General features: G+C 41.5%; 1 protein-coding gene across 1 annotated transcript; it reads left to right on the top strand.

The window, feature by feature from the left end:
* The first annotated feature begins 20,362 nt into the window (after window positions 1-20,362).
* On the top strand, window positions 20,363-69,206 carry MTCL1 (microtubule crosslinking factor 1). The gene is made up of 13 exons (XM_019005667.1): window positions 20,363-20,399; window positions 22,460-22,534; window positions 26,339-27,664; window positions 28,625-28,780; window positions 36,290-36,382; window positions 39,221-39,451; window positions 41,017-41,205; window positions 47,270-47,437; window positions 51,233-51,487; window positions 55,595-55,900; window positions 58,145-58,176; window positions 59,775-61,329; window positions 67,947-69,206. Exons 3-13 carry the CDS (start codon window positions 26,396-26,398, stop codon window positions 68,154-68,156), a joined length of 4,464 nt encoding a protein of 1,487 aa, XP_018861212.1. The 5' UTR covers window positions 20,363-20,399; window positions 22,460-22,534; window positions 26,339-26,395; the 3' UTR covers window positions 68,157-69,206.
* Window positions 69,207-72,089: the final 2,883 nt, after the last annotated feature.

Genomic DNA, 72,089 nt, shown 5'->3' with positions numbered 1-72,089 from the left:
AAAGAGGGATTCAACTAGTCCTTTGAAGCTGTGTACTTTCTTAACCCATTGGAGCAATTCTTGATTCACAGTCCCTCTGTAAGCTGACATTCGTGGCTTGAAGTAATCTTAGATGGTGTTGGGTTCCTGTCCAGAACGTCAGAAACTTCAGAATGGGATTTCCAGTTCTGGAAACAGGCATGTGATTCCCATTCCTCCTTTTTCTCTGAATTAATTCTTATTCCTGGAAACTTACATGGTGAGGTCTTTTTGCTCAATATGAGCATGCAATAGGTGAGCCTGACTACAGCCCATTAATGTCAAAAAGAGATGCTGAAGTGAAATTGAACACAGCTAGTAAAAACTGTAATCAATAAGTAAAAGCAGCTGTGCTGCTTTATTCAGCCTTATAAATAAAATATGCACATTTATGGTATATAGGACATACAGCCATTATGTACTTTATGACTTTGTGGGCACATGCATGGAGATATATCAGCAATGCCAACTAGAAAAAGAAAATAAATGTAAGGACTGTCCAGTTGCATTTCCCTCACTAATTTTATTTCTCTGTTTGCTTTAAGCAGATCTACAAAATACAGCATTTCCTAGACTGACAAACTGCCAATTGGATAAGCTTTACACCATTCCCAAATTTGCTTTCTCCTACATTCCATAGGTAGCCCTATGCCCCTTTAGGCAGTAACCCTCATATTTTGCATGGAAGTCCAAGAAGAAAGTTTCTTCCCCCCAGCTCTTCATGGGTTTCACTCCAGGGACAACAGTTTAATAATATCCTTTGTCATGCTCTTATTTCACTGATTCGGTCACTTGGGTTCCTCCACCCCCTGTCATTCCTCTGATCCTCTCCAAGTCTCTGCTAATTGTGATAATTAGTCAGACAACCTTGTACCCTTATTTTTTGTTCCTTAATTGTTTACATTTTTTGAGGGGTAACTTTTTTTATTACAATAGCATTTATATTCCCAGGTCTGTCACTCTCAGGCCAAATAAAATGAGCAATCTGGCAGTGGATACCATTAGGCTGTCTTAAATCTTCCTCCCCATGTCACAATGCCATCAGTTATACTTGGGTTCTTCATTTAATGCAAATAAAAATAAACCAAATGATCATGTTTTTAATGTTCCCAGAAGGAAAAAACTCAGAATAGAGGCATTGAGACATACTCTGAGTTACTGTGGAGGTTTGAGGCCTTTAGCATCTTCTACTAGATTGTAAAACCAGAAAGATGTGTCCTGTTGTTTGATGAACACATGGCCCTGGGGCAGTCACTTTTCTTAGAAGAGCAGGAAGATCTGCTTTACCAGTTCACTTTTGAAACTCTTCCTCTTGAAAAAAAAGTGTAGCACCATGCTCTGGTTATTCCAGCATTGCTACTGCATAAGCAGCATTTCTGTAGCTTCCAGTATTGCAGCTGTTCACGCCTTCAGCTGCATTTTCAGGACTTGGAGAGTCAATAAGAAGGAAAAAATGTCTGTGTAGGAGGTACAGTTTTCCAGATCTGTTCATATTTAATATTGTCTTGGAATAATGAGGAACAGATGAATGCTAACAATATGATTTTTGAAGTCCCCTTTTAGAGAAGCAGCTTTGCTTGGAGCCCTTTGTCCACAGTGCCTTTAGAGACCAGTGGACATACTCAAGGTGCTTTAGACAAACCACCAGATAAGCAGGAATCACTCAATTACCATCAGAAGAGAAGTTTGTTCCACTTTGTTTGCCCTTAAGAGTTCCTTTTATGTATGTCTTCTGTTGATTGATTAAAGAAAATATTTGCTTGCTGTTAACTTTATGCAGTTCTTCAGCACATTGTACAAGCCAGCCATGACCAGCTTCTTCCTCTTAGGACTGCACTCATTAAGCAGAAATTGTTAAAAGATATCTAGCTGTTGTACCACCTTGATTTGGACATTCTGTTGTGTTGTTGCTCATCTCTGGCAGCTGGTGTGCACCCCAAAGATATTTTGTTAGTACTATCTCAGGGCTCATTATCCTTCTTTTTGTTGTATGCCAGAGGCATATCAAAGGCTGATGGGAATGGCACCAGGCTGAAGAAAGAGGGGTCACAGGTAATTATGAGTTGTGTGTTCTTGCAAGACCTTCATGGAAGCAGAATGTACCAGCCCTTGCTCAATAAATCTCTCCTTTCTCTCCCTAAGTCTGGCAAACTTCAGTTTAAATATCAGAAAATGCTGCTGCTGACAAAGCTCCTTGGCAAAATGTCCATTTGGGGTAAATGCTTGCCTCACCAAAAGTACAAATATGAGTCCAAATGCAGTGTTCTTCATTTACTACCTGGCATAAAACCGTGCACAAAGAAATACAGGGTCAGCTGCGATTAAAATTAATATCAAAAAGTGGTTGGAGAGATACTACCGAGTTCTACCTGCCCATCCAAAGAAACTACCTTCCCTGTGACTTCATTTTTGAGGTCTCAGTTGTCTCATGTTTGCTGATTTGAGACAGGAGATCAAAGGGAGCGTGGATCCGAAAATAATCACTCACACGTGCTCAGATGTTGTTTTAAAATTTGGTATACTCAGGGTTTTTTACATTTTAGAATACTCTTGTTTACTAAAAGTGCCTAGGCAATGCCTAGCTGCTCAGATTTAGGACTGTAATGGCACTGCTTGAAAACAGGCCAAAAAGCCCCAAAAAACAACCGTGAAGGAAAGTCCTGAAAGGGCCACAAAATTTCATAAGTGAGGTCTGAAGCTAATCTATAGCTGGTAAGAATAAGGAGGAGACTTCCTGTCCTGGAAGACTATCCCTATTAACTTACCATCAGGCTTTTTGCCCATTTCTGTGAAACAGCTGGTGGTGTCTGCAGCAGAGATGTGATACCGGAAGATGGATGGACAACTTGATTAGTCTCTGTATCCTCTTCTTACATTTCTGCTAAAATAGTGTTCACATTTAGAGGCATTCAAGGACAGTCTGTGGTCCTGAAATGGACACATTCCTTTGAGAGACATAAATTGGGTAAGGCAGACCAGGGAGAGTCCATCTCACTTTATGTATTTATGGTAAGCTTTTGCCAACAGTGAGGGTTTTTTTGTTCTGGTTTTTTGTTTGTTTGGTTGGTTGTTTTTTTGTGTGGTTTTTGTTTTGTTTTATTCAACATATTTTTTTCATTTGTGATGGAAGAATGATCCCATACGAAGAATTCAGTGTTGGTCACTCATTTCACAGCTGGCCATGGTTTTCTTTTTGAATAATGAGTATAATTATCACCAGCCAGGCTTGTTTGTGGTGAGACTTGCACCTTTTCTCTCACAGGCATCGTACATTTTTATTTTTCTGTTCGCTAAGGTAGTTAGAGTTATCATTACTGCTTTTTAAAATAATTCTGACAAGTACTAGCATTAAAATTAGATTACATTACTTTAAAATAATAAGGTCATCAGCAGAAAAACTTTGGGGAAAAGAAAATGTCAGAATAAATGGCCAATTTTCACAAAGAAGACAGACAGATGGTTCACTCATTAGCAATAGGCTCCTGAAATGCCCTCTCCTGCTTCTCCTTTATTCTGTAGCTGAGCACCCCACTGTTTCGAAGATCAGTGTCTGAGGAGCCTATTGCTTGTCCTTAGAAACTTTAAATTGAATCCTGTGATTGCACAGTGTTCAGGAGAGCATGGAGTGAGCTGGTGACCTTCTGTTAGATGGATGGGGATTAATCAATCATCTCTCTGGCGGAAAACCCCTGGGAATCCAGCAAGAGCTTTGAGGGCCCAGGCCAGCATGGGACTAATGTCAGACCTGCAGATAAGATGGAAGAGTGTTTTGCTATTCTTGTGATGTGGAGATTACAGACAGACAGCACTGTGTATTTCCCTACCAAATGATGTGATTGACTAACACACTCTCTCACTTTTCCAGAAGTGGCTTGGAAGAACTGGTAGGACATGGAAGAGTGAATTTAGTTATGGACTAGATCAGCAGCAGCTGGGGCAGACTTTAGCCTCAATAATTGTTAGAATCATAGAATATCTTGAGTTGTAAGGGAACCATAAGGATCACCAGGTCCTACTCCCAGTTCCTCACAAGACCACCTAAATCTAAATTTTATTACTAGAAGTATCATCCAGATGCTCCTTGATTTCTGACAGGCTTGGTGCCACAGCCACTTCCCTGGGGAGTTTGTTCCAGGGGTCAACCACTATCTCTGTGAAGAACATTTTCCTTTTGGACCTTACAAGCTGTTGGGAAGCAAGTGGTAATAACCAAAAGAAGTGGCTTGAAGAAAAATCCTCCACCCAAAGCAGCCTGTATGGTCTCACATTGAAAAGTGGAGGTCACCAAGGATGCACAGAGTTCCCGGTGAGAACAGGCTCCTTTTCCACTGTGGCATCCCTGTTTTCTCTGCTTAAGTCTCATACCAGTGCCTGCCTCTTTAGTGGCCTCAACACACTGCTCTTTTTGAAGGTCCTTGTCTTTTTTCAGAGCTTAAAACAGGGAGAGCTGAGCTGTTCCCACCTCAGAGCCACAGCTGAGAAGTAGCCCCTCAGAGCTATAAAAAAGTTGTGTTTTGTGACAAATGTCTTATCTATACTGCCACTTTTTTACTTTTCTCTTTGATTTACTGCTTTACATTCAAGAAGACAGCAGTAATGAATTAGATAGAGGAGCAGAACTGCATGCACTGACCAGAAAGGTGTAAACCTGGCACATTCCCACTTTAACAGAATCAACTCCACCCCTGTGGCAGCAGCTGCAGAGATCAGGCCTGGCTTGTGCCGGGTTGTGCCTTAACACCGATGCTGAATTTGGCTCATTTCCAGGATGAAATGAGATGAAATGTGCCCTGTGTCACACTGGCACAACATGAAATGACATACGTGTTTGCAGTGTGGTAGAACATCAAATGGAATCAAAGAGTAAGTTGTGACTGTTGTTTGCGGAACTGTGGAACTGACTGAGGTATATTTATTTTCAATACTTGCGTGCTTTTTAATTCATGACAAATTATACTCAGGTTTTATCCCAGGATAATAAGAGACAATTTTTCTAAATGCAGCATAAGATAATTACACAACAGTTCATCTTTTAATTCCTATTGCCTGGCGAGTTATCAAGTGACCTTAACTCTAGCTGTTATTCTACGTATGATATGCAGATCTTTTCAAAACACAGATTTAAAGATTAATCCTTGCAAAGATTTAATCCTAGGAAAATTCTGTGAGGTACATACATGAGCAAACTGCACTCTAGAAGTTAGGCTGTACACAAATTGGTGTTAAACAAAATCTCAGCATTCTTGTGTACGACATCCATGTTTGCATCTGCTGCTTTGGGGGGTTGCAAAGAAATCAAAATTGTGACCTCTCTTGCAGAATAAACTGCTTGTTTTCCTCCAAAGTGGGTGTAGTGTCAGGACATTTTTCTTCCTTTTTCTGTGTGTCTGCCTGACCTTTGCAGCTGAACTTTGGGATTCTGCTGACTGTGCAGCCTCTTCAAGTCTCTTCAAGAAAGTCTATATATTTTAGGGGTTGTTTGCATCATAAATATCCAGTTGTGTGAAAAGAGAGAAAAATCAATATCACTTCTCTTCATTTAGCAGCTTTTTACAACTGTGCACAAAGACCCAGGCACATTTGCACAAACATCCAAGCATAATGAGGTTTAAAGCTCATGACTTGAAGAAATTTGCATCAGCAGTGTGGGCTCTAGGGCCACTTTGTTGCTAGTTACCCTTTTTTGCTTGGGCTACATCAATGTTCAGCTAGTGTGTCATGTGGGAGAGGACAAAGAGGCTTCAATGGAGTCTGACATTTCAATTATTCAAAATTAATCTCTCTGAGGTGAAACACCGACAGTAAATCAACAGAAAGAGCATAAGGAAACAAAACAGTAAAAAATTTCCAGAAAAGCTGAAAATACCACTCCGTCCTTAATGTGGGAGCACCCATCTTACTGTAAGCTACCAAGTCAGTAGTACTACCAAGAAACATCTAAAAACTGCATTTTTAGATGTTGATTTTGGTTTTTTTGTTTTCATTTTTAAAGGACTGAAATAACCAAGTAACAATGTAAGAGCTAGCAATGCTCTTAAAAACTGTAACCCCTTAGGTGACATTATTGCACTGTTGTACCCAAAGTACTGATTCAGAAAAGGACTGGTTGGATTTTAGGTTCTGCTTTCATGATCAGTGTTTGAGAAAAAAAAGGCTTTTGAATCAAAAGATTTGAACAGAAACATTCAGACTATAAAACCCTATATGCATTTGCGTTCTTTGTTAAAATCTAGACAAAAGGAAAATACTGCTTTTGGAGATCATTCCTGCATTAGGCCCCATGTAGTTTCTTGCTGTGAAATATATCCAGAAGTGCTGTTCTGTGCTGTGAATGTGTTAATGCAACAGCAGTGCTGGGGACATTGGTCCCTCCATGCAGCGTGCAGGGACACCTGGCACTCCTTCTAATCTCCAATCCTCTGGTATTAAAGCCTTGTTATTCTTAAGGAAATCAGAGCCCCCTGGCATCCATGGAGAATACTGTTTCCAGAAAAAATAATTAGGAAGAAGAGCAGTTAGTTCAGAAGAAAATCTTGTCAAAGCTGCTCTTTAAAATATTTAGTGGAACTAAAACCAGCTGGTGGCCTGGAGTATTTTCTGCAGACTATTTGCAGACAGTAATTGCAAAGTTTTAAAAGTCTTCCACTCCCTCAGCCCTTACCCTGGGCTCAGCTCCTTAGTGTTGGCTGGCGAGCATCCCTCCCTCACAGGTTTATTGTGTGACTGAATATTTCAGCCTGGGGTCGTAATGAACATGTCCAGAGTTGCTTGTGAGAGCTGAACAGTCCTATGTGTGAGCTTGCTAAATTCACACTTACTATGAAAAGCCACATAGAAGTTAGAGGGCAGAGGAGAGAAAGAAGTGCCTAAAGACGAGAAAGGCAGGACCAGAGGAGAGAAAGATGCACCTAAAGAGGGGAAAGGCAGGACCAGAGGAGAGCATGCCATTCAGAGGAGCTGTGTGAAATCTGACAAGCGTGCATAAATATTGGGCCTGCCCATAATAAGGCTGTGATTCTGCAATTCCTACTGAAGTGAGGTCTGTGGGATGCCTTGCATGAGGAATAATGAACCGCTCACATCAATACGTGCAGCACAACTCTGGAGCATGAAGAGCTGTAGGGAATTCCATAGGTTCACTTCACTCTGCAGAAATTAAAATGGGTACTGAATTTTGGTTGTGGGTGGACCAGGTTTTAGTTTTATTTTGATATTATTTTTCTCTCATTTGTTGATAGAACTGTTTTTATGCCTCAGTGTTGTCAAATGTTGTTCAAAAAGTTTCATTTTTTGAGGAGAATCCCTGCTAAGCCATTTGGAAGGAGTGTAAAGACTACTTTTTTCATCTTGCAGTGTCTGCAAGGCACTGCTGCAATCATAGCAACAAGTGATAGAGTGCACATAATGCTGTAGAGAGCCCAGTGGCAAAAAGTGAGGTTAAAAACCAGAAGTATTTTCTTTAAGCACCAGTCAGAATCAATCATTTGCTATTCCTAAAGTGTAAGTAGTTTTATTATTATCTGAAAAGTGGGGAGGAGATTTCAGATAAGTATATACCTTCTAATTAAAGTGATATTTCATTCCTCCTAGAATTCAAGGCTGCAACAAACTTTCATTCTATTTCTTTCATTTCCTATCTATTTTCTTATAAGGCTAGACTATTTGGCTAAAACCTGCCATTTTGATGTTGACAGTTAGGGAAATTAATAGGCAAAATCTGAGGAGGATTCATCCAAATGAGTTGCAGTTCCAAGTCATTAACAATAATTATCTCAATTAGAGTTTTATTTTGCGTAATTCTAGATCTACGTTTACTTCAAGTTTCTTTGTCTCCTTCTGGTGCACAAACTGCCTTCTCCAGTTTTTCTATGTAAATGGAAACGTTATAAATTCATACTCTAGTTATATGCAAAATAAGGAGAAAATAACAAAGCCAGATTAGGAAATTGGGTGTCATTCAGGGCATTTGGCGTGGCCAGGAAGAGCTTTTCCTGCATTGACAGGTGACCCAGGTAGCAGGAACATGTTTGTGTATGGGAGAGGGAAAGTGCTGTGTGCCTGTCTGAGATCTTTTTTTTAATTTAACTCCATGTGAATTTGAAGTGAATTTGAAGATGTGCAAATATTGAACAGTCAAGATTTTTTCATGGTGTTTTTGTGTATGCTGCAAACTTTGCCCTCATTTATGTCCTACCTTTTTCTGTTTTGGGTTTTTTTTTCTAATATTTTTTTTCTCTCTTTATTTTTTTTTTTAATTTTTTTTAATTTTATTTTTTTTGGTTTTGGGCTCTTTTTTGAAGAGCTGCTGTGGGTCTCTGAGGTCTTTCACTCCTCACTTGCTGATCCCAATAAGTGAGGTCCAGTGTCCCCCTCAGGACAAGAATACTCTACCCCCTGCTTTGCATTTAGAGGCAAAACACTGTCAAAGATGGGGGAGAATCAGTGTCTGGAGAGGGAGACCTGGACTTTGCCACACTTTGAGGATTTACAGGCAGAAAAAAGGGGTGCTTCTCCATTTCTGTTTATCTCAGAGCTGCCTTCAGGAGCCTAGAAAGGTTGGGTAGCCAGGGAAGGAAAAGTAAGTGTTGGTTGAGACCAGCTGCTAATTGCCTGTGGTTTTATTTTTCTGTCTCTCCCAATATTTTAGGTGTCAAGACTGGCAGAATCTTAGAAAAGAGCTTACAATACAATCCAGGGACTTCAGGTTTATCAAACAAGCAAAAAAATCACTACACTGAGACTTATAAGAACAGACTAAAAATGAACATTTTATCAAAATCCTCCACAAAACGCATAATCATGTAAAATTTGTGCTGTTAATGAGCAGGCACATGAAAAGTCCCACAAGCAGTTTTATTCCCCTTACTTGGTCATTAGCAGAGCATGTACCCAGGTGGTGACCTTAACATGCCTGCTTTAGGACCACCAAGAATTCAAATTATGTAGTTCTTTTGTGGTGGAAATCCTTAAAATAGCTCTTTTTGGCCTTGCACTGACATGGCAGCAACCTTTGAGATAGGTTGGGCCCTCAACTAAAAGAAAGCAAGCTAAAGGAAAGCTTACCTGTGAGGTGATGCTTTTTCCAGATGGCCAAGGAGACAGAAAGAAAGAGCCAACAATGAATTAAGTGGTAGAGAGAAACAGTTTTCATGTTTTAATTAGAAAAATGAAAAGTGCGTGAATTTCCTCATTGTAATAGTTTCTGTCATTTGAGAAATAATGATCTAAAAAAAATTGTCAGTCTCTGCCAGTCCTTCTTCAGGGCTGTCATTATTCACTCTAATGCATACATATTATTCATAGTCATTAATCTTCTGCACCCAGGCTGTATAAAGCCTATTCTGCTATTAGCTGCCATGTTTCAGTTCAAAAGCTCTTCCACTGATCTAGCCCAGGCATTTCCATTTCGTTATTCCTGGGAGAGTAAAAGCTTTTTGTGAATTCTTGCATTGACCAGTGGCAGAGAAAGAATATTTAGCTCATAGTTTGAAGTTTTCCTTTTTCTTTTCCTTTTTTGCTTTGCTTTGCCAGTCAGAGAAAAGAGGTGAAGATTTATCAAGTCCCTTACCAAATCTGCACTTGCTTTTTCTTCAAGCTTTGTATAATAATCCTAGATTTGTATCCTTGCCTGTCAGACCTTGGTAGGGCTTCAGGATGTGACCTGATCGCCTCCTTTCATCAGGCATCCCTGCTGCCTTTCTTTTAATCACAGCAGAACAACAGTAATTGTGGATTAGTTGTTCTTAATTAGATACCTCTCTGCAGCAACCCCTGAATGATGCCCAGTCTCTTATAAACCCCTGTTTCAGTGGAGACAATGAGAGTCTTACACTGCCTGAGGCCTTAGTCCAAGCTTCCCTGAAGTTAATGAAAATGTGAGGCTTTTTTTTTTAAAGGCTTTAAAGAGGTGGAGATGGGTATGATTTCGGCACAGAATCAAATTCCACTCTGGTACCCGGTATTTAGCCATTTGTAAGTGGTAAAATCCCTGTACCTCATATGCTGATTTATAGTAAGAAAATCAGAGTGCTACTTTAAGTTTTGGTCAAGAAGGATGAAAAAGGGTGTTTCCCCTGATCATTTTCCCAGCCTGCAGTCCCCAGCAAGAGCTGCTTTGCTATACCTGAGTGCTTTGCAAAGCTTTCCACATATGAAGCGGTTCTTAGGAGTAGGCAAATCAAATACAAAGCACATCAGGATGTTCCTGCTCTGATGTAGAGAAGTGCATGAGAAGTGCACAGAGATTAGAAGGTCTTTGGAGTTACTGTCTAAAAATGCCTTTTCAGAAGCTGATTTGCAAATCATCTTCAGAAACCTCCTTTCCTAGGCAGCAACAAGAACAAGCTCTGCAAAGGGATACATAAGCTCTTCCCCCATGTTTTGGTGTATAGTTACAGCCAAGGACACATTGGCTGGCATAATTTTTCAGGGACTGGTGAAGTCAACAGTGCTGCTCACCTTTTTTGTATTTTATTCTATACTTGGGGTTGGGCCCATTAGCTGTCAGTCTTCATTTGTTATCATAATAATTTCATAATAAAAGTACCATAGATTCATTCCCCCAAAAGAAGAGGAATGGTACAAGTTTCCCAAGCTGCCTAACAGTGCAGACATTGTCCCTTCCTGCTCACTGCCTTGTCTTGGGACTGGTCATGGCTGTGGTGACCTTGCACTGCTCTGGTGAATCCTACAGTTTCTGGAGGGTAGAAGGCTTCTTATCCAGGTGCAGCTCCTGAAACCAGCCCTGTTTGTTGGCTGTGTGACTGGAGCTCACCCCACACAAGAGCATGCAAATGTGGAATGATTATTGTTTTGGTTGGTTGGTTGGATTTTTTTTTAAAGTGCATCCATGTTACTATTCTTGTTCTTGTTTTGATATTAGCAAGAAAGGCAGAGAAGAAAACAGTGGGGTAAGTTCTCAGTATAGTCTGGAAACTAGTCCTTTTCCTGATTTAAGGGAATAAAAATGGCTCATCCTCTTTTTCCTTCTATTCTTCACTGAAAAAGAAAACACAGAAAACATTGTAATTTGTAACAAATCTGTGTCAAAACAAAGTGCAGGACTTAGGCCTCAAATAGGATGCATTTAGAGAGGGATGAATACAGCAAAGTAGAAGCTGTGAATTTCTCCTTTGGGCAGGTGCTGAGCACCATTGCCTCATCAGAAACCAGCTCTTTGAAGCACTGAGGCAGTGCAATGGGGAGGCTCAGGGCAGTCAGCTCCCCTGTCAAAACATGGAAAAGCTGTCTGTCCTTCCCAGGAGCGACAGAGCAGACCAAGAAACATTATCCCAAACCCTGCTTTCACCCATCTCTCAAGGAGCCACTCCCAGAGGGCTGAGACCTTTGAGACCTGCTCCTGTGTCTCACTTCCCTACATAACACACAGAAATGCACAATTTGTCTTTAATTTTGTCCTTTTGTCCACCGAGTCAGAGGAGCCTTCTGTATCCAGAGGCAGAGACCCAGAATCCCAGCAAGGAGCTTGAAGCAGCTTGTTTTAGGCTTCAAAGCAGCAGTAGCATGAGAGAGTGCAGCCCCTGCACACTTACAGACCACCCCAGCTCCCCATAGGCAATCAGAAGAGATTCCCAGGCAATCACAGTCCAGCCCCAGGAACAGGCAAAATAGTTAAGGGTAACCCAAATACCTGCACAGGTTGAGGTCTCCTCAGAATCATGCTTCACAGCAGATTATTTTGCTGTAAGCATTTGTGGAATATTTATAATTGTTCTGTGCATTTTTAATTTAATGTTTGAAGCACTGTGTTCCCACTTGGGCTTGTCATACTCCTTTCTAAGCACATTTTTGTGAAGCTGTATCAATCATGTAGAGTTTTTCATTTGATATTTACAGGGTTGCTGCTGACACATCTTTGTAGACTGGTTTTACTAAGGAAACACGGATTTTGCAATTATATGCCCCCCTACAATTTATTTTCCTCCTGTCTATTTCCAGCTGCAGTTTGGCACATAGGTAGCCTAGCACCTATCTCCCATGAGGGCAACTCTTTCTTCACAGAATATGCTGGGAGAGTGGGTGGGCACTGCACTGACATGCTTGGAGGAGCTCTGTCCCCTTCTTGTCACTTGTGCCTGCCCTGGTTTCACTGTTTCTTTAATTACAAGTGCTACACTCTGGCTTGAATTTCATTCCTATAATTGATGGCCTTGTTCATTGTAGCAGAACAAACTTTATTTGGCCTTGAACTGTGGCTCCTATGGCTTGCTGAATACAAATGTCTTGGGGGTGACCCATTACCTGGCAGTAAATTGTTGTATGCATGGAATGATGTATAGGAAAGTGCATCGCAGGTAGCAGCTATCCAAAGTTCAAAAATGTCACCAGCTATCCAAGTGTGAATTTGCTGTCTTTTTGCTCTATTTTTATAATCCCCCTTTTTCAGAGTGCAATGTCCTTAAAATTGTGAAATAATAGATGGTCAACTGAGGATTACAAAGACGATCTGGGACACGTTTGTTTGGGATCATTGAAGTTGGCCTTTAATCTCTCTGCTTCTTTAGAATTTTATTTAATGCTTCATAGAAACAGCAAGTTGCTCTAATCCAGAGGAGATTGAAATGCTTGCATCTATAGCTGTCTACTCAAGGAAAATTTTCTTTTCCATCCCCAGTGTAAAGACAATTCTATGGCTGTTGATCTATTAGTGTGGACAGCACAGATGTTGTGCAGTTGTGAATATCTTTCTCTGCAAAAAAACTTCAAAAATTCTTCTTTTTTCTAGATTCTATGAAATTTGCTCTTCAGTCCCAAAACCTTGAGATTGCAGAGCTGTGTGTTTTCTCCTTATGGTTGCAGTAACTTCCTAACCTAGTATGGGCTTGCAGCTTTACTTGGCTTTTCTCCTCTCTTTTATCAGCACTGTCTATATCATGTCTAACTCTGTTTTGTCCCATCACTGTCAAACTGTTTGTTTCTCCAGTCCTCTGAAGCCTGTCCTGATAATGGGACTGCCAACTACATAGTATTACTTTCTAAAAAGTCTTGGTGCAGAGAATTAGCAGACTCAACCTCTGTGACTGGACAGCGGGTATCTATTCCCTGTGTATATACTGCTTACTTACTCTTCTTCTGGAAAAAAAAACAAAAACAAAAAATCCCCAAACAATATTTATGCTTGTAATAGGTTGGCTGTGCTACAGAAAATGCCATGCTGGGTGTGCAGTGACCAGCAATAAAGGCTCTTGTTCTGTTTTCCTTTGGGAATGCAAACTCCCAATCCCATCTCTGAGCACTATCTGGCCTGCAGTCCCATTCAGTAAAGCATTCTGGGGAAGCATTTTTGCATGGAGAACAGGAGGGAGGGACAATCAACCTCTGTTTTCAGGCAGTTTACATTCAGCACTGGGTGATGCAGGTGATGCCAAGCAGTGCCAGGTGGATGCTGGATGGCAGGGCAGGTACGTCAGGGGTGGCTTTTTCCAGCAGTTGTCTATTTTGCTCAGGCTACTGCAGTAAGAGCCATCACAAGAGAGAAGAAGGCCTTAAAAAGGTTTTACAAGTTGTTTCATCTTCTCAGTGAGTTTTGCAACTCTTGTTTGGTCCAGAGAGGTGGAGAAGGGAGCCCAAACCACCGCTGCTGGCCAAGGGGCTGGCTGGGTGCCTGCCCTCACAGTGAGAGACGTTGTTTCCCTCTGGGCATGCTGGAGTGTTCCTGCGCTATGGGCACCAGGTGTGTGTCTTTCCATAGGGTTTTGTGTCTGATGATGAGCACCATTCCTGTTGCCAAGTTGTTTCAGGACAGGTCTGTTTCTGTGTGTACATAGTGCCCAGCACATTTTTCACGGGCTGTCTGCTAGGGGATTACACTAACGAGGTAATTAGAGGGCTCAGGCAGTGTCAGCACAGCACATACCACTCGGATTAAGCCTGACTCTTCCACAAGTTCTTTCCCAAAGGGAGGGTGCAGGTTGACATGGCTCCCTTGTGCGGGCTGGTGCTTGGTCACTGCGGCTCAGCTGATGTGGAGGAATTTGGGGTGCTGCTCCTGCCTCCTGTGCCAGTGGGGAGGGTGGTCCTAGCCATGGTTACCATGGGCATTGCAGGCATAATGTGGTGGGAGATGGAGCAGCAGAGGCCTGGCAGCAGCCCAGTGCTGTGGTTGGCGTGGATGCTGCTCCTGCCTGGCAGGATTGTGAGGGATGTGGCAGCAGTGGATTCCTCCTCAGGCTCAGGTGGTGGCCGGGCAGAGGGTTAGCACAAGTGCCTGTGGTGCGGGGTTAAGGAACGGGCACAGTGTGCACAACTCACATTTAATGGCTGTGCAAGCAGAAGGGTGACAAGGCTTGGAGGGATGTGTTTGCTCCTGACACATCAGTGTCACTCTCCTAGTGTAGCAGGAGGGGGAAAAAGCAGCACTGTCTGCAATCATCTGCCTGGCTTCTTTCTGATTTCCTTCACCTGAAATAGGACCCCCAGAAGAGAGAAAAGTCTGGTCTCGGTGTGTTACAATTTTCTTTATGTATTGTGACAAATGTAATGTAATCGGGATCTTTTATATCTTAACAAAATTGGACAAACAGGGACTTTAAAATATATTTTAATGAATTTAACAAGGTATTATGAAATGTTTGGGCAGAAGAACTGTGTAAGACAGTGATACGCATTAGTGGTTAGAATCATAGTTGTCTGTTGCAAGATTTATTTTATTATATGATAACAATTATTATATCTCTGGGCTATATCCTTTACCAATTATTTCCGTAATTATTTAGTAATTATTTAATTAATAAGAATTATTATGTTGGTTTCTGGTCCCCTTATCAGCCTCCACTGACCAAATATTGTATAAGTGAAATGGTGTGTTGTGAACTGAACACAGAGCCAACCCAGCTGTCTCCCATCCTCCCAAGAGCTGCTGTCTAACCTTCCAGGGCTGCAGACAGCAGGTGCAACCCTGCTGCTTCCCTCCCCAGCACACTCCCAGACCTGTCACACCACATTATTTGTAAACACCAGGGCAGCTAATATCACAGCCTGCATGTGAAGGGCACCAGGAAGCCACATGAGACAGACAGTGTGGTGTGTTCATAGCGGGAGGCAGAAGAAAGAGGCTCCTGTTCATAAGCTTAGCACAATAGAGTAATGCAGCGTTAGGGAAATTTAAGCTGGTGCTGAAAGCTAGTGTGCTTTGCTGCTCTTTTACTCAAGGGATGCCTTTTATCCTGAACTGTAATGCTTATGATATTTCAGACATAGCTTGCTTTGCTAGGTCATGTGAATGATGAATATCACAGTATTTAGAGGTTTCTAGTAAATGAAACACACAGGGGAATGAATGGAGATACAGATCACTTGCGTCAAGCCCAGTTTTATCAGGGCTTGGTGAGATATCTTTTTCAAGGGCCTACAGCAATTGAAAAGCAATTAGAGTTTCATTGTACTTTCCAGTTCTATTAACCATCCTGTAGATATGTACAAGAGTTCACAAAGAAAAAGCTGTACTTTCATTGCCTCAGCCATTGAAATACAGAAGAATGGGGTGGCAGCAAAGCAAAACTTCAGTCAAATACTTGGGACTTAGAGACACTTCGGGCCTCAAGAAAGAATGTAGAGCCACCCTGTTCTACCTTAAATAAGGGATATTGCTACAGAAATGGGAAATGCTTCCTTTTCCCAAGTGGGCAGGTAACAGTAAAGGACAGTGCAGTGTGACAGCCGAAATCTGCCCCTTCTAAAGAAACAGGTCCTGGTCATTATCCAGGTCATATTCTTTTCTTCTTAGAAGAGTTTATTAATCACTGATTTAAGAGTGGCAGACCTCTGCACAAAGGGTTTTTGCCTTTATCTGGAAGACTGGACAAACAGGGATAACTCTAAAACAGTGAGATGAAGGAGAATCATGTACATCCTCGGTGTCAGGGTCTGGCAAGTCCAAAGCTGCAAAAAGTTAAGAAGGAAACAGCCTGCACTGGCCAACAGAGCTTAATTTGTGTGGATGAGGTTTGCTGGAGAAAGAATATGGAGATCCCCACCCTTTTTCATCTCCTGATAGAATCTTCTTATGCCATCCTGCACAATGCTTAGAAAACACTCATAGTGAAGCGTTCCTGATTAGTGGTGCAGTTAATGAACACTGGTTTACATCTCTTGGGGATAAATCCACCCTCTGACCATCTGTTAACAAGAGGATCTGGTTTTCTTCTGATTCACATAGATGCCAAGCACAATTACTTTCATTTAAACCACTGGTGCTTCTTGGAGAGTAAGTGCTATGAAAAAGTTGCTCCATTGGCAAGACCTCTTGATGAGTCACATTCTGTGGGGCAGAGATTATGTGTCTCTGGATGGTTTGTTCATTCTTGAACATGAGAGGCCCCAACAGCTAGCAAGAATTTAGCTGTTGGTATGAAATGCCAGTGTGCAGCTCTGAAGCTGTTAGCCTTGCAGTTTTTGGTAATCTGCAAGTGGTCTGCTTCACCTGCTGCTGGATTTGGAGAAAGTGGATTCGGTCACTTGTGCATAATTTTCTAAAATACTGTCAGGTCCCTCACAGGCAGTATCTTCTAATGAATGCAAATGAAAATTGTGATTATCCATTTCAAAGCAATCGGTAGCAACCCATCATTGGGACAGAACATTATTTATACAGCTCATAAGTGTCAGTGATGCTGGTGCATAATTCCTCACACATCACAGTAATAGAAACTGCCTTCAGGGCTGGACTTTCCAATCCAGCCTCTCCATTTCTGAGTTGCAGACATTGTCACTTCAGTGAGTGACTACTGGATTTTGCAGGTTCAGTTTGATGCACATATGATAGCAAGCCCACGCTTGCCTGCAGATGCCAGACTGCCACCCAAATTACTTGCTCCTCTCAGCAGCAGTGAATAAAGTGACAGGATGGCAGCTCTCAGGGACTCTTGGTTCTCTCATTTTTCAAATCCTTCTCTACCAATGCCTGTTCACAGCTCTGTTCTCATCCTACTCTGCACTTGCTTCAGTATGAAAACTTGGAGTCTATCATGTGTTTACATGTACAATTGTTCTTAACTCAAACTTTATTTCCATATTTTGCTCAACTTCCAATTCCTGTGCATTGACTTCTGCTTGCAGTCCCCCATGTGGGTTTCGCTTTCAATGCTCAGTTTGCAGGACTCTTCTCTGACCTGTTAAAAATTGAATTTATCAGAAGATGCAAATTGCCTCTTCCCAGCCCTGCTAGGCTCCTAGGGAAAGTAAAAATAATTGTTTCTCTTCCCACTGTTATACTGTTAATCCCTACATCTAATAATATTTTGGGAGGTTTAACTTTTAATACACGGGGCCTCCATACATAAGCTCTCCTTGGTAGCCAAGTGGTCCATCTTCCAAATTGCAGTGCAGCTGTGGAGGTAGGAATGGCTGCACAAGTAATCACTTTCTTAAGAGACTCTGTTAACCAAAGGACTAATAAAATCTTGTTTAACCATCATTGAAAGACTTTTTGGTAGACAGCCAACCCTGGCTGGTCTCTTGCGTATAGAAAGCAGTATAGAAGTATTCCTTCTAGCATTAATTCATATCAGCTCCTGATGCCAATCTCCTCCTATACATCAAAGAGAAATGCTCATTTATTGGACCATTTTTCATTTTAAATGATTTAGGCCTGTAGCACGTCTCCTTACTTTTAGCAGCAGCAGCAGCCTCTGCCCTTAGTTCAGCTAAAACAGCAGCTGTATTGGTTGGTGTTTCATACACACATGCAGCCTGGTCCCATAGTGCTGAAATGGAGATCCTGCCTTGTTTTCATACCGGGCTTAGGGGGTTATGGCCAGGCAGTCCCTTGTTGCCATGCTTGTGTTCAAGTCCTCCACTGATACACGTGAGGGAAATTTCTCCCTGTAATCCACTGGCAGTCCCCAAAGGTAAATATTCCCATCTTTTTCTTAAACTGAGGACAGACTCAGCCTAAGGTTGAGTCTCTGCCTTATGGAAATACAAAGCAGTCTCCCACCTGAGCACTGATTACAGAGTTGTTCTTATGCAAATCCAAACGGGACAGTGTGAAAATGCTTAAAATGAGGCCTCATCTAGGGCAGTATGTTGCAAACCTGTTAGTCTGGATCTGTGAAATTCATTGTTTCAGCGAGGAGTGGAGCTTACAGTTTCCAAAGCTGGATTGCTACCTACCTGTATCTCAGCTGGTGATCCATGTCAGCTACCTACATTTTAATTCCCTTCCCCTTGTTTTCCAAGTATTATCCCGTACTACACACCAGAGTCTTTATTGCTTTATGTTGCACACCACAGTCCGTGTATTTATATCCCCTAGCTCCTCAAGCTGGATGTGTCTAAGTGTAATCTTTTGCCTACAGGTAAGAGCAAGAGGTTTTTAGCATTTGGCACAAGGCTTTTCATTTCTAGCATGATGAGTAGCTATTTGCTACAACTGGGCATTGAGGCCTGTACAGAAATTGATAGCCTCATCCCTGACTCTAAGGGCTTACAAATTAAATGCAGTATCCAGGCAACCTCATTTTACTCAAGTTGTTCTTGCTTGAAGTCACATGAAAAAGAAGTGAGTGTGAGGACCAGGGCTATGCTCCATCTCTCTTCAACCAGAATGACCCCTCTTGCGTGCCAGGGGGTGATGCTGCTGACTGGTGATTACTTTCAGTTGCATATCTTCTTCCAGAATAACACCACATTTAAAAAAAGAAAAAGCAAAAAGAGAGAGAGAACAGTAACTGTTTATCCTGCCTAAGCTTGTGTAACAGGTTTTCATATGATGATTTTAGTGTTTAAGGTCTTTTTTCATTGAACTGTTTCAGTATCCAGAAAAACACATTTCTCTTACTCAGCTTCATTAGTTGCAGGAAATCACTGGATTAAAGTTGAGAGCAGATTAGCAAAAATAAACTGTAGTATGTCTTGGGCATATGGTGCTGCGTATGAATGGGTTTTAACTACTTATCTGTGTATAACAAAGAGTAGAAGGAGAGATTTGTCTTAGTGTGCAATAATTATAATGTGGAGTAGCGGCATAGCTGAACAGGCAGAAGCCACAAAGCCAGGGAAAGCTTTTGGTTCAGATTGGTATGTGGTGTGTCTGCTGGTCCCCGAGCTCACATCGTGTTTTCTGCCAGCTCATGGTTGGCCACAAGACTGGACTTGGCTAATTTACAGGATGCCTCTCCCTCCTTTCCCTTCCTCTTCGCTGGGCTCATGTTTTGCAGTGCTGGGTTAGAGTGGGTTACAGAGACTGGGATTTAGCCCACCTGACATGGGAGCTGGTCCAGGGACACTGCTCCATCACATGGACCAGAGGACGAGGGCAACCACTGTTGCCAGCTGTGGGCAACCCATGACAGCCCAGGCTTTACCTCAGCTGGAAATTGTCCCCCACAGAGCAAGTATAAACAGGAGCAATAAATAAAAGAGGTCAGAAGATCAGGGTGATGTGGGGAGTATCAGCCTTCAGGCTCTGGTCACAGAGCAACTCAGACTGCTTTGAATTAAAATTCTACAATCTCCAGCTTTCTGCTTTTTTTTCCTTTGATACCTTTTGATCCCCTCTGATACCTCAATCTGAAAAGTGTCAAGTTTATGCCTTTTCTAAATAGGCCCAGCTCACACTGTTTTGGAAACTGGTCCTGACACACATGTAAACTTCGGTAACATCCGGATGGTGCTCTGCCTCTCACTTCTCAGGAAAACTATGCTTTTCCATTTGGGAAATGAGAGGTTTCTCAGTGAAGCAGTGATGATGACATCATATCCACGTCTTAAAAATATTTGCATAAAAAGGGATATAAAGATTTGCAAAACCAATCGAGTCTGGTTTATAAAGTAAATTCAAAAATACCTGGAGAATTATCTCGTCTTTATCTGGGCTCCTCAGTATGTTTCTTAGCATGGATTAACAAATTATGCTATGCCACATACATGCATGTGCTTGCCTATTTTTGTGGGGTTGCTTTCCTCTGAGGTTTCCACAATGTGTTTCACATCAACTGTGAGTAAGATTCTTGGACTTCTGCCCTGGATTAATCAAACATGAATCACTGACCCATGCAAAAAGAAAGTTTAGCCAAAAATTGTGGTGGCTTATAGAAGAAAAGGGGGGAATGTTCCCCCCCTATGTGAAGTTTTAACTAATTTTATTCCTTATTTTGGTGGGAAATTTTGGGCATTAAAAGATTCCCTGACAAGGACCTGATCATCTTGTTCTTTAAGGATTATTATGAAAAATTAAATTCCCAGAATATTTGGGAGAATATTCTTTCTTTCTCTCTCCTAAATTAATCATGTAATGGTGAAACCTGCCAAACATACTTTGTATTTATCTTATCAATAACACAGCATTGCTTCTGTTGCAGAGTTCCCTGAAGAGGAGAGGCAGCAGAGAAATCCACAAAGAAAAAAAGACATTTACCCAGGTATGGTTTCCATGAACATAGAACTTAGAGCAAAATCACATGATGCAACTCAAAATTTATTTTTATGGGTTTTGACAGGGCCATCAGGTATATTAACTTGAGTGCAATTAGGCCTTAATCTACTGAGACCTCCCAGAGATAATGTAGAAGCAATTTAGGACAAAAGTGCAGTCTCTAAACTGTGCAGCTTCTCAGGTTCATTGTGCTTGTATCCATTGATTCAGGCTGCAGGTTCTCTATAGGAAGAGCAAATCACCTTGCCTCACAAAATAATTGGACCATAGCTTAGGGACTAACTAAATTTATACACCATGCCAGAGATTTTGTGCTAATGAGTGTCTTGGCAGCAATGCAGCTCACGCACTGCAACGACACCTCGCGAGCTCTCCTGTCACAGGGCTTCATCTCCCTGATGTTGCAGGAACTCGTGCTCCCCAAAGCTGAGGTACCACAAAGCTGAGGTACCACAAAGCTGAGGTACCACAGAGAGCCTAAGCTGCCCGCTCAGTCTCTCTTTGGACACGGGTTTTACTGGAATCTCGTTGGTCAGTCCTTCTCAGGAAAGCAGTCTGCCTGGTTTCCTCTGCTTTTCGTGCTGACTGTAGGAGTTAAAGCTTTTCCCAGCACCCTCACAGTTACTGTTTATAGCCAGAGAGATGGGGATAGTATTTCACCTCACCGGGAAAGGAGCCAGGAGAGACATTGTGCCTTCATTAGAGAAGGGTTGTGCTTCCCCTGCTGCCCCCTTGGCAGGCTCAGTGTACACTGCCGAGACTTATGGGTTGTCTAGTCTTAAAATCCATTGATTTGTAAGAGAAACCATAATAAATCACTACAATATGTTGAACTTGAGGGGGTAAGGCAGGCAGCTGAGTGGGTATACTGGAGGACTGGCCCGTGGCCAGGGCACTTCAGCCTGCTTTCCCAGGACACAGCAGACTGAGAGTCCTCTCCAAGATGACACAAGCATGGCTTAATCATACCTTAAAATGGGGCACTTGCTATGGAGAATTATTTAAGTTGTCAGTCAGGCCAGAGTTTGTTTTTCTGTGAGTATGTAAAATGTATGGATGAAATATATACACATGCCCACACACTGGGCAATTTACAGATGAAACTACATGAAGGCACAGCTGTGTCCATTGGGGTTTGTGGGCAGCACTGTCCTTCCCTTCCTCATTCCTGGAGATAACAGAGCTGTGCATAGAGAATGGATTCTCGTGCTTGCTTTCTCCACCCAAATCCAGGCGTTAAGAGCAGCTACAGTTTCCTTTGGAAAGCCTTAAAAAGGACTTCACAAAATTAACTGAGTAACCACGTGGGAGCTCAGCACCACTTCAAACAAAGGGAAGTGATCCCAGAAGCCATATGGAGAGAAAAACTTTTAGCCTCTACACACACATCATAAGTCTTGCAAGCAAAGGAGTTGGGGTTGGAAATGAAAACCATTGCATCAGCACTCTGCAAGGTGGCCATCCAGTTTTCTTCACCAATTCTTTAGGATAGAAAAGACTGAGAAATAACCTTATATACTAACATAACCCAGCCTATATGTACATGTCCTGGCTTTTTCCCAACTCTAGGATATTACCCATAGTGTCTCCAAACCCAGGCATCCATTCAGATGTATTTGCTGGTTGAGATCAGGGCACATCACAGCAAATGCTTGGCCTGGTCAAACAGCTGCCAGGTCTTGGGCATGGCCCAAAAGAGGTGGTACAGACACAGCCCAGGAGGTTCAAAATGTTACTCTTCAGGGACAGATACCCTAAATACCTAGACTGAACACCCATTATATGCTCTGTGACTGAGAAGGCCTCAAACTAAGACTCTGTGCATCCACATGCTTAGAGATACGTACAGCATGTGGCAAGACTGATGTTTTCACTTTTCACTGAGAGCTTGTCATGAAAGTTAGCTGGAACTTCACACCCACCACAGGGCACACCGAATAGTAATACCCATGAAGTTGATTGTCTTGAAGCTGTGTAAAAACAGAACTCGTAGTAGCACTCTCCCACCTCTAGCAGTATTGAAGAAAAAAAGTTTTTATTCAGCAGAATTGCAAAACGGAGCATCTTGGAAAATACCAGGCACCAGGCAAAACACAAAGAAAAGTGGTTCTCCAGCGCAAGGTAGGAGTGCTGGCACTCAGCCAGATGCTTGGGTGCTGGTTGTACTGCCTTGTCGTCAGACTTGCAACCCCAAAATTGCTTACCAGTCTTCTGCCTGGCAATTCCCTTGAGCTGGTGGTGGTAGTAGAGGAGATGGTGTTGGCCTGTATCTTGCTTTGTGTCTTCTTGCCAGAAAAGAAATATTGTATTGGGGAATTTTTGATCAGCTCTTCATTCTCATCACATCTCTCATACATTATGCATTTACATTGCGTAATTAGGTTAATTTCTTTCCTATACACTTAATTTCTTTATCTGTGCATTCTACATTTGTCTAAATTAGACAGCAGACTACGTAGGGAAGGATCTGGGTTTTTTCCTTCTGCTTTTTTTACCCATTAACATCCCTCTGAAGTGGCATGCAGAGCCACAGCACAATTGCATGCAAATTATCACCATCGCTGATCATTAACTCCCATTTATCCTTAATGATCTCTCAAAGTCCATGACTGAGCACCGTGACTGTCACATCTTTGCACTGCTGTTCCTTCTTTTTCTTTCTATATGATTTTCCCTATGTACACATTTTAGAAAAGCATCCACATGCTGGATGTTTAATACAGTCAGGAGGCCATTGCCCATATTCAGGCCCTGGGATTTTAGCCTCTTGTTCCTCCAAAACCATGGAAAGGTTGTTCTCCCTCTTTACTTTTTTTTTTTTTTTTCCTGTCCTTTCATTCATGATTTAACTAATAATGAGCTATTCTTAATTTCAGTGATTTGGCCTCTCTTTAGTTTGCCTTATATGTCAAAACTCTGCTCACCTGTGTGGGTGTCTCACCCTCTCACTGTTTCTGCTTGGTTTCAACTGATCAAGAAATCGGTGATATTTCTGTACACAAAGTTTTAGAGGGACAGATGCATGAAGGTTGGAGTCCTACCCTTCTGGCATGCTTAGATCTGGCTGATAAATCTCTCCTGACCATTCTTTTCCTTTGGAAAAAATGCTGTCAGGGGACTGGGATGTTCCCTGTCAGGGAAGCGAGGAAGATCTGGAGCTTTCTCACCTTTCCAGATGGGATCCGTATTTAGTAGGCAATATTAACATCCATCAGCTCTGTTGTTTCGTGTGAGGCTTGTGTTTGTTTAATGAAAAAAAAAATCTTGCTTGTTTCAGCTCTTGCAAAAAAAACCAAAACTTGAAAATTTGATCCCTTTTAAAAAAATAATAATTGCTAAGACAAAACCTGGCAATAAAGTAATGTCATTAAAGGGGTTAAAAGTGGTTTTGTCCTGCAATAATAACACATTAACTCCACAGATGCACTGAGACGTGCAGTGATGCTGAGCAAAAAACATCGGGGCCCCAACCCTAAACCCATCGAAGCCTTTCCCTTTTCTTCAAAAGCTTCAAAACTCTGAGTGTGCTGTCCTGAGTGCTGTTATTTGTACTGTCTGAAAGGCAGTGGCTGCCTGGCTGGAGGTCCCTCTGACCCCAGGGTGGGAGTGGGCCCCTGGTGCTCCCAGGCGGAACAGAGGGATGGGGCAGGCTGCCCCTTCCCTCGGGCATCGCTCCAGCTCCCTGCAGCCAGGGAGGTGCAAGGCACCAGCTACTGCCACAGGCAGCTGGGCTCTTGAAGCCAAAGGCAGACAAGAAGTCGGGTAAAGAATGCAGGATTACAAGAACAGAGTAAAGAAAATCTCAGACCAGCTATTAACAGATAAATAAATAAACAACCAGGAGTAATCATCCCACCGGTGGTTCTGATGTGCAGCACTGGTCTGGCTGTAACTTTCCTTCTGAGCTTGGTATTTCCCTAAAAGCAAAGCCTAGAGCTCTGTGGATAAACTGATTCACCATGAGAGGAAAACCAGAGGTAATTGTGTTGCACAGCCCTGGACAAAGATGGTGCTTTAATCACACAGCCTCATCCAGCCAAAGCTACCAACATTCAGAGTGACTCCAGCAGAGGCTGCATAGGATTTTGCCAAGTTTTTATTTGATTCTTAATTTGCACTTTTGAGTTATAAAGAGAAAAGCAATTTATAAATATACATGTGAAAAAGAGAAATGTGTATGAAAGAAATGCAAGGAGACAATAGAAAGGATAGAAAGTCCATCTTCTAGAGGCTCTGCTTCTAATCAATCCAAAGTACCATGCTTGAATTAATGTGAAACTTATATTTCTGATGCTAGAAACATGATGACCAAATGAGCTGATTGCAGTTGTGTTTGGCTCATGGTTATCCATAAAAACCACATATTAACATAAAGTTTGACTACTTTTTACCTCTATCATGTTATTAACATGTAAGTTAACTTTTTTTTTCTATTTAGCATTTTAAAGTCACAACCTGTAGCAGGCAGCATCAATCAGAAACCTGACTGGGTTCAGATACAATTCATCTCTTTCGTGTTTGTTCAGTTACTAACAGCTGAAATTAAGTCATAATTAGTATTTATGTAAATAGAATGTGGCAAAATTAATCTACGTAACATAGAAGACCAGTGTGCTAGGATGCGTGCTATAGAAATTAAATCACTTCCTCAGATTGCTGTGCCATAATTAGTTTTGTAATTTTTATTTTTTTCATAGTCTGATCTGGGTGAACAATTAAAGTCAGTCATGTTTTCCTCTGAATTTGGTTTCCATTATTAGGAATTATAACAAAATGGTGCTTGTGAAAGATAACAGCGCTCCAGAGACCGAAATGAAGTTTCCATATATAATTGCACATATGTCCACATGGCCTACCAACAACGATAAAATCTGCTGTCTCAGGAGATCATCTTTCAAAGCCTGCCTTCCATTGTACAGCTAATGCTGATAAATGTGTCTCTTTTGAGGCCAAGTGCCTGTATCTCCATGACAATTCATGAAAGTGATTCATGCAAAGAAATTGTTCATCGGCTTAGAATTTACTTAACCTTGTCTCTTATTTCAGCACAATACACACTGGAGTTTTCATTTGAGATGAGATGCAGTACTTTTTATGCCCAACACACACAAAAAACCCCAAACAGTCATTCAATACCCTGGTACTTCCTGAAAAATGCAGGTTCTCACATGGGATGGATTTGGATGTAAACACGGTCTAATGAATTTTTCTTCCCTTTTTCACATGTTTTCACCGATCTCCCTTGTGAACAGTTGTTCATCCCAGAAACAGAGATCACAATCTGCTCTATCCTAATTATAACAGCAGTAGAGACAACAGTGTGTTTCCTATTTGGAAAGCAAATCTGGAACTTGATCTATTTCACAGCATTGTGAGATCACAGTAATTAAAGTCTTCACTTTTCAAGGCAACCGTGCAGTTTAGCACACCTTTGTTGTGCTTTCTAGCTGAAGGAGCCCAGAATTTGAGATTATGATGAGCAAATTCATCTGAATAGTCTTTGTTTTGTGATGCTTAGAGGGAACAAGCATGTCATTAAAGGTAAATGGAACAAAAAAATAAATGGAACAAAAAGTGCCAGCAAATCATGGAACCTTTTCATTTGAGTCATTGTTTCCCACAAAGTTTGCTCAGCATTTGAGAAAAAAACATTGTGCTGGCACTCTTGCATCACTGAACACTTGCACAGGCACACATTTTTTTTCTTCCTCTTTAACTCTGGTCAAACTGCTTTGCCAATTTAACCAAAGACCAAGCCATGAAATGTGTCAACTGTGTGGTTTGTGCAGCTCTGTCTGTGAATTGTTTGCATACTTAACAGATACTGCTCAGAGGATGGGGAGGTGAATATTTTGGAAAATAAGCTGCTGGTTGTGCTTCTATTGTAATATGATCTTGGTTTGGGGGGTTAATTTTTCTTGGCAGGAGGACAGTGCCGATTTGAAGTGCCAGCTCCAGTTTGCCAAAGAGGAGGCAGCGCTGATGCGTAAGAAGATGGCCAAACTGGGGAGGGAGAAGGACGAACTGGAGCAGGAGCTCCAGAAGTACAAGTCCATCTATGGAGATGTGGACAGTCCCCTGCCTACTGGGGAGGCAGGGGGCCCACCCAGCACCAGGGAGGCTGAGCTGAAGCTTCGTTTGAAGTTGGTGGAGGAGGAAGCCAACATACTGGGCAGAAAAATAGTGGAACTGGAGGTGGAGAACAGGGGGATTAAAGCTGAGATGGAGGATATGAGGTGCCAGTATGAAAAAGAGTGTCTCAGCAGGGACCACATTTCAAGCATTCCTACCTCACCCTACGGAGACTCTGTGGAGTCGGCCACGGAGCTACGCAGGCACCTGCAGTTTGTGGAAGAGGAAGCAGAGCTGCTGAGGAGGTCAATCTCTGAAATTGAGGATCACAACAAGCAGCTAACAAATGAGCTGAACAAATTCAAGTTCGAGCCGGGCCAGGAGCCAGGCTGGTTGGATGACGCGGCATCCAAGGGTGGTGGGACCTTGCAAGAGGAGCTGAAGTCAGCCAGGTCACAGATCAACGAGCTGAGTGGGAAGGTGATGAAGCTCCAGTATGAGAACAGGGTCCTGATGTCCAACGTCCAGCGTTATGATCTTGCCTCTCACCTGGGCCTGCGCACTTCCAGCCCCAGGGACAGTGATGCCGACAGCGATGCTGGGAAAAAAGAGAGTGATAGCGAAGATGGTCGTCCACCACAGCCAAAGAGAGAGGGGCCCATTGGGGGCGAGAGTGACTCAGAAGAAGTATATGAGAAGACGTCGGGTTTTGGGAGTGGGAAGCCATCAGAAGTCAGTGACCTGTGCTCCACTGAGCTCATGAGAGTGAAAGAGGACACCGAGTCATTAATTAACATCAAACGTGAGGCTGAGCGACTTGAAAGGACTGTGGAGCGCCTTATCACTGATACTGACAGCTTGATTTATGATGCAAAAGTGCATGTAACCAGCAGCCCATCCACCGAGCAGCATTTCAGAAGTGGTGAGGAAAGGGGAGAAGATAAGCATGAACCAGAGCTTCTGGACACTGTCAACTCCAGGATGAAAGCTTTCCGGAAGGAGCTTCAGACCTTCCTGGAAAAGGTTGATCACCTTGGAGAGGGCCTTAAGGAGCAGATGGAGGACCTCTCCCCTCTTCCCCATCTCACAGAATCTTCCAGTTTCCTATCCACAATGACATCCATGTCCCGAGACTCTCCCATTGGTAACCTGGGGAAGGAATTAATCACTGACTTCCAGGTAGGTCAGCCTTTTATTTGCATTCTTTCTCTTTATCGTTTCTCTTTCTTTCTGGCAATTGCTACCCTAGAGCTAATTTTCCTCACAGCTGCTTTGTTATGATTTCAGACCCGCAGTGTATTAAGTGTGTAATGTTAAAAAAACACTTTATAGCTTTTTTTTCCTTTTATTTATTTATTTGCACAACTCCTTTGATTCAGAGGCGGTTCCTCGTGGCAAAAAGGCTAATCCATTGGTGTTAAAGAGATCTGTCTTCTTTTTGTCTGTAACAGCAGCGTTTCCCCATGAAAGAGGAGATTAATTAAAAAAAAAAATAAAAAAATCTGATGAATGTAAATTAGAAGCCTTGCTAAGAAATGTGAGGAGGTCTTTTATTATGCTCTCTTGTAAAAGGGTCAGGCATGTTCTCAAAAGCCTTGCCAAAAGAACCCAACCAAATGCAGTTTTCTAAGTGATGTGTTTTGAAAAGCCTGCTTACAGCTCACTCCCCTAACCGAGCAGCGAGTGAGAAGCTCTGTAGCCAGCGAAGGACTGCCTTGCCTAAAGCGTTGCCCATGGGCGCATGTCTAAACTGCCACAACTGCCACACTGGATATGGCTTTTCTGCACCGCACAAGTAAGGAAGGAAGAGCCTTGTGTCCCATATCCTTCATGACTTGTATGCTTGCTGTTGGTTTGACTCATGCATCCTCATTGCATGCGCCTCATAACCAGTGTTTGCATTCTTTTTTCCTCTCTTTCTCTTTTTTGCTTTTCAGATGTTTCAGCCCATCATTTTGCTCATCCTCATTTTGGTTTTGTTCTCTTCACTTTCTTATGCCACTGTATTTAAGTTGTTTTTTCTGTTCACGCTTTTCTTTGTCTTGTAGTTTTTCAGTCGTCTACCTTACCCATTTTTGTTTTCTTTATTCCCTCCTGTCCTTTTGTTTTTTTGTTACAAACCGCCCATGCATCTAACAGTCCAAACTGAGGGATCAGATGGAGTGGCAGCTCAAACAAGATCGTGGAGAGGAGCAAGAGATTCGCCACCAGCGAGCCACCACCGACCCACACCGCAGAGCTGATGGAGACATTAAACTCTACAGGCCAGGAGACAAGGGCTGTTTCAGTCTAGAGGTCAGCAAAGCAGCCCGTCTTACTCACTGCCTCCTGCTGCCTTAGCCAGGAGATGAGTAACAGAAGCCAGGGGTTGGGGGAATAAATTAGACCAGACACAACACCCCTGCCATGAAATTTGTGGTTGATCTCATTTGCCCCGTGCAGTTTCAGAAAAGCAGATTTGTCCTAACTTTGGAGCCATCACCCTGCTCCCAGTAGCTTTGCCAAGGGGGAAAGTACAGCTCAGGGACTCATTACAACTGAGTAGAGAAATGAAAGATCTCCAGAAGAGCCTGTAATCCATTATATTTGACCATGATTCCAGATTTTACCTTGTTGGATATTTTGAATCTGGAAAGTCTACAGACAGAGATTGCCTTGCATTTTGCCTGTCGGTAGATGCTGGTGTGCATGGTGATTCTCAACACCATGCAGGACTACAGCACCCTGCAGCTTCCAAAAAGACTTATTTAAACATAGTTCTCCATTGTTTGGGTTGTTGAGTGCTTTTCCATTTGTCAAAAACATCAATCAGTTTTTATTTGAATCTTCATTCATGCAGAGGCCATATCTGCCTCAGTAAACATCTCCTTAGCTGCTTTCTCATGAACACAGATTGTCCAGACAATGCAACTGGTCATGAAGAAAACGATTTCGAATCTGTCTCCATAAAGGTGGGCTTGGAGTAGTGAGCAACTTTTCTGCTGGCCACTTGGAAGCCAATTCTTGAAAATGTGATGGTTAGACTAGTTTCTAGTGAGGGATGAGTTTTAACATGCTTTTAATTCTATAGACACATGAAGAAGACTTAATAGATCTGAAACCCCTAACTCAGTCTGGGAAAAGGGGACTGCTGGCTAGGACAGCTGGGTTAACGAGGAAGCAACTGCCAAACTTCGAAAGCAGGGGTAGGAAAAGAAAAATTTCAGGGCAGCTGGTAGCCAAACAACATGATGATGTGAATATGAAAGGGAAGGTGGCCCTTCATCTTAACACAGGTAATTCTTTGTTGGTTTTGTTTGGTTTAAAATATCCTGACAGCACAGATCTTTGGTAGGATTAGAACAATAAATTTATTCAGCAGTGTCTCTTCCAACTTTTCACTTGTAACAGTGATAATAGACCTGAGGAAGGATATCTGATAAATCCAGGACACCATCAGCCTCTAACTGAAGGGTAAAGTAATTCTTCCTCAGCTGTGAAAGGGGCCAGTGAGGTAGAGAAATCCTGTTGTTCAGCATGGATCCCTTTGCAATCAGAAATTGATATTGCTTGACAGTTATGGTAGATAGGGTCAGAAAATTACTCCAGCAATATTTCAATATTACAATATTTATGTTTAAATTCTGTTGTATTTATTGGCTCCCCATTATCTTAGATCAGTGTTGTTATTATATTAAGGCCTGTATGTGTATGCCCTCTGTTAGGATTAGGGATTTGACTAGGTATTTTGGCACAATACCTTTTCTTTTCCTCTCCCAGGATAGGATGAGGTATAAAATATGTGCAGAAAACTGTGCTTGAACAGAGGATGGACAGTTTTCCCGGCAAGGAGCAAACCAGTAATTATAATTAAAAGTAGAGAATAACCAGTTTAGGACCAGATGTGCTCAAAGTATGAACAAGGATGGGGCTCAAGTAGTCTAACTTGAGAAAATGTGGAAGACTAAGGTGTTTTTACAGTCACGATCACTTAAGCAACAAAGAATATTACAGTGCTTTATGCTAAAACTTTTCAGTGAGTAGGCAGCCTGTGGAAATCTTAAAATCTGTAATAGTCAAACCCAAATGAAAGAGAAGATTGCTCAAAATAATTTTGGAATGTATAATTTTTAATTTGATTGTTCCATTTAAATTTATTATTCAATTTAATTATTTTAATTTATTTTAATTTCATTTTTTAAAATTACACGCACCGCACTAGCAAAAACTGCTAATTTTTTTTTTTGTTCCAGATGAGTGAGGAGGAAAGAATACTATTCAGATACTGAAGGTGTATTTTTATTACCACAGAAATTTCAAATGGAGACTCAAACCTTTTAATGCCCACAGTGGGTATGGCTACACATGAGTCTTTATCTGCTTTGACTTAAGAAGTGAAAATATTTGCACTGGTCCTTCATTTCGCTGAGGAAAATGTTTTCTTTTTATTCAAGCAAGCCCACTTATCTATATTAATTTTTTTCCAAGCTGAATTTTAAAGTAAAATTTTCACAAGCAATGCCGAACAGCTTCCATTTAGCAATTTCTTCTATTTTTAAAAATGAGCACCGTGGGAGCGTAATTGTTTGATTAAATACAATAAATGCAGACAGACATGTGCTCAAAACTACCCTGTGGCCTAACTGTAAACATCTGTTGTTTGGGCTTTGCACTGCAGTTGTTTGTGCAACAGGATTATTAGAATGTATTTGCGTGTTAAAGAGGTAGGTTAGAGTCCCAGACAAGGGAAATTATATCTTGAAATTGCCTTAAGAACAGGGCTTTGTTTTCTTGCTGAAACAAGCCTTTCAGCTGCTGCTGTGGGAGACTGGAGCCCATTGGGGTTGGATGTTCGATCCATTATTCATGATTTTAGCAGAGCTCTGTTATTGTGGGACAGGGAAATCATTCTTTACTATCCAAGGAAAAAGCAGGTGAACTAGTAAGAATTGCCCTGACTAAAACAAACAGGAGATCTAAAAAAGGTAACATAGAGCAAACATCTTATGGCAACAATTGGAAACCAGTGGGAAAAACAGTAAATAATTTTTCACCTGGTGATTTGTGCTAACAGAATATCCATAACCAAAAGGCAGTTTCCTCAAGCAATCTCCTCCTGTTTATTCAGAAATAAGAAGACATTCTGAAGAAGAAAAAATTCACTCATTCAAATGGCCAGATATGGTTTGTTATGTTTGATACCTGATGCTGTACATTGGAGCTGTATCTCCTAGTTCTCTTCCTTCAGAGGATCTCAGTTTTCCTGAGCAGGTGTATATCAAAGGCAAATGCACTTTGCATTTCAGATTTTGATTATTTTCATACATGGCTTTTAACGACTTACACATTTAGTTCTGTGTAGAAAAATATCATAAAATCTCTGACACTCATAGGTTATAGAAAAAAAAACACTGAAGGGAATTCATGTAAAAGGAGTGAATTGCCACCAGAGATTTAAAATAAAAGCAGATAGTCTGGAGAAGGTGAGAGCATGTCTTAAACAGCAAGTTTTCTATGAGGTCTAGTAACTAAATAGGAACACCATACACTGTAGAATAATTTTTTTAAGGCATTTTTAATATGTTTATCCATTTTCCTTACTTAACATGCCAATAAGGTATGTATAACTCTAAGTTAGTTACCGGGTTAAGCGTGGACCAACCAGATACAGTGATGTGCAAGTTAGGTAAGTAAATTTACCACCTGCTTTGAATCAAAACCTCTGTATGGATCCATTTTGGACGTATAATGAGAATTTTGATCTATATTTTGACCGTTCTATGTTTAAACTGGTGCTGTTTCTGGGCAATTTTCCTAATTCCATGTGAAAGTTTTTCAGCTGGAAGGTTTTTCATCAGCTCCCAGCCATGTGCTGAAAATTCACACATCCATTTCTCTGGTTGAAGGTTTTGTTTTTCCAAAAAGGAAACAGTGAATGGTTTACACATTGTGACTTTTTTTCTCCTGGTAAAAAAAGCAAACAAAACAACAAGAACCAAGGACCACATAGAAAATTGTATGTCTTATGTCCACTATTTCTCCAATGCAAAGCTGTGGAAAGAAGAAAGATAAACTGATGCTGTGATTATTCCTTCCCACCAAGATTAGGGGAAGCAAGAATAATTTACTTTGATGTATTGTATTCTTTCTTGCTATGTGAGATTCTGTAGAGGTTGACAATGGCTTAAAAAGACCCTTTATGATGTAAATCTGGATATTTGAGTCCTAACTGAACTTGGTGGGACTTTATGTACTATCCATACAATGAGATGGATTTTTAAAGACTTGGAGTGTTCTATGTTTTCCCAAACTCAGAGACTTTTCATATAAGCACAGACAAATAACCACACAGCTGCCTATTTGCCACTAGCAAATGGAATATATGCCATCTATTTTTAAGGGGTGAGAAGAAGCGGACATTTTCAGAAGCTCTGCAAATTCAGTTAGATGTGAATTGCATGTAAGAAGTATAACAAAAGGCACTGGAACTTTCTTTCAGACTGTTGCATGCAATGGCCAGCTGTCAATCTGTGAAAAAGTAGCAGTTTTTAAACTATGTGTTCAAATGTAAGGTCCAAATATCAAAGCATTATAATGTAGCTTTAGAAGAGCAGCATAAAATATTCATCTTTTGACTTCCTTGGAATTGCATGAAAATGCTGGAGAGCATCATTCTACCCTGCCTCCTCAGGACTTATTTTGTTTGATCATTTCTGAGGGGGAAAAAAACCACAAAAAAAAGCTTAAGAGAAAGATTCCATGAAATTTCGTGTTCACAGTTGTTGCATATAAATTGATTAAGTTTGCAGGAGAATTGAGATTGCGATTAGCTATGGTAAAATGGAGAAAACAGAAAAGCAAAACCCAGCCATACCTTGTCTTGGATGACAGTCTTGTAAAAACAAGTCATGGCAGAAATGTGGGATTGTGTGAGCTGCAAAGAAACCTGAAAAGCTGTCAACACATTGAGAGGGGAAAGGGGTCTGTGCAGTGAGGGAGTGGTGGTGAAGTCCCCAGGTATGGATGACTTTTCTCTGTGCATCCTCTTGAGGTAAAGACATCAGCATGGACTAGCTTGTTCAGGAGTGATAACAGGTGAGATAAAAGGACTGAGCAGAAGGATTTGGCAGTGCCTGTCTGAGGGGACAGGAGTGGAAGCGTATCTGGTAATGCAATAGCTGGGATCCACGGGAGACTGTTAGTGGGTGTTGAGCTGTGGATGAAGTGCAGCTGTTTGTGTGGTGCTGTGGTAGAGTAGCACTAGCTCGTAGTTCCCATGGTATTGTGTTTGTATGTCTGGCTGTAGTGAGTTTGTGTCTGTTCTGTGATGTCAGTACACTGTGCAGTGGCCGTCGTATTCGGAGTGTCTTCTGTTCCTCATGTAACACCATTCCTTAATGAGAACAAAGGAAACAAAGAATGGAATATAACAGATTATCAACTGTTGTGTCCATTTTGTAGTAGTGTTTCTTTACCAAACAAAACAAAACCACAGTTGTGCCACAGACTACACCCTGCTGGTGGTATGATAGGGGACTGATTTCCACCTTTAAACATCCAGACATCCATCAGTGCAGTGTCAGGTACCTGAACAGCATGCACAAACATTACATGATACATTTACAAGTATTATTCATTCACAATCCTAATAGATTGTGAATGAATAGGCACTTAGGCAGCCTTGCCTTCCGTGATTTGAGCAGTGGAGATATCCCAAAGCTTCTGGTAGAAATGGCATTATATCTTATTATAGACGATGAAGAGTCCTCAGGTTGCATTGGAAGAGAGAAGGTGTGCAGCTCTGCATTCATGCACTAGCTGCTTTTCAACTTAAATCTACTTTAGGACTTAAAAAATGTGTTGTCCTTAAAGAGGCAAAGCAGTTGTGATGTGATTTTGACTTAGTGTCCGTCTGCAACTGCCTTTATGATACATTTAATTTCTTTTCAGTAATTCCAACAGTTACCACATAATCAATACTAGCACCCAAGTTTTCTGAAATTTGGCTTTGCATGGGCTACATATTTATTAAAAAATTGGATGTGCTAATAATTTTGAATTCATAAAGGGAAAGAACAGATTAATTTTTTTAAAATTATACATTAATGAACTGATACATTGGTTTTTGTTTGCCATATTCCTAAAGAAGCCTGATCAGAATAAAACAATACAGAAATTCCTGATGAAAGTATTTTTTTCTTTATTGCATGAAAGAATTAAATTAACAACTTGCAAATGTTTGTGCAAAACTGACAAATCCCATCACATGCAGTTCTTTTCAAATTACTTGTGTCACCAAATTTTGACCTTGTGCACTACAAAATGTCTGCAGACACATTAGAGACAGATGAAATTGATAAGGCAGATAATGTTCTCTTAGCCACTTTATGTGTACCTTTCAGAGGGATGGAAGTGTCATTTCCTCAGGTACAAAACAGACATGCACAAGTCAACAAATGACAGGGCCCAGAAAGTCCATGTAGGTCCACTTGTGGTTTTCATGGAGTGTGGTCCTGCAGGTAGTTTTTGGGATACTTATATTTGCCTTATTTCATTTTTCCCTAGAGGAGGGGTGAGTGTCTGTTCCAGGGAGACATACATTTTGGGTAGCCAAAATATTCCAACAAGGGTTGTGTGGCCTGAGCAGCAGCAGCTGCTGGCTTTGCTCTGGGAGGTGGGAGGAGTGCCTGGGATGGAGGTGTGTGCCGGGGCTGATGCCTGCAGGGAAACACAAGCCCATGAGAGCGGTCCCACGACCTTCGTTATGTCCTTGCAGCTGCTGAGGTTGGAGCATGCAGGACATCGGCCAGCTGAGAATTTGGGATTACACTTTGAAGCCTGAAGCAATCCTGTCTTTGAGTACATTTTTGCTCTGGGAAGTAGGAGTTTGGTGCTGTAGTGTTTTCTGTGGTTGCACACATGAAGAAGATGGCTTCCAGCCAAGCATCACTTTTGTGCAGATAAATCAGTTTTAGCACCAACGTGAGAGATGCAAAGTGAAGGGCACAGAAAGTTCTGATCAGAAATATAAGTGCCACAAGATTAATTACCATAGTATAAATAATGAGGTCTGACTGCCTTCTTGGGTCTTTATTTTTGAGTTAAGTAGCTTTCAGGAGTAAAGTTGATGGGATGCCAAACATAATGAGAACATAAAATTGAAGGTATTAGGATTAAAACATTGTTGGACCTGAAAGGGGGGATACTAAATTATTTTGGTCAGATCTCAGGCTCACACAGTTTATCACTGTGACATTTTTGTAGTCATTATTCTGAGTAGAAATCACAGAATGAAGTTGACTTGTGCTAAGAGCTGTCTTGTTTCTGAAGAAAGGGACCCTATGTACACTTACTTGGTTTAATAAATGCTATCCTATTAACTGCCCTATCAAAACTGTTGCAAATGAATAATTAAGTTCAATATGTGTGCATTAATCTTATGCAGAGATGTGAAAATTTTACAGCTTTGATTATGACGAAGAAATGCACCACCAAATATGTAATACTGCAAACAGGAGTCTCAGCTATTCCAGTGCAAACCCAGAGCAGAGGCCTGAAGGGAATATGCAGTATGTAACATCAGCATCCCAGCTTTAGTTTCCAGAAGAAGCCACACAGGAAATTCCCACACAGATTTAGGACATTGTTATTTATTTGCACACTGTGCTTTGGTTTTAACTATTGATAACCATGAGTTGTGCAGATGTTTGTCCTGCGGCTCTTTTCTTTTTTCCTTTTTTTTATACCTTGGAGACACATTTTCTGCTAAACCTATCCCTTTGTCCTGCTGATCAGCTCAGGGGTTCCCATGTTTTACCTGTACAGAATGTATCGATACAGGAGCTTCAGGCTCAGCTTGAGCAGGAGACAAGACTTCACCGAGAGGAGCAAGACAAGTTTACAGAAAGGATCATCCAGGTAAATACAAAACCCACCTGCTGGGAGAGATGCATGACCCTGATGTGTGACGTGAGCCTTGTTTGTCAGGACTGTGGGAACTTGTGTCCTGATGGCTGTGCCTGTGTGACCTCATCTGAGTAAATGAAGAATCTGCAATCTGGGGAAATCTAAACTCAGGCCTATTTTGCCACTGTGAATCTGGCTTCTCTGCTTGGTGGAGAGAAATTTTGTCCTCCTCTCTGCAGGGGAAGTTGTGGTGGGGACATGAAATACTGCATGGAGAATTCTGTCACCCTTCAGCTCTCCATGAGCTGGGGAAGGGTGTGTTTGATCCCTGGAAGTTCAGTTCAACTCCATACCCTTTTCTGATTCCTCCTAGCCAAAAGAAAACCCAGCACCTCTCTGAAGTCAGAGGAGTTGTTACGCACACATAGCTGAGAAACAAATCAGGACATTCATTCTTGTATTTCTCAGTACTCAGTGCTTCCAATCTTCGTATTAATAGCTAGCGAATAAATCATATTTTTTTACATGAGCTCCCCCTGCTCTTTTGAAGGCTGGAACAGATTAGTCAATCATTTTGTGATCTCTAGCTCCTAAAGTGAAAAAAAGCTGTTACTAATTTCTGCAGGCTGTTTGGCTTTTAACTGAAGTTTTCTTTTTAAATTTACTCCATAGACTAAATTCACCATAATTGTTGCATACTGTAAAGAATTTTTCCTTGTGCCAACTAATCTCTTTATGCCAAAGTGATATCTCTGTGTTTTCTCATAACGAGCTTTAATTTTCAGTTGATCTCCACAGGAGCTTTCCATTGGAGCTTTTGAAGGCAACCAGTAAATTGATTTCCTTCCTAGTTGCCTCAGCTGTGAAAGCTTTTTGGAAGCTATGCCTGCCTCTTAAAGTTCTTTTATTTCGCAATTGCTATCCACTGAAAAACATAATACTCCATGAATCTACCTCCACTAGGGTCTTCTGCAAGAATTCATGACCACTGGGCTTTGAAATATAACAGCTTGTCAAAACTATGAAAAATTCACCAAAATCAAAGCTAGCTGTTCATGTTGATAGCCAGCAGAAATAGAAGAATAAAAGCATCTTCTGGGCTCTTCATTTTTTTTCCCAGATGATGCCCATCCTGTTGGTAATGTTCTGTTTTTATCACCTTCCAGGATTTCTGGTGGAAATTACTCAGATATTTGCTGTATTTAGCCACAACTTCATTTGGTAGAAGAATCATCATCAATATCAAACATACTTCTTTCTTCCTGTAAAAATTAAATGTAAAATCATCCCTTCTTTTACTATTTCATTTTTAGGAATGTTTAATGACATCAAATTGATGTATTCTAGTAGTGCACAATCTCGATGAGTGTTATCAGGAGTTGTGTGTATGTTTTTTGGGCCAATATGGCTGATTTTGTTCCAGACTACTTTTAGGCTTCATTTTAAACACATTTAAGCTAGCCACTACTGAAAATAATTTCAATTTAATCAGGAACTTTTTATGGCATAGTAGCATAGATGTTAAAAATTTGCATTATGCTGGAGCACATCATTCAGGTGGCAGGCAAGTCCTTAGGTATCTACCCTGTATGCACTGGTAGCCTGTTTCAGAAGCATCTGAATGTTGCCATGAAAATTAAGCATATATTTCTTAGCAGTATTTATTGCTAGGGAGTCCTAGTCCCTGAAATATTCTTTATTCTTATGTGAACATTGTTTGTTGCAGGGCATATTCCAATGGTTTGGATTGTTGTGGTCTAAGTGTACTGTGGCTTTCATAGATTTCATCTATGGAGCTGGTCAGGAAAAGGAGAGGCTGTTGTTCTGCAGAATGGAAAATAGAAACTGGCACCTGTAAACAGTGACTCTGTACTCATTTTCCATCTGCATTTTCTTCATCTATGAAGAAGCCACAGCTTGGTTGAAGTGGAAACACTTTCTCATTTGTGCAATATGAGTTACTGTACAACTAACTTGTACAAGTTCTGCTGTGTGCAGGTCATGCCATGGTTTGATTTGTATATATTGGGAGAGAAGTCACATTTAAAGAATGATGTTTCAGGTGGCCTTGCATTGAAACAGGTGTAATTACACATGTCCTCTAAAGAATGATCTTTTCTTAGTGATTTTAGTACTAAGGCTGAGACATGTGAAATGCTGAGTTGCAATCTGTTCCTGTCTCCTCGGTTCCTGCTTGTGTCCCAGATATAGTCATTCCAGAATGAGAGGCTGTTTACTGTGGTATCATCCAGTTGCCTTCAAGTATTCAAGTAACTGCAAGAAGGGAGGGACCAGTAGTTGTATCTGAGGTACTGGAGGTTTTCTTCAGAAGTGTTGCCCTTCTAGAGGCAGAGGGAGACATAACAACTGTGGACAGATTGAATCTGTGGCTGTGGGGGGAAGTTGCAAGGCAAATATTCCAGGTTGTCTGAAGGGCAGCTGTGGTCCCCCCTTGTACAAATGGCTGAAGATGCATTTAGTAGGTGTGATATATACAGCAGTGTGGGCTGGTGGCTGTGCTGGGAACCTACTGCAGAGACACAATCAAGATAGGGAGGAAAATAAGAGTGGTGTAAAATGTTTATCAGCTCCAGAGCTCTTGTGCATCTTTAAGGTAAATATCCACTTCCACAGCAGGTTACTTTCATATGGTTATCTAAGCAAAGCTTATCATCTGCTATCCTGTAATTTCCTCAGCAGTCATAACTGCTGAGGAACTTACTGAGCCAAACTCAACAGCTACTCACTACTGATGAAAATTAGAGATTTCAGTTTGTCTCACCCAATGAAGTCCTGGAGACTGCCCCAGGAAACCATCCTGTTGACACGTTGCCTGTTATTCCATTAAAGCTGGAGGAGGAGCATATGCAGACCCTGCGGAGAAAAGACTTAGAAGTGCAGAGCTTGACTCTGCAGAACAAACTGGAGGAGAAGACCTGGAGTCAGGAGAAAAATCTGCTGCAGCAGGAACTCAGGCATTTCAAGCAGGACACCTTTCTCCTGTATGTCAAACTGAAGTGGCTGCTGAAACACTGGCGGCAAGGCAAGCGAATGGAGGAGGAAGGGGAGGACACATTAGAGGTAACTGTTCCACCTTAATAACCCAGATGAGTACTGGGATGTCCCTTCTTTTAGTGTGGGCTTGAAACATGATGTGGCACCAGCAGCTTTCAAATTGCACATGTGTTGAAAGGGGATTCAAATTAAACATGAAAGCTGAAGTTGGCTTTTGCTGAAGTATATCCTGCACGATATGTTACAGATTACCCATCTTTAAACTGAAACCCTTAACTAGTACAAACAGCTGGTCCCAAAAAACTCTCTTTTAGTAAATGAAAAATTAATTAGGTCGCAAAGATATGACTCCTGAGTAATTTTTTGAAAGAAAAGAAGCACATAAGCAAGGTGAGGGAGTCAAATCTCTTTAGATGGGTTGAGTGGTGTTTTTCTCATCCTGTGCACAGTGTGTTCCTTACAAAGCCTTCAGCAATACAGATGGAGGGAAGCTCTGTTTCTGTGTTGGCAGGAGAATTATACAGCTTCATGTGGGAACTTAGAGTGAATCATCTTTATTTGTTCCCCTTCTCCATACTCACGTCTGTCACCGTCAGCAGCAGTACACCAGTCGTCATCATGGTGCTTTTATAAGTAGAGGCTAAATCAAGATCAGGAATTTCAGAAGAACATAACAACCTGGAATCCCCAAGCTGACACATCTCAGCAGGGGTATGGTTGCCAGCCAACATGCACTGTGAAGGAAGTGTTGAGTTGCACACCCAGAATTACCATTTGCTTCTTAGCTAAAGAAAAAAATAAATAAAGTGTTTTCCCATTCTGGCATTCTGTACTAAATTCTTGAGAACAATAGATTTTTTTTTGCAGGTTCATGCAATTCTGAAGCCATTTGGTAAGCAATAAAGTGTTTTTTCTCAGTGTTTCTGATCCTTTTGTACTTAGTGTTTTTCAAGGGTTGCTGCATTTGGCAGTACAAGTAACCTTTCAGGTCTGGTTGGAGTATGCTTAAGTTGAATACTCCAATGTTTTGTATTCTTAGATAGAGGGTGGATGAACATCTTTAGATTCATCTGCTGTGGTAATGTGAGTCAGAAACAAGAGATGAGTAGCTATTTAGGAATAATTTGCTTCTACTTTACTTCAGCAGAGTTAATTTGCTTTTGTGTAAACTAACCCATCTTTTAATACCAAAAGGCTTTCATTTCTTGACTGTTTGGATTTTTTTGACTGGTTCATTTATTACCAGCCCAGCTCTAGTCATTATTGGAGTCATGTTTTGATCACGCTTTACAGAAAATAGAGTGATAGATTTGGATAATTCCTAATCTCCATTATTTCATCACAAAATACACCCCTGTATTGTATAGTTCTTGATTAATGTGCGATGGATTATATCCATCATGTGACATTACACCCATCTCAGCTGCATAAATCCCGTGTTGCGGGTCTGTGCAGTGTTGTGTTCACATATGCATATGTGATATATGACCCAAAGATCATTTCTGTAGACTGAGTTGAAGTCAATACATGCCACCATAGACATGCTGTCCCTTCCCTTAGTCCTTCAGTAGATTTCTGGCCCCAGAGGTAAATGGCAAAAGTGTGTTCCTGTGTTCCCTCTTGCATTCTAGACTGAGCACCCTGAGGCCCTCCCAGACTTCGGCATTCAGGCTGAGCAGAAGGTAAATGATGCAGAGCGAGAGGAGGAGGAAGAGGATGTTGTGTTTGCACTGACAGATTTCTCCCAGCGTCCCACCACAGAGAGCACTGACCATGGACCACAGCTGCAGACTGCAGAATTACTGCAGCAGCAGAAGCAGGTACTACACCATTTATATATCTTGCCCTGGGAATGGAAACTTTAGATCTTCCGAGAGAGTTCTGTGCTGCTATGTTAAATCACCTAGAATCTTATTGTGTAAACACTTCTAGCTACACAGCAATTACAGTGGATTTCATCCATTATATTTATATTTAAATTTAATCACGAGCCACGTGATTACTGTTCTTCTGTTGACAGATGCTATCGGTGAAAAATCCTATTTCCTCTTGTGGCGGTTTGCCCAGAAACATCTATCAGTATGTGATGGTTTGCAGAATTTACATGCTCCTCTTGTCTGAGCACATCTATTGTGCTCTACTGTCAAGCTTTTAGCAAGAACATGTGATTTTATTTCCTTTAAATAATTTAAGAGACTAGCACAAGTATTTAATGTTTCCCTTAGAGGTGATGGGAAAACAATGTAAAAGTTTCTTCCTGTCACTGGGCTTGTTTTTAAAAGCCCAAATCAAATCATGCTAACTTTTCCCTGACATCTTCTGTACCCTGACTGTGTGTCAGAGCACTGCCATATATCCTTTTCCTTTGTACATTTAATATACTAACTATCCTTACGATACAAATAGGAAACATTCAAAGAAGACAGATTTCCTATATTTTTAAAATGAAAACCGTTCATATGAGACCATCCTGTTACATGGGTTTATTTACAATCATCAGTAGAATGGAGGAAGAATTCTATGTGAAAAACAAATTCAGGGGGAAAAAAAAGTGTTCAGTCTTTATGCCTGATGTTCCTTCTCTATCCAGGCTTTTGACTTGGGAGCCTGCTCCACAGTGACAGCTCTCAGACAAAGATGTACTCCCTATGATAACAATACTCAGCTGGATTCACTGCAGGGCCCGGGGATTGTGTCTCTTTGCATCTGAGTTCTTCACCTTGAAATCCCCAGACTTCTATGATTATGGACAATCTGTTTTGCTAATTGCCTATGCATTGCAGCAGGCAACAGGATGTCTCTGTCCTATTAAAAGGATGTTCTCTAGCTGTTCTTTTCTGTGACGTGTGCTACCAAGTTAGTATTCATTTGATCAGTTTGGAATTTGGAAATGTTTTACTTTTCTGGTCACCCAGACCCATCACTGTCTTCCTCTCAGCAAGCTCTTCTCTGGTAAAAGGCTGTAGAAGGCCATGCAAGAGATGCTCTTGAGCACATCATTTGACTGCATTTCATCTGTAGACTGATTTATTCTGGAACTAGTGAAATAAATGTATACCAAGATGCTGTTTCTGTACAAACTCAGTCATGTACTAACTTTCCATATAGAACTCTTAAAATAACCAAGAACATTCAAATGAATTATGTGCTCTTTGAAATAATCATTGCTTAGACATTAATCTCAATGAAGGTGGCAGAAATGGGCAATAAATTGATTATAATTCATTTTTATATACATCACAGCAGTTCTAGCTAATCTTGCTTAAAGAATTGATCTGTAGGAACTGACCGCATCTCCATGATGATAAATAGTGAGTGATATCCAAATTAATTTGTCAAGATGAAACAGTTTCCTTGCTTCCCAACCAGGAAAAAGTGTTATTTCAGCACTGCAAGAATGAATGAGTTTACCAGATATTTCTCATTTTAAGCACTATTATTTGTTTTGCTTGCTCATGCTAGGGCATCTTCTTGCAAGCACTGGTGTGCTGAAAAACACACTGAGTTTTGAGGGGTTTTCTTCAGGTTCCTTAACCCCATAACTGGAAAAAATACTGTTTATACAGGGAATTTGGAATGAGTGGTGTAGCTGAAAGTCTCCAAGGTTTGCACCTGCCCAGGAAATCCCAAAGTTGCTGGATCTGCCCGACAAGTTCCAAGATGAAGTGCATCAGCACTTACTTCACATCAGGAATGAAACTTTTAGTTAGTCAAGGAGTAGCTGAGATAACTAGGTCAGACAAAAGAAAGGGCTTATGGTCACCTGAGGTTACACATATTTATTTTTAACATTTAATGTTAATATTTAATGGCTTGTATTTTCAGACTGCACTCTTGCTGCTGACTTTCTTACCCTGCCTGGAAAGTGGAATTGTTTTGAGAACAGTTATAAACCCAGAGGGCTTAATTTCAACATGCAACTTTTAATTTTATATTACTATGATTTGAGATACTCTGCTGGCTGGAAAGTACACCAGTCTGGCTTGTCTGTGATTTTTATTGGGACAGTGTGAGGAGGGATATAGGCAAGGCAGAGTGAAAAGGGGAGAAAAAAGGCAAGCTGATAAGAGGCAGGGTAGATAAGGAGTCTGAGAGGGGTCAGTTGACCTTTCCCTGCATTGTCTCTTGGCTGGCAGCTTGGGGACACAGCATAAAGTGTCGGGCAAGGTTAAGAGCTGGAAGTTTGATCATGTTTAGGAGAAAATCAAGCAAGTTGGACTGACTGGCACAGCAGAGGAGGGCTTGCTGTAAATCAGCATTTCTATGTGTATGGTAAGAGGTCAGGGAGAGCAGCCTGTGGATAAAGGAAGAACTTTGTTTCAGTTGATTATAAGGGGTGAGATGCCTGTTAGATGGTGTAAGATAAGGGAATAAGGAGAAAAGAGTTTAATCATCTGTGGTCCAGTGGAAAAAGCATTGAAAAACAATACAGTAGTGTTGTTGCTGGGAGGGGTGTCAAGAAAATCCCCAATTAGATCTCTTTTCACTCATACAGTGCTTGTTTTCAAAGCTTAGCTAAGAGAAAAGCCCAATGGAATAGTCATTAAGCCCTGAATATACTGAGTTGCACCAAAATCCAGCTTATGTTTTGCCTACATCTGTGATTAGACAGAAAAAATAAAAGATTCTAGTTTGCTGTTTGGACTCCTGACCTTGTAATTTTTAATTGACTGCTCTACTAAACTGCTTGGAATACCAGGTTGTGGCTAAAGTCTTCAGTGAAATTCTCAAGTGAAATTCTCAGAGAAAAATGAATAGTGATTGAAAGCAAAACCAAACTGCAAACAAATACTCTTGTCCAAAACTTTTCTAGACCTGGATGCTTCTGTTTCTGTGGTTAACTTAGTAAATGCTCCAATGTCCTGGAATTTAATTGGAGTTTGCTACATAAAGGTTTAGTTTGTTGTCAGCTGTTTTTCCTATAAATCCAGAGCTGTGGATACAAGTCTTTAAACTTTTATAAAGCCTTTGTAATTGTCTTGTCTTAGATCAGTTGTGAATCTGTGAGATTCCTCTAAGCTTTAAATTTTAGGAACAGCTAAGGTGCTATAGAGCCATCTCCTTTCATGGAAGATATGTCGATGAATCACAGCCATGCCATATTTCTGCTGTGCAACATGCCTGAAAGGAAGGGGAAGACTACAACAGTACTTGTGTATTTACAGGTCTTAGTCTTATGAATAAGCTGCTTGGCAGTTTTGCCAACAAAATCTAAAATGCACTTGCAAAATTGTAAACGTATTTCAGAGCACATTCTCTCATAAATACTTTCTCTGTTCTCCAAAACCACTCCAGTTTGGCAAAACAGAAAAAAATAATTTCACAGGCTTCTCCAGCTTCAGACTGTAAGTACAAAGTCATGAAGAAGAGACTTCTCCACAGGAGTACAAAGTGTGTAACCAAAATTGGATTTATATTGGCAAGGTAATTAAAATCCCAGCAAGCTAGGGGGCACCTGGGGTACTTGTCTCATAACAGTGACATTGATGTAATGCCTCTAGAAATAAGAAATGCCCTCATCCCAGTAGGCTATAAACCTGTAATGAGGCTCTTTTGTCTCCTCTATGTACTAGTCCATATCTTCTTTCTTTGCAAACCAAATTTTATAGGATTCCAAAATTGTCAAATGTGTGCACAGGAAGGAGAGATGTAACTTGCTTTAGTGTCATTTGGTTTTATTTTTCTTCTGCCTCATTTCTCTTGTGTAGCTTTTTGGCTGCTTTGCCAGAGAAAGGTTTGTACAGCACACCAGAAAACACAGAACGTGGTTCTTGAAGGAAAGCACTTCACAGACATTTGGAGTCAGGGTTTTCAAAGAGGATGGGACCAGATTTTGATGCCTTCAATACCCAGCAGCTTCTGTTGTGACATTAAGGGCAAAACTTCAAAGGAGTTCCTATTCTGATTATTACACAAGGGGCTTGAAGTGTTTGGAGAATTTAGCCTTAATTAGGTAGTAGAACGAAAATGCATGGTGGAAACATAAAATCTCATTGCATATTGAACAGTAGGTGATCTTATATGCATGATGGAGACTGCTGCTGGATAGCAGGAAACTGCTAATTGGCATTAAATGTTAATGGAATTAATTCTGCTTCTGTGGGTGCGTTTCTTGCAAAACCCCATCTTGTACACCATCACTTTTCATTAGCCCAAACAGATAGGTCAGTCAATGAGCACCTGCAGTCATTTCCCTACATCTAACATGTTTTTTGCTGATGCATCAAATGGCTTGGAAAAAGTAGACCACATTTGTTAGTTTTTTAAAGAAAAAAGGCACCTTGGTATGTATGATTAGTGATTACAAAAATGGGTGAGGTGGGTTCAGTGATGCCAAAAATCTGAAAAGCATATGAAGTCAGCTTAGTTGTCTGTGTAAAATTTTATAAGTATTGCCATTGAAAAAAGCACACGACAATTACTTAGATTTTTGCGTACATCTGTTTACTTGACTTGTCTTCAAAGAAGCCCCCATGTAATTTCTTCATGAAATACCAGATAAGAGGGAATGCAGGAAGCCTTCACTTGGGAAAACAAATGAAAAATAAATTCAATTAGACTATCATGCAAGGGATGGAGACAACTAATTTGAGTTAGGCCTTCCCAAAGGAGTTAATGCATTCCTAAGAACCACGTAATTAAATGCTGAATTTTTTGAGTAAGCTTTCCCATTTTTCTGCACCTTGCTGTGTCTGCTAGTCAAGTATGATTTTCATAAAAGTATTTTCTAGTCAGGATAAATTGTCAGATACAATCTCTGGTTACTCCCTGGTGTTTGAGAAACTCATTGGGAATATTTGATTTAAAATCTGGACAAATAAATCATATATTTCTGTTTTCTGATTCAATGGCTGCCAAAAAAAAAAAAAAAAGATGGGAAACCTTTTCCTTTACTCATCCAGAACGAATATTTAGAAAACGTTTTTTGATATTTAACATAAAAATGGCAGGTTTTGCAAGTGCCCAGAGAGTGTGCAGAAGGTAAATGCCAAAACTAAGGAAAAAAGAAATAAGATTTGAGTAAGAATATGTGATGTCAGCTCTGGGCTAGACTTTTAGCTTAGCTCCATTCTTGGCTTCTGGCTAGCATAAGATCTCTGACAACATTTTCAGTAAGGCCATGACACTCTCAACAAGACATGAATGGGGGTTTGCTCTTTGGTCCCCTCTGCAGGAGGGAAGGTGGTCTCCCTGGCCTTCATGCCTTTGGCACCAAGAAGGGTGCTGCTGCAAAACTAACCTGGCGTGGAGCAGGAATACTACTGAACCACCTTAGCAGAGACACACAGCTCAAAGCCTCACAGTATTTCCCAAAATAATTTTATCTGATAATACAAAAGCATTACAAATATTTGGGATTTGACACTGAGCAATGACTGTATGTGTGAGACAGACATCCAACTACCCAACAAACCTGAGGAATTATACTCTAGCTTTGGTTTGCAGTATTAAAAAAATAAAAGTTATGAATGATGTCCTCAGTCCAGGAAGATGCTTAGTGCCTTTTTCAGTATCTTTGGCTTTCAGGAAGCATCAGCACTAGGGCTAAATGAGAAGCAGAATCAGAGAATCATTTAGGTTGGAAAAGACCTTTAAGATCATCGAGTCCAACCATGCAAAAACCTAACACTGCCAATTCTACCACTAAATCATATCCCAAAGTGTCACATCCACACATCTTTTAAATACCTCCAGGGATGGTGACTCAACCACTTCCTGAGCAGCCTGTAGACAGAGAAGACATTGCTATTCTTAGTTTTCTCATGCAAAAGTTAGCCCGGGCACTTTCACTTCCATGCAGTGGACATTTTTCCTCCTAAAAAGTGAAACTGGGGATTAAAGCCAGCATCCAATGACAGCATTTTGTCTGCTTTGTTGTGTCAGGCAAGTGAGAACCGGAAGCTCCTGAACGCTCTGAAGGGTTTGCTGGATGACTTCCGCTCGGAGCTGCGGGATGAGGAGCGGGAGCGCCAGGGGCTCCAGCAGCAGTATGCCCTGCACAAGGCAGCCTGGGAGGTGGAAATGACTGAACTCAAGTGCCGCCTCGAACAGGTAATGTGCCCCAAGTCCAACAACTCTAAAAACATCTGAGGTGCTTAGTGAAACAGGGAATTTATGACAAACTGAAAAGGGACTTTATTCATGCGTTTTATCCTGGTGTGTGAAAGCCCTCACCTGAAGCCTGATCAAAGCTTTGCCACTTGAGTTGCATTTTGGATTTCCAGTTGTCCCAGTACAAGGGCCCATGCAGTGGGCACTGCATTACGTAGGTGAGAACAAAGGAACTGAACCTCTTGCTGTATTTTCTCAGTGGAGCTGGGCAGTAATGTATCAGCTGTGGTAACGAGATGTGGGTGTCTGTATTTATTGGAGAGAAAAATGACTTGAGGTTGGCATGCTCACAATTAGTTCATCATTGTGCCTTGTTATGTAATAACTGTAGTATTTGATTTATAGGAGAGAAAAGAGTGATTCAACAACACTGAAGTGATAGATCCATATATTAGTATTTAACCAGCCATTCAAAGCTACTGGCTAGTGATGGATGGCACCCCAATGAAGAGAGAGCTCTCACTACCTGCCATGGGATGCTGTTAGAAGTATTTGTATAAAACCTGGTGCCATGTGCTTCAGTGTCGTGTATGGCAGTTCACAGAAGAGGTACTGTTTCTGAAGCAGCATGAAAACAAATCAGCAAAAAAACCCACAAGAATTTCTTTCCAAAGCTGATGGCATAAATGCTCTTATTTTGCACATTGAAGAGGGGAGGGATGGGAGAATTAGTACAATCCGATCTTGAGAAAAATCGTAGAGCTTCTCTTCACAAGGAAAATATAATAAAAATATTCACTGCTGGGAGGGTGTTACATTTAGAAGGATTTACTAAATTTTAGAGGCTCACTGTGACACACAGAGCTGAGATGTGAGCACTGCTTTTCCTGCCCAGGTGCTGTGGGCTGCTTTCCCAGAAAGAAGGAGGCAGCTTTCATTTTTAGCAATCCTCTCCCAAAATACACAAATTCTTAGTTCTGCTGCTTCTTAGTGTGCAAGCATTTCTGAACAATGTATCACTTGAAAAAGGAAACAAAATCAGTTCCTGTTTTGGCTCCTTCTGAAATATCTTGGTGACAGATTTACATTAAGCTCAAGACAGCAACAAAGAACAAAACTTAGAGAAAGTCTGACCACAGAACTGCCAAGCTTTCCTGCTTTGCCTTTGCATGGGCAATAAACTTCCAGGCTGCCACTTTGGCTGGCGTTTGGTACCAGGACGGTGCTGCCATTCCTGCTCAAGGGTTTCCACCCTTCCTTCTGAGGCTTTTACCAGGCTCTTTGCTACCTCCACTGCCCCACTGGAAATAATATACAACATTTGGTAATTATTGGGCAATGGGTGTTACTTTTTATGTTTTTTCAAGCAAATGAAGAGAATGAACCTGGCCAATATTTAAGACATGAAACTCTCTATCTTAACCAATTCTCCACAACATTTCTATTACAGGAAAAGCAGGTCCTGAACACAGTAGGAAAAAAAATAGCACAGTTTTAACCAAGTAATAGCCAAGTCTGTCAGGTTCATGTGTGTAGAAGGATCTCTCATGATGCCATTTTGTGTTGATGGGTCGTGATGAACTTACCTCCCACCACAGATTTCCTGTAGAGCTGCCTACATCTTGACAGGCCCACAGAGGATCAAGGTCTTCCTAGTCTCCACCACTATCTTCACTGCTGCTGTTTTCCTCCTTTTTTATGAAGCAGTAGGTCAATTGACTAAAGCATTTTCTGAGAGAGAGTCAACTCCTAATTAATAGTCACTGGCAACAGTTTTGCTTTTGAATGTTTCAACTGTCTCTGTATAGGACAGAAATAAAAAAGGAAAGAAAACTCTTCTGATATAAAACCACTGCATATCAGAGGTGACAACATACTGTCATCTTCTGCTTTAGAGTGTTAGCACTGCAGAGATCATTAAAAATAAAGTCTTGTCTGTCAGAAATGCATATGCATCTTATTTGGCAGAAGAATCCATGGGGATTGTTTTTAAAATAGGAAATAATGAGATTTCTCCCAAATACGGAATTGTGATAATGCTGAGGCAATAAAGAGTCACCGTAATTTTCAGCCTCCAGCTCAGCAAGTAAAAAATCCGAGTATTGTGGAACCTGTAAAGTGAGAAAAGCTTGGAAGAAACAGGGTGTTAGTGTTATGGGCCAAACCTTGAATACGCTTTGAGAACTTGCATTAAGGACATGGGACCCATTAAGGATATGGGAGTCCCTCACTAGGACTCTGACCAATAGTTCAGCTTCAGAATGCCTGGGGAGAATACAACATAATAAATATAACATAACATGACATCATAACATAACATAATATGCAGTGCACAGGTGTGAGAAAGATGATGTCATGTTGACTTTGTTAAAATAGGATGCTGCTCTTTGAGAATTGACTTTTTTGGTTGGTTGTTTGGTCATCTGAAAGAAAACATCTGGGCTCTGAAAATAAGTAGTAGAAGATGCTGGTGTTTTTAAGATTTCCCTGTCACTGCAAGTGGCTGCAACAGATTATTCTCAGCAGCTCAGTACAATTTAAGTAACTCAAGCAATAATCACTCTGTCAATTGTTTGGGGAGGCTGTTCCAGAGACTACTAAGCATCACTCCTGAATCCAGCCTGAAATTTCTTTCAGAAAACTCAGAAAGTTTGGGCTTATTTTCCATAAAGAACAAGGTGAAGGTGTTGTCCTTCTCTATTGCTACAGGAATATCCCAGCAGACCCGCTGCCTCTTATTTTTGAGGACAATGTTAACTCCAGAGGTGGAAATGAGTTTTTGCTGCTTTTCACTCCATTTCACCTGCAGAGCTAGGGGATGGAGATGTATCCCATTCTGAGTCATACACACATATCTACTGAGCTGTCAACAGAAGGTCAGATTCCAAGGATAAGTTTTTCACTCGCTTGAACTTACACAAAACATTTGAGCACTTTTTCCCTCTGACAACAGTCCAGCACTGGCCCAGCCTGACCAGAGAGGTTGTGCAATCTCTGCACTTGGAGTTTTTCCAGGATCCATCTGAACAGAGTCTTGTACAACCCATTCTGACCTCAGAGCATACCATGCTGGTAGCAGAAGGTTCACCTAGAGACTTCCTGACACCCCATTGAGCCTATGTTTTCCTTTGAATCTATTACCTTGGGCCAGCTCTTCTGATCTGTTTAAGCTGACCCCTGATTATGAAATTGAAGAAGTGAGGGAAGGGAGCATCAGATAACTGCCCTTGAAATCAGTTCTGACTCCAGAACCTCAGAGGTGGGGGGAATGATCTTGGTGTGTCTGCTGCTGCTGCTAACACCTTCTCTTGTTGGAAGGCAGGAGGGTCATATAGTAACACCACTGCTAAGGATTGTTGTGGGATAAGTCTTTTCAGAAGATGAATTCACTCTCCTTAGGTTTCAAGTGGACTTAGCAAGAGCACAAAAGCAGAGCAGTAGCTGAGGATAGTGTCCTGGAAATTGTCTCAGAAGTAATGATGAGGTTAAGTTTATCTCCGTGGTTCCTTCATTACTGGTACCTATATTGCCATCAGAAGGATCATAACTGATGCCTTAAGAGCATGAATTGGTAGAGCTTGAGAAGTTATTCCCTGTAGTTCTTACTGTCTTGATTTTAAAACTTTTTTCCATGCTGAATGTATTTGATCATTTATTGAGATCCTAAGATGTAAGAATTGCTATTACTCTGCCATTACCTTTGTGAAGTTAGGTCTTCAACTCTAATCCGTTGTCAGACAAAAGTTTTTATTGCAGAAAGTTTAACCTTCTAGTAACATTTGACTTTATTGCCAGTTGGAAGGGAAGAGTGAGAGCACCTCCGGAGAAACAGGTCTCGGTTCAGATGCAAAGGGTGCTTTTAAAAGGGAAAGAGAGGAGCACAAGAAGCTTCTGGCTGACAGTCACAGTGTGGTGATGGACCTCCGCTGGCAAATCCAGCACAGTGAGAAGAACTGGAACCGGGAAAAGGTGGAGCTCTTGGACAGGCTTGATAGAGACCGGCGAGAATGGGACCGTCAAAAGAAGGAGCTGCTCAGGCGGATAGAGCAGGTAAGGGGCCGTCAGGTAAGGAGTCATCTTGGGTGAGCAGTGCCTGTCTGAAAGAATGAGGCCATTGAACCATTGCTACACTCAGGCCAACCTCAAGGGACAGCATTAAGAAGCAGCACAGGAATGATTTTGCTTCCTTGGCTACAACAATGTTTCTCATGTTATGCAACAATTTATATACACAAGGGAGTAAAAGGAAAATGCTCATAATCCCTATAAAAGACCACTTATGAGAAATCAGCTCTATGTTAGAGGTCATTTCCTCATTTCAGTTATCCTGGATAAGCATGGTCACATTCATTTGGAAGCTTTAGTGCATCTCTGTGCTAAAACACTCAACTCACAAAGTTATTCAAGGTTTGGTATACAGCTTCCTGCTGAAAGAGACTGTTCATCTGTGAATTAGCCACCAAAGATGCAGCTGCTGCAACTATTCAGTCTCAACTGAATTCTTTTTCTCTGGCAAAGGAACACGGGGTTAACATGAAGAGCACTGACTGATAACAAACACAGTTATCAGTACTAAATATTCAGAAGAATATTGGTCACATGAATTTTGTGCAAACCTCTATTATCATGTGCAAATCTGGGAAAGGCATACCTACCTTCCTGTTTTCATGCCTATCTGTATTTTCATCTGCTTAGTATTAGAGACAAATAATACCTGATTATCAGGCTGGAAGCTGCACAAAAAATGAAGTTTTATGAGGGAGACTTAAAATACTGTTTTTGACTGCATATTGTTCAGCTCTGAGTCATGCATTCCAGGAAAAGCAAGAGAAACTACTGAAATTGTGGGTCCTCAGCTATGTGAACGCTTTATGTCCTTAGGACATCAGAAATGGAACCACATCAGACTTGTGCATACTCTCTAAAGAGCATTATACTTCAACAAAGCACAGAGTGGCCTCACAGGTTTAAATCAATGAAAACCCAGTGCAACTTCATGACCAATTTTTGAAAAGGATTCATTGCCTGTGTCTCATGTTCCCTTGTCAGGGCTGCAACAAGAAGTTAAAGAAAAGACACCAGGCTGTAAGTATTATGAGTACAAGACTAAACCTTGGTTTGATCTGTGGCTGTTAAACCCACAGAGAAGGACTCAGGAAAATCCAATGCTTACGTGGGTATTTCTAAAATCAATGCTGAAAGTGTAGGTCTGACTGGGCAGTGCCAAACATGAAGGTTTTATAGACCGAGAAAGGTGATTTTTGAGCTTCTAAATTTCAAATTTTTAGCAAACTAGATTCTGGATTTTTTTTAATCTCCTATATATCTGAGGGGTTTTGTGTGTGCTTCATGCAGCTTTTTGAGCTAGCCCTTATAATGCAACACAGTAGTGCATCTCCTAAGATCAGACCATCAGAGCCTGTGAGCCTTACAGCAAAGCTCATCATGCAAAGTTCCTTTGGCTTTCAGGGTTCAGTGGCAGAAGGTGCTTAGTTAGTTCTCCATGGCTTGACTTGGCTGGTTTCTAACTGTTGGGTTGTAGTGGCCAAGCTACCTCCTATGGATTCTTCATGCACAATGGGAATTAAATAACCCTCAGAAAATTTTCCAATGTACTATTCACATAGACAGAAACTTTTCTTTGAGAAGTCACTGGTGCCTCTTATGGATGTTTGTTTTCCTGCCCTTATAAATTGTGGGGTTTTAGGTATATACTCAATAGCTTGAGGGACTTAACCTGCTTAAAGTCTGCTTTTTCCATTCCCTGGGAATGGGGCACATTGAAGGAAGCCACAGAGAATTCCCTATCAATGTTACCTAGCTTTTAATAGTCTTAAAACCTGACATTACCTCTCAGTGCCATCTTGGGAAAGCCTACAAAACAGCACTTAGCTAGTGCTGGAACTGATTCCTTTTGTTATATTTCTGAAACCTCTGGGCTTTGACTATATAATATTTACTGTGCCAACAAAGTTGTACACAGAATTGACAATGAATAGGGAAAATAAAAACTATTGCATCAAGCTAATTTCAGAGGACTACATGACCAGAAATAGCATTTGAAATCTTGGCTACCTGCCTACAAAACTTCATAACTCCATCTTTTCTTATAATCAAACATTTCCCTGTGTGACAGGAACCTTCCAAATATTTGCAAGCTTTTAGTTGAATATCCTCTCAGATTGCAGTCATGCCCTGCTTTATATGGAAACAATTAGTGTATCTCTGAAGTCCTACTCCCCAGAGTTTTGGTGTGTGTATTCCATGTATGGCAATACACAGAGGATGAAGAGACTACACAGTGTGTATGTTTGAAACAAAGTCTAAGAGATAGCAGAAGCGTGTGTGCCACATTTCATTCTAATGCTTTATGCCAGTCTGCTTTCACACAGCTCCTGAATAATACATGCATGATAAGAGGGAAGTTACACCAATGTATAAAATATATAAAATACTTTACTCTGGATGGTGATGGGAATACTGCTAGCATAGAAAAAAACCATGATGACCTACTTTCTTCAGAGCTCAAAGTTGTTGTTTTTTCTTTTAAAGTACTCTGTCACTTTGTTTTCCCTTAGAGAATCTCCCTCCCCTGTGCTCCTAGAGCTAATTATGCACAGAGCACACTGACAAATATTTAAATCCACAAGATCACCTGAATGAAAAGTTGTGTATTTAAAGGTATAAAAACATGGGGACTCAAAATTATTAGTCATTCTTGAGAAGTTAGGGCAGTATTTGTCACTTTAGTTCTCCTGGCAGCTCTCTGAGGTTCAGAGAGTGAGGCAGTATCAGTACTGCTCTCTCATAAAGGCTTCCAGAACATTCTCCTTATAGGATCCCTAAAACTGTGACAGGCTTGCAATTGGAACTAGCTATAAAGAAAGCATGTAATTACCATTTTTTCTTCCTTTGAATCTTGCCCATATGCTCAGGAATGCCCTCCATGTTCTCGAAGGGCCTCCAGGGTAGATATCTTCCAGCCCCTGCCTTTAAAGGATACCTCCTTTTAACATAACTGTTTCAGATTTTGTATAACATGAGGAAAACACTGAAGATGCATTTCCCTTTTTGTAGTCCTGCATCAAGAAAAAAATCTCACTGTTTTCAGCTCAAGTGTAAATTTTATCATTTGGGACTGAAAAGAGTTTGATCTAAATTAAGCAATACAATATCTGCTTATTTTTCCAAACACAAGCAGCAAGATGAATATGTTTTGTAGGTTTTTAGTTTCCAGGGCCCTAGTGAATGACTTGCATTTTCAGTTTATTGTCACTAATCTTAATATGCTGCTCTAGCAAAACATCAGAGTTCTTATCAGATCGCTGCAGTCGTTTATCATGTTTGAACTTATCACTTACTTCATCCATCCTGTTGTATTTACAATTGAAAGAGAAGTTGATCACATAATCTAATTTTAATATTCCCAATTTCTCTAATGGTTTACCCTGTCTTCACCAGTTTTTGAAAAGTGTAGAGTTAATGTCTTTGATTCCCCTTCTATAAATAAACATTTTCTTTGAATATGTTCTGCATGCCTAATTCATCCCTTTGACAATGCTCGTTTGTACAAATACTCCAAAAACTTTCTAGCCATGCATTCAGTCTAGGCCATTTATAAAACAAAGCTTTTGTTTTTTGTTGAGCATAATTTTCCACCTCTGGAAACAAGTGATATACATAAAAGCACAATCTTTGTGTCGCTGACCAGGAGAAAAATGTGCTTGTTTCGATGAGAAGGTAATTCACTCACCCTTTCATCAGCTTCTACTTGAACTGCTATCAAGATTGCTTTTAAATAACAATCTGTGTTGATTTGTTTCTTTAAAAAACAGATTACACACAGATGCGTTATTTTATATATACATATATATTCAGTGTGTGTATATGTATACATATACATGTAAATAAGCAAAACTGTACATACACACATTTAGTCACTCAAAATCCCATGAGTAATAGCATCAAAGTGCTAGAGAAGTCTCCCTCTGTGGAACAACCAGTAGAGCAAGGCCAATGTCCCTTGGAGGTGCCCCCCTGGGGCAGGGCTGTAATCCCCAGGGCATGAGTGCCTTGCTCCTGGGGAAGGATGAGTTCTGCCAAATGCCACACACGGCAGAAGTAATTGCTGCTCCTTTTAATCTGCCTTGTCTCCAGCTTCAGAAAGAAGCGAGCCCACGGAGAGGAGGTGGTTTGGTGTGTGACCAGAACGAGAGCAGTCGTCGGCCGTTTACGCCCCAGGGGAACCTCCGTGTGCCCCGCTCCATGGGGTCCAGGTCCTACTCTGATTCCGACACCGTTCAGTTTGACGAGCGGTCGCTGTCCAAGCTGAAGGAGAGCGACCGGTGCAGCGCCACGGAAAACCTCTTTCTGGAATCACTGTCTCTCGACTCCCCCGACGAGCCTGATGAGCACCGCTCTCGGCAGCTGGAGCGGGAGAAATTCTTGAGTGGACTAACAGAAGTATGAGCTCTCCTACATTTTATCATGCTGTCATGTTATCTCTTCTGTCAGAATCAGTACGGCTTCCCTGCTGTAGGGAGTGAGATATTGTGTCACAGGCACTGCTTCACAGTTACCCACTAGTAAATTTGGTATGGACAAGTTTTCATTCCTTGTTAAGAGCTGATTAGACCAGTATCAGTCACCTGAGAAACTGGGAGCCAGCCTGAAGGTCCCCAAAGATTACTTCATCTTGTGGCCATTCGTATTATGTATGAGAACTATATTTGACACAACATATTGGCTTAGAAGCTCTTAAATCTTTTCCAGTTGTAAGTAGATACATATTTATGAAGAAACATGGGCTTTACTTTGTTAGTAAAGCAGTAAGTTGCTGTAGAGAGACACTTCTGATTGTTCTGCCATGGTTGCCTTCTAAGCAGATCAGCATGTGTGAGATAAGCTGTTAAAAAAATAAACTTATTCATCAGCAAAGTACCTACCCTGAAGTCGCACCATAAAATTTTTAAGATATAAAACAAAGTGGTAAAAATGACAGTGAGAAGTGGTGAATAAAGGCTGTGTCCTCCACCATGGTAGGCTTATTTTCATCAGTTCCAGGTCTTCACAGTTTGTTTACATTGTTTCTGAAGGAAACCAAGTGCCCCTGTCCCCAGATGCTGGTACAAAACTAAAGGGTTGAGAAATCAAGCTGAGAGGATGAGAAAAAAAGATTAAGAGAGGCAAGAAATGTGACAGTCCTTTTTACATATCTGGAGATGGCTATGTGTTCCAGTTAGATTTTCTTCCCTCGGTGCCATAAGCATATTGCCGGCAGTGTGGGATCCCATATTTATTATTTCTTAGCTTTTTTTCATACATGTCCAAGTGCTCAGTGAAGAATGTTTGTAACACTATCAGGGAACTAAGTTTTCTGCTTAATTTTGATTGCTGTTCCCATTCTTTCAAATTCAGTCTGATTTTCAGAGAAAATTTCTCTTCCCTTTTCTGTTCTTCAGATACCACCATTAACAAAAGGGTGGGCAGCAAAATTTGTCCTTGGTGATACTTGCATAGCTTCTTTCCTTCAAAGCATGTTTTAGGGAAACCTGGACAAAGTAATTTTCCCTCAGAGGGTTTGCTGAAGCGAGACTGATTGGAGTTTAATGAGTAGCTTAACTGAGGATGCACAGAGGCAACTGCAGCTTGCTGACTTTACCTTCCACTACGTTTTCTCTTTGGTACTAACTGCAGTAGAAGTCAATCCAGCCTTCACCCTGATTATGCATTCAGTTAGGTCAGATTTACTCTGCAGTAACTCCATTGAAGCCACTGACATTATTCCAGAATTATACCACAGCGAATGCAAGGAGGATCGGTTTACTACTATTTTTTTCCCCCTGACCCAGGACAAATACCAGTAAGGTATTTGCTGAGTTAAGCAGTGCTGTTTTTAAACAGTCCCAATTTGAAATACACTTTTGGTAATGTTCTTGATTCTGTGAGGTTAAATAAAATATGTATGGTACCAATGCTCTTTTTTTCCCCCCGATCCTATTTTGCACTCCCAGTAGTTTACTAGAAATATAAATAAACAGCTAGAATAGCTGTAGAGCAAAAGCTTCAGAAGAAGCTATTTAAAACCCAAACTCATTATGGGAATTGTCACAGGGAAATAACTGCCATAAAAACATTTTAATGCTGTTAGCAAGCTGTAGGTATTCCGTCTATGAAAAAAGCATTTCTTCCCACACATTTAATATATCAGGCCTAAGGAATTTCAACTGGTGCCACTTGTTGGTTCCTAGAAAACATATAATGAAATATTATGTCAAAGAAACTCAGTCTGTCTTTTGTTTCAGCACAGTTAGGCCTCTAGCATAAAGTAGATTACCTCCACAGGAAAAAGTCACTCAAAAATATATAATCCAGAGCAATATATGTTGGAAAACAAGCCTTTTTTGGCCTGCATCTATTTGTGATTGCATGGGAATATAAAAGTTCAAGGCTGTTGCAGATATGGCATACAGGCTTTACCTGTGCAGTGTGTTATCCTGATGGGGCTGCCCACTCTCCTGCCTATGTACAAAGTGAAGAATATTCCCACTGGCACTAAGAATCTGTATCAGAGAGAAAATCAGATACTTTTTAGAGACAAACATACCTGGTGCAACTAATGGGAAGTGAATGACAAAATACCCATAAGCTAATGCCACCAACACCTTATAGAAATAACTTAATCTGCTTCCTTCTCTTTTCATTCAGGAGGAAGAAACACACAAAGGAAATCTTCAAAGGTGAGTAAAACTTAACAGGGAAAGCCCAGCAAATACTCATCTTCTGGAGCTGTAACTCCTGCACCCAAGCCACAGGCCCAGGACATAGCCATGCCACCTCCCAGACAGCCTGCAAGCCAGATTAATTGATTTACCCAGGGATTAATTTGTCTCAATATGCTTCTGCTCTACTCTGATTAACTTGGGCCACATTCAGCTGTCATGCACAAAAATCAAATTCTATGAAAGTGCACGAAGCTGCAGCTTACAGTGAAATCTATGCCTGCCTTAGTGAGCACTGCAGTACACACTGCAGACATCAATACGTAGAGGAAAACACTTGGTGCTTAGGACCTGATATGCTGCTGCATGTCAGGGATATTTTGCTTTGTCTGGTTCTGGTCTTATCCCATTGGTTGAATACCGACCTAACCTTAGAATGCATTAGTTATGCTTCCAGAGAGCATCTTCCAGCTAATTTTCATCCCAAAGGAATAAAGCCTATTCTCTCTGAGATTGCCCTTCTGATGCAAATCAGAGAATCTGACTAGGAGATCCATTTAGAAACCATACTCAACCAAACTGCAGTGGGAACACTAGATCAAAAACTCAGTGTATCTTGGCTGTATTCTCTGGATCACTGATCCATGAAAACCACTGCTTGCTGACTTCTCCAGCTTGAGTTACCTCATTGATCCAATTCTGATAACTACACTCATCTGCATTTTTATTTAGTCCCATTCAAAATTTTTGATTTTCTTTTTTTCTTAAAACAAAGCAGTAGGATAACTCATCTGAATGCCTGTAATTTGTACAAATTAGTGAAATGCCAGAGAGCCAGGAATTCAGCATTATCACTTAAAGATTCCCTTTGGTCAAATTTGAGCATGAGCTCAACTCACCAAGCCAGTTCAATGTAACAGCATTTCTGCTGGATGTTCCACACCACTGCACACCAGCTGTGCAGCCTGGGCAGTCTCAGGAGTGGGGGTGGACTTGATGATTTCCCAGCAGGTCAGAAATACTCTACACTTGCTTTGAAAAATGTGCCTTGTATTGTCACAAACACTCATTTCCTATGAATAGTATAATTCTGAGATGCATCCTACTGCTCCACATTACAGATATTTGACAAGCAGTAATCCATGAGAGAGCAGTAAATTAAGAACATCTAGTAAACCATTTGGTACTTTTAATGGCACATCACTGATGTCTGTGTTCACAGCTATTTCAAAGATAATAAGAGGGGACTTAAATGAAAGAAAGGGCTTAGGGAAGGAATACTAGGAAAAGCTTTTTCATGCAGAGGGTACTTGGACACTGGAATAGTCTCCCCAAGGAAGTGGTCATGGCATCAAGCCTGCCAGAATTCAGGAGGTGTTTGAAGAATTCTCTCAGGCACATGGTGTCATTTTTGGGGTGTCCTGTGCAAGGCCAAATGTCAGACTTGGATGATCCTTGTGGGTCCCTTCCAACTCTGGACAGTCTATGATTCAGTGATTGAAGTGGTTCTATATGTAAGCGGGTAGTGAAAGTTGGGTTTCCAGCTTGCTGCTGAAAATAAGCTATTCTGACAATTTCCAGGCACATGAGTGACTCTCTTGTGTTCGTCTCTCCAGGGCAATGTCCGTTTCTTCCATGTCTGAATTTCAGCGCCTGATGGATATTTCTCCATTTCTACCAGAAAAGAATTTGCCTTCATCTGGCAGCAAAGATGATATAACCCCTCCCTTGTCTCCTGATGATCTGAAATACATTGAGGAGTTCAACAAAAACTGGGATTACAGTAACACTAGGAACCATGGTGGGGCAACTGAGAAACCTGCAGAGGGCTGGGCAGAAAGGACAGAAATTGGAAAAACAGGGAATGATCCTGCTACAGATTCATTCCAGGCATCCTCATGGTACCTCACCACCAGTGTCACCATGACCACCAACACCATGACCAGCCCAGAGCACTGCCAGAAGCAGCCAACGAGGAGTCACAGTGTAAATGACAAAATGGGAGTTCGGGTATTTCACAGCCCACCAGTTGTCCGTAGGTTTGATAACTCAGTGATAGCTGGCAGTGAAGGGAAAAGCCAAGCTGAGCCAGACTTCCTGTTTTCTGTGACCAAAGCTATGGGGAACGTCACTGAGACAAAAGGTGCTTCCTCAGATATGTTTGGAAGGTGGTCTTGTGACCTGGCCAAACATCATAAAGATTTTCTGGAGAACGGTCTTCATCCCATTGAACGTCCTATTTGCACTACTGTGGGCTTTGCCTCACCCTTGCACAGCTTGGAGATGTCCAAGAACATGAGTGATGACATGAAGGAGGTTGCTTTCTCTGTCCGGAACGCAATACGCTCCAACTCCACAGAGCCCCAGTTCAAGGACACGGCGTGCCAAACCAACGGCATGAGAACAACAGGGACGCAGACCACCCAGACCATCAGCGTCGGCTTGCAGACCGAAACCCTGCGCAGTATCACCAGCAGTCCACACAAGTGTCTGACACCAAAGGGGGGGTCCACGCCTGTCTCTTCACCATCAAGAAGCCTAAGAAGCAGGCAGGTGACCCCTGTCATTGAAAAGGTCCAGGCTAAGTTTGAACGCACATGCTGCTCCCCCAAATACGGTTCTCCAAAGCTGCAAAGAAAAGCCCTTCCCAAATCAGACCAGCCAAATAACCGGACTTTGCCTGGCACACCTCAGAAAGGATTCAGTGAGTCCGCCTGGGCTCGATCAACTACCACGCGGGAGAGTCCTGTCCACACCACTATCAACGACGGCCTGTCCAGTTTGTTCAACATCATTGACCATAGCCCCATCTTTCATGAGACCTTCCAAAAATGCCCCAGATCTGGCAGCCGGTCCAGGTCAGCAGAACCCAGACCAGAACTGGGCACATTGCAGGAACCATGTACAAATGCCCGTGGCAGATCACCCAGTCCTCTCCGTCTGGGGACAGAGACGCAAAAGGAAGAAGGAACTGAGGGGACAAGTATTAGGCAGGACTTATCTGCTCCTCCAGGGTACACACTTGCAGAACATGCTGCCAGGATCTTGAATAAGAAACTTTTGGAGCATGCCTTAAAGGAAGAGAGAAGGCTATCTTCACACAGCCCACCAAACCTTAGCAATGACAACAGCACAGGAGAAATTGTCAAAGTAGATCCAGGGTCCATAGAGGTAATGAGTTTGCTTGTTTTTCCTCCTATAGCTAAGTGCACTCTTCTTTGAGCAAATGTATTATGAGATCTCTTGCAGTCCTAGTGAGTATTTACAGTGAATATCCTAGTCCTGTCCTGTTACCACCAGCAATTTCCTGTCATGAAACTTTGGATTAGTCACTGAAGAGTGCATGAAAGAATTGAATTTCTATCCTGGCAGCTTATTTGGCATGAAAGCATCAGAAGAGTTTTATCCCATAAAGGATAAAATGGTTCTTCCCAGAATGGCTGGGATACAGGCTTTCTGTCACAAAATACACCACATGTTACAGATGCTCTAGGGACACTAGGTTTGAGTACATTTTATGCTGGATGGAAAGGTAGATTCTTTCTCCTACACAAGAATGGATCCTAACAAGTTTGTGTGAAAAATAGTCTCTAAAATACCCTAGAGAAAAACTTCATGGCTGTCAGCATATCTTTTCTGAATGTATCTGATTAAGTTTGGCTCAGGTCTGTGAATGTGATTGAATGGCATGATGTTTGGTACTGACTGCTGCTGCCTCACAAAAATAACAAAAAGCAAAAAATACACATATAATCAACATCTAGGCACATAACTACTTAGTGTTTAAGAACTCCTTCCTGGTATTTTGTCATCAACAGTGTAACAGCCACCATCTGTCTCAGCAAGTGTGCCCAGATGTTGGGGGTCAGTCCCAGGCACAACAGCAATCAACAAAAAAAGGAGGTGTCATGATGGATGAAAGTTTTTGGTTACCAGTATTTAAACTTCCTCTTTCTGGTGAACCTTTGAAAGCACTTGAGAGTCTTAAGAAGCCTAGAAAAGCTGAATTGTGCCCAGCTCTTACATGCATATGTTGCCTTTCTGGTACAGCCATGAAAAGGGGTGTGTACTTCTGGTTGGTGACAGTCTCCAGGGCAGAGGCAAGCGCTCCTCATCCTCTCTGCCCTGAGCTGTCCCTTTAGTATCCTGGTCTTGTGGTGAGCCCTGGCTCCAGGGAAGCAGCTCCTTCACCCCTGCACACCCTACACATCCACCCTGCCTTCACTGGGAAGACTCCTACTACTCCTGCCTCAGATACCTCAAAAGGGAAGGTTCAAACCCCATTTTCTAACTCAACATTTGCCGTGAAGGATTTCTGGGGACATGAGCACTGAAACCTTTGGTCTGCAGTTCACCTTGCTGTAGCAGGTGGTTCTCAATGTACAGTCAGTTCCTTTTTTGTAGGTACTGCTCAGAGGATGTGATATTTTTTGTGTAAGAGACAATCCAAAGCTAAGAATATATTCCCTATGTGCAGTTTAAATAGATACAAGCAGGGAAGTTTTACAATAAATAAAAAAATTTTAAAAAAAATTAAAAATAAAAAATAAATAAAAAAAAACCAAACCACATGCACATAAATACTAGTGAGTGAAAGTGGTCTTTGTGCACAAACCACAGAGTGAATAAAGGTGGGAAGCAGCCTCATTTATTTGACTTTTTCCACCCATCTCTATTGGGTGAATACATCTCTGTATTTTGTCCTTAGTTTGAAATACTGGGAATATACTACTGGTCCTTATTAGGAAGTGACTCTTACAGGGTCAATTCAGCTTTGCCTTCAAGGTATCCCTGGAAACTCTTGATTTCCTCCTGTATCTTTTAATTGTCTCATAAGATTTTGAATATGGATGTCATCCCACATCATCACAAATTGCTGTTAGCAAAACACAAACTAGCAGCAGTACCTGAGTTTGGTGCACAGAGAGATTTGGGTCAATGCTATTTAGCAAAAACTCATTGACCATCAAACTGAGAGAAGATTGCTCCTTTTTGTGAATTCTCTGTATCTTTTGCCTAATTTTTTGAGTTATGAGCCCTAGAACTAAGATTTGTTTCTCCTTGCAGCTCCTACATGGTTGTTATGACTGTAGTCTAGATGCACTGGTTTTGTTCTTTGGCTGGTCCTGGCATTTCTCAGGAATGTGGATTGAAAAGGAAAGTGGTGAGCATTCACACAATGAGCTTAGCTTTTCCTCAGTGAGGTGGTGCTCTGGAAGGGGTACTCAAGGGAAGTGTAGGCTCACTGCTGAAAAAAACATCCACAAATAAGTTTAGACTCTCCAGGTGCCTTGGGTTATTTGTGGATTACCCTGACCTCACAAATTACACTTTGTACCAATTGCACTTAGCACATTTTGTACAAAGCCAGACACAGCTGTTCAGGGAATTATGATCTTGAAGGAGACAGGTTTGTGTTTGGGGCAGCGCTGACACAACACTTCCACCCTCCTGTAGATCCCTGCTCTGCTTCCCTCTCACCTGTTGGTTTCTGGCCAAGTCAAGTGCCCTTCCTACTACCAAACACCTTCTGGTTTCTGCAGCCATGGCATATTAATGACTTTTAAACTTGCATACAGCACCTGTTGGTGACTTTTCCTTAATTTGAGCTTCTAAGTTGTTTGGTTACATAATTTCCTTCTATATTCCTGCTTCAAATATGAAATCTAGTTCATATATTTATCTATTTATGTACATGTTCGTCTGCATGTGAGGGTATATACGTATAGAGTTGCAAAAATTTTTTGTGTTTTCTAACTTGCCTGGAGCTGCTTACAAGCAAATTCAGATCCACATAGTGTGGCCTATTAGTGTCTTATCCTGCTAATTCACTAAACCCCTATCTTAGTTGCATATCAGCATTTATACATTTTACTATTAAAAATGCAGATTAGCATTACCTAACTAACAATGTAAGAGCTTTATGAACATTTTTCTTTTATGACTAGCAAGGGTGTAGATCATGGAGGTTACACAACAGTCCTGGACTGGGAGTCAGACTCATTTCTGGAGACAACACTGTGAAAGGACCATCCACAAAGGCCCACAGATGAGAGAGCAGGTGCTGCATCCTCTGCTCACCAGGGCACAGCAATTGCCACAGGCTTGCCACTGAACCATTCAGCATGGGAGGGGGAATGTTGACAATCAGGGAAGGTGTTGTCAGAACTAAAGGGCTTTTGGTTAAGCTTGAGTTTTCCATCCAGCATTACTGTAGAAGAGAAATGAGGAAGAAAGGTGAGGCAAAGGGTTGTCGTGCAACCTGAGCAACGTAAGTGTGAGCAACACAAAATAACAGTCATTTTCTTGCTTGTTAAAGATTTCCTAAGTAGAAACTCTTCATTGAAATCAAACAAAGAGAAAAAAAAAAATACAGCTTTATTCCTCTCATAGTAATGTGGTTTTCCCCTAGCCTAAATCAAGGTTGGAAAAGGATAACAGATATCTTACTCTGCTGAGTAGCAATGTTTGATTTGTTTATTGCTATGTCCACTTCTGAAACTGTGCTAGGATTGTAAAAGGTTGGTTTGTTTGCTTCCTTCCTTTCTAAGTCTTTTTCTGCTGGTGGCTTATCTTTTATTTTTGGTTATTAGTTTCCCTGTGATAACACTGGTAACATGATCTGAATGAGTAGTAACATCGGGAGACTTCTTCCTTGCTGACATGAAAACTTCACTTTAAAAAAAAATAATCAATTAAAACAGTTCTTTCCAACCTACTTGCTTTCTTTTTCTTTTCTGTCTGTTCTGTCCAGAACCAAACTGTCTTATTAACTGCCCCCTGGGGACTCTAACCCTGCCTGCCTCACTGCTGTAAGTCCTTTCTACCTTGTTTCCAGAGCTTTCCAAAAGCGGTCATTCTTGGACATGTGGGTTAACAAAGGGAAATAAATGACCACAACTCCAGAGGTATCAGCACATACCTGACATCCCTGAGGAGTCCTCTGTATGTGACAGTCAGGAAGAGCTCAGGATAGGAGCTCATCTGCTGTGTCCTGCAGCAGCACAGGCTGTGAAGAGGTCACACTTAAGTCAAAAGTTGTGCTGTTGGGGTTTTTTGCTAAGCTTTTAAAAAATTGGCAAGATTTAAGACCAGCACAAAGGTATGCAAAAATGTTGGGGAAGGATTCAGGCTTATGGTGATTATTTTTTTATTTATTTTTTTTATAAATGCACAGCACTGTGCAGGGCTTCTGACTGCCACAGAATGCCTTCCCTCCAGCTCTGGCTACAGCTGCAGGTGGAGGGGGCTGGGAAGGGGCTTCAGCACCAGCCTGTGGCTAAAGGCTAAAGTCACCTTTGCTTATTAAGCAGTCCTGGGCCCAGTTCTGTCCAGTGGCTGTGGTTGCCACAGTAGAGGGAAGACACTGTGCAGACATAAGCTCTGACCATCCTTTCTGCCTCAAGAAAAGAGAAAACTGTTTTCTTTATTTATTAATATAGGCATAGCCATGGTGGCTGACAGTCTGTTTTAGGAAATAGCTAGAAACTGAAACTGGAATAATCTTTTTCCATTTTCAGTGTTCAGGCTAAGAAGTGCTGCCTGTCCACCCACACCCCTGAGCAACTACCAAACTAAATTACCCACAGGTTATTTATTTTTTTAAAAAACATTTCTAGCTACGACAGCTACATGTAGTAAGGGAGGAGGGGTTTTCACAAACCATTCTGCAGAGTTTCCTTGTCATGGCTGGATTTCCATGCTGCAGGTGGGGATGACTGACTCAGCAGCCAGCATTTTGTAAGATTATGCTGCCAGTCACTTTTGGCCCTGGAGCAACATCCTTCACCAGCTCAGCCTTGTGTGGTGTTGGGCATCTGTACATCACAGATAAGATGAGCTTAACCTTGCTGTTTGGTAAAAGCTGACCAACATCTGCAGGCGTGCTGGAGAGGGGCTTTTGAACTGGGAGGCAGCAGTGGAAATGAATTTTGTTATCGCTGTGCTAACTCTGATTTACTGCTCTGAAACTAGTATAAAGGAGCCAGGAGCAAGCAGCACTATAAAGATATCATTTTAAGCCTTCTTTTTGAAAGAGGCTAAGACAAAACCCACAAATCTCATAGCCTTAATGCAGCGTGTTGTGCTGCCCGTGACTGTTGTTGTGCAGATGGATTTCTCTTAACAAATCTGAGTCTAGTGGCAGCTTTCACAGACCATATGCTGCCCCAGGCACAATGGGATAAGGTGAAATAAGGACACACAATCTTTTTGTTAGCACCCATAGATTTTTCAGCCTTACTGCTGTTTTAGCAAGGGTTGTGAAGTTTATGGCACATAAGAGATTGGATGGGAGGTGAGGACGCAGAGAGGAGGGGTGCAGGCTGAGGTGCTCTGTGAGTGCCGAGGGCAGCTGGTCATAGCTCTTTCTCAAGCACTGGTGTGCAGCTGTAGATCACCCCATTGGTTGCATGCTGCCCAAAAGCACCTGGGTTGACCCTTCACTGAGGCTTCCCCATGTCAGACAATGCACTCTCTCCAAAACAGGTATCACCAGCTCCATTTCTCATACCTCAGCTCTATGTCTTCAAAATTGGTCTTTCTGTCCTATGACATTCATGTTTGGTCTTCCACTGCAACTGAGAAGTTCAATGTTGTATCACCTTGTTTGTTCACTGTCAATCACATCATGTTACCTGCTCCAATATCCTTCACCCTTAGTCACTAATTTCCTTCTCCATGTGAAACAGCGTGGAATCCTGGCCTCCCTGCTGCCTTGGTGTCCCAGCGCCTTACCGTGCCAGAGCTTTTCCTTTGCATTGTATCATTTTTGGTCTCCCTCTTCGTTTATCACCGGTTTGCATTCTGACTTTGGTTTTTATTGAACTGTCCTGTACATTCCAGTGACTGCTGCTTGGTGTACACATTGCTAGAGGTTGGCAAACTGCTCTGATTTGCTTTTATAAGTTGCAAAGTATGCAGTGAAATTCAGAAGTTTGGCCCTATGAGACAGCCTTGCTTCCACAGTTACTCACCTGGATGTAGGGAGCATTCAGGGCAAGGCAGGAAGCACAGCTGTACTTTCACCAAAGTCCATGAATATTAGAGGCGTTAACAACTTAGTGCCAGGGTGAAAAATCACAACTGCAGATTGTTTCTAATTGCAAAGACAAGCTAACCAAGCCAGGACAGTGGAAATTTGCTGGAGGAATAAAATTTCCAATTTCATCTGTTTCTGTGAATGTTGTCTTTAACATACAGTACCTCTGAATCCTGTAATTCAGGCTTCAGCAGTTGGCATTTAGAAGTGGTGTTCCAGAAAATGAAATCTGTAGGTAAGCCTCATCTTTAACCCAGCTGGAGATCATAACTTCTCCTGTAGTCATTATTCTGTGCTAAGAAGTCTCCTGCATGTCAGTCTGAATTCTAAAGGAGAAAAAAAAGGGAGACAGTGGTTGATTTTTCACCCCTCTTGCAAATTCCAAACCTGGCCTTTTTATGCCAGGTCAGCACTTAAAGCGTTGAATAGTGGATTTTCCCGAATTATTATGCAAATGTGCTTTTCAGCTCTTCTCTTTCTAGCAGGGGGAGGAATAGCAATTGGAAGTTTGTCAGCTACTTCAACTCACCCTCTTTCTTTCATTGTCTCCTTACCTGTTCCATAAATCATGGACACACGTGCAGATGCCTGGAGCCCACATGCAGCCAGGTGCTCACTGCTTGCTTTTGTCCCGCGCCATGACACGTGCTTAGCTTCAGTTTGAAGGTTTTGCTTCTTAATTCTTTGCGCATCCTGACGGTCTCCAATGCCAGTCACTAACCACTGTTTTGCTCTCTTGGCTGCCAAGGAACTGCCTTGTTCTGCACTAGCCCCGTCCCTCCAACCCTGCTTCTCCCGGCCAGAGAGACCAGCGAACCGGCGCCCACCGTCACGATGGGCCTCACATTCCCCTACTGCCTCACAGTCACAGTCCACCGGAGACCTGACTTCCTCAGAGGAGTGCGGAAGCAAGGAGCTGCTGGCAGAGACCCCCAGCCAGGGCGGCGAGCCGGCCTGACTCCGCACGGGAACAGGGTGGGCCACCACTCGCCTCCGCCAGGTCGCCCGCCAGCCGTCTCTGCCACGAAGGAGGGAGGTCCGCTTGGAGAGGTCAAAGAATGTTCTCAGACACAGCTGCTGAATGTCCGACCTGGGAAACAGAGGTGTTTCTAGAATGAAACAGTTAATGTGCCTGTAATAACTTAATTTTTTTCATAGCTGAGAAAACTATTTTTGTCTCCATCTTTTCTACATACAGTATATTAACAAAAACAAACAAAAAAAAAAAGGGGTTAAAATGATATAAAGTAAGATTTAAAATAAAATGTAAATTAAGTTCTAAGGGAATTTGAATACGTGCTCGCGCTCTCTCCAAATACTGACTGCCTTTTGGTTATATTTGCACTGTTACATTTTCAGTTTTGGTTTTGGGTATTTTTGGGTTGGTTTTATTTTTTAAATTTCATGTAAAACTAGGGTCTTAAGTTAATTTTATTCTATTTTAATGTCAGTGTTATTGGTTTTTAAAGGTAAGGTTCTTAAAGATGCTTCAACTGTCTGAAGCGATACCTTTTAAGTAATGAAGAAAGCCATTAAGCTCGTTCACTAGACTTGTAATTAATTGAGATGGAGGGGAATACAGGTAAACACAAGTAAATGTGTAAAAAAAAAAAGAAAAGAATGCCTCAGAAAGTCTTACAGAGTTAGCTGTAAAATACACCTACAATACTTGACTTGCATGCCTCTGGGTCCTCGCACTTTAGTGCATGTACATACTGCTACTGTACCATCACATAAATGTGAGTCAATCTGTTTCACTGTAATATTGTTGTGAATTTACCTGTACTGTACTTTTATTGTTGGTATTCTTGCATTGACTATACAAAAAAAAGAGTTTTTAAATTATTGTTAGCAGTTCAACTGGCTATGTACAGCGTTTACTGAGAACTTCCTCCGTTTTGGAAAAACCATGGAAATCTCTGGGCATACTAAATTGTAACTGGTCTTGTTTAAGAGTCTGTTGGAGACCATGTGAAGTGGAAATAAAACCCTCAGTATTTACAAGCTGCTTGAGTGCTTCATAAAGTTTTTTTTTTTTAATGATGGTTCATTTAACTGGGGGAAATAAAAGCCTCCAAACTCCTGCTTTATTCATAAGGGAAGGAAAAAAGCTTCCTTACATGAAATAAATCACAACAAAACCAAATACTATGCTGTGCTCCACAGACTCCTGTGTACACTGGATCAGACCGTGGGAAGGTTTCTAAATTCTGTCCCTGAACTCCACAAAACATCTACTCACACAGATTGTGGGGCCCATCTTCTCAGTTCCTCTGAGACCCTATGGCTTGTTGTTTTCTCACCCATGGGAGTGAAAACCAGCCAGCTAAATGGAACACCAGAAGTATGACATGTCCAGTGTTAATCTAAGCTTATGTACCATCTGCATTACACACAGAGACCAATAAACAGGGCTTTTGTAAAACCGAAGGCTAACAATGAGATGTAAATGCAGCCAAGAATTCACAGTTCTGAGAAGTAGAAACCTCTCAAGCTATTTCACCTAGGACCATCTGTTTGGCCACATGCTTTCTCTGGAGCCCCAGAACTGCTCTGACTAGTTCTCCCATTGCTGAACTGGCTCCTTCTCATTCTGTTTCCTTAGCTGAGGTTTTCTGAGGCTCATTTGTGGAAGAGCACCATCTGGGCTCCCTAGAAGCCTTCCTGGTTGGCTCTGTCAAGAAATAAGCCCTTCACATCCTGTCCTGCTGTGTCACAGCTGACTTTCTAGGAAGTTTAATTCAGTGGTTGGGTAAGAACAAACTCCCTATCTCCCAAATCACAGCCAATTTAGGTCTGATTTCTCCTGTATCAGGTAGTGCTATGGCTATTGACCCATAGTCAAAATGTCCACCTGTGGGTCATCATTACAAAAATGGCCATTTACCAAATGGGCAGTGACTGAACAGTGCTGTTCTCTAATGGCTCTCTGGTGCCACAGTCAGAGCAAGGGGTGTCCAATGCCAGTGTGGAGCAGCACTAGTCATGTTAGTGATAGCTGCCTTCCCAGCTGTCTCAAAGCCTCACTGCTAGCCATTTTCATGAGTTAAGTATAATCCCCAAGACTGAGTGCATAAAATTGTCCGCGGTGGCCACCCTGTTGGCTTGAAAATCTTCCTCCTGCAACACATTGCTGAATTGTTGCACTAATTTTGGTTTGGGAGTGGGAGGAGGAGCATGTGCAGGAAGTGTTTTGAAGGTGAACCAGAAGAGCCGCAATGATTATTGGAGAAGACTAAGCCACAACTGAAAAATCCTTGTTTTTTTTCAAAAATTGCCAGTAGTAGCTTTGCAGGGATAAGGGGGAAGTTGCTGCTTCCTAAAAAGCAGTTTCTCCTTGATGAAGTAATTGGAAGTTCCAAATGAGCAAGCAATGTTGACAACCGGCAAGTAAAAATTATGTTCTGTTTCTTGTGACAGCTGTAATTTTTTTTTAATGATGCACCAGAAGATTTAGGGCACTAATCTGTTACTTTGCTGCTGGGAGATGGTATTTGCCTTTCAAGTCAAGGATACACCAGTTTCCAGAAACAGCTGCTGGCCATCCTGAAGATCTGAGGATCCTGAGGATAAGCAGCTGCCTGTGGCTTGACAGGTGAAGTGCTTCTGAAACAGCAGGAATCACTGAAACAAAAGTGAGAGAGCAAGCAATAGCAAGAAGGAGAAGATTAAGCACAAAGAGAGATTTTGTGAGCAATCTTAAAAAGAATGACATTAATTAAACATAATCTTCTTTCTAGTCCAATTAGTGAATATAGTGACATCGAGAAATATCCTGTTTTTCTACTGGCCCTTTGGAAACCACAGGGCTTTTCTCTTCCAGTATAGCTGCTGGTGGGTTTGGGACATTCCTACCCACCTTCACATTATTCCATCATACTCCATAATTACTTACATAAATCATAAAACAAATGACAATTCTCTAGTCCATCTGAAGTCCTTTCAAAATCTTCTGAGAGAAAATGAAAGGCCTTTTTAGAAAGTCTGCAGCTCAGTGTCTGTAGGGTATCTGAATTATTGCCTCATGAATAATCAGGTCAGGAGAAGCCTCACAGATTAGCACACAAGTTGGTGTAGGGGGATGTGAATACATCTGTCACAGCTTTGTTTGCTAAGGCTGAAATAGTTGGATTTCACCCAGGGGTTTGTGGTGCCAGAGACGATGGCCTTGGGGTATTGCCTGCTCCTGCAATACAAGAGGGGATCAGGACCAGGAATAAGACCACCCAGTCCAGACAGCTTTTGAGGTAGGTATAGCACCCCAGGGTGACGGGTTATCCCTCATGTCACAACACTGATGTGTCCATGTGGGCACCATGAGGAGAAGAAGTCACCCCTTTCTCCCACTTCCTGCCTCTTCACAGCTATCCGCCCACAGTATGCTGCCCTCCGCTTTCCACACCAGGGAGACATGGATAGATCCCTGTGGCAATGGTCTACGGCCTCTTACCTCACCAACCCAAGCTCACAAGGAAATACCCAAAATAGGACAGCTTGTGTTGTGCCTCAGTGCCTGGAAAATGACCAGGCTTGCACCATCCTTCCCCATTATCCTTTTCCCTTCACATCCTCCTCTGCACAGAAGAAGTCTCCATGACCATACAGTACCCCAAGGCATGCATTTTCCCCTGATCCCTTCCTCTCCTGAGTATCTGAACCACCAAGCTCCTCCATGGTCTCTTTGGAGGTTCCCCATTTCTTGCTCACTCTCTTCCCCAGTTTTGACTTCGTTATATGTAAATCGTTGCAGCCTGCTGGAGTATTATTAAGCTGCTGAGTACATATAATTTTCATATAAAATGACAGCTAATGTCTTCAGTCTTCACACAGCCCAGCCTGCTTTGCAGAGAGGCTTAATAGCTTTGAGCAGTCTGCTTCTCTTCCCTGTTAT

The sequence above is a fragment of the Parus major genome, chromosome 2, assembly GCF_001522545.3.
Source record: "Parus major isolate Abel chromosome 2, Parus_major1.1, whole genome shotgun sequence".
NCBI lineage: Eukaryota > Metazoa > Chordata > Aves > Passeriformes > Paridae > Parus > Parus major.
Note: the sequence above shows the minus strand (reverse complement) of the source record. Positions and strands in the feature narration are given on the sequence as shown.

What these genes read in the sequence shown, in the direction of transcription:
- MTCL1 (XM_019005667.1), top strand. Translation starts at nt 26,396, where the DNA reads ATGCGTAAGAAGATGGCCAAACTGGGGAGGGAGAAGGACGAACTGGAG. An exon ending in TACTGCAGCAGCAGAAGCAG is followed by an intron (nt 41,206 to 47,269) that starts GTACTACACCAT and finishes TTGTTGTGTCAG; the next exon opens with GCAAGTGAGAACCGGAAGCT. An exon ending in TCAAGTGCCGCCTCGAACAG is followed by an intron (nt 47,438 to 51,232) that starts GTAATGTGCCCC and finishes CTTTATTGCCAG; the next exon opens with TTGGAAGGGAAGAGTGAGAG.